This window comes from Cibotium barometz, chromosome 8, assembly GCF_041138505.1.
Source record: "Cibotium barometz isolate CiBa-2024 chromosome 8, ASM4113850v1, whole genome shotgun sequence".
NCBI lineage: Eukaryota > Viridiplantae > Streptophyta > Polypodiopsida > Cyatheales > Cibotiaceae > Cibotium > Cibotium barometz.
In genome coordinates, this window is record NC_141053.1 from 5,125,865 (window position 1) to 5,197,953 (window position 72,089).

Genomic DNA, 72,089 nt, shown 5'->3' on the forward strand with positions numbered 1-72,089 from the left:
TCAAAATTTCACTTTTCTTATGGTGTTGAAATTTCTTCATTATGTAGAGATCTAGATGTTAAAAAATAATAGCATTTTTAAAAGCGGGAGTTTTATTGCGTGCACTTGTATTTATGTATGTTTGGAATTACATAGGCATAATTTTAAACTTTTGCCAAAGCTTGATCTATCAACGACATCATTATCATTATTTCACTTCATTATGAGAGTTTTATTGTGCGAATTTATATTTCTGTACATTTGTAGGACCAAAGTCAGATAAGAAAAATAGCACCAAAGTCAAAAAATGATGATGATGTCGTTGATAGATCAAATTTTGGAAAATTTTAAAACCAAGACCATATAATTCCTTTGTTAAACTTGGATTGACAGCTACAATGACATGCTCTATAATAAATAGGGAGTTTTGGCTCTTATTGATGTTATGAAATTTTTAAAGTTGTGCAAGATCATATTTGCATTTTTCTCATTCATGGAAGCAAACTATTGTGAACTAACATTATATTTACTATGAACCAACATTATATTTTCTTATTCATGGGAGGAACTAACATTATATTTAAATCTTATTCATGGAAGAAACTATTGTGAACTAACATTATATTGTCTTATTCATGGAAGAAACTATTGTGAACTAACATTATATCCAAAGTAGAGAAGATTCATGCAATATGCTAAGATTTCATCCGTGACATGAGTATGCACCTCATCATAGTATAAAGTTTGCAAATGAGGGTATAGAAGTCTAAAAGTACCAAATGTATGTGTGAAATCGGTGAAAGATATGTGAACCATGACATGAAATGGCAATGGTGGTACGGCCATAAAATAAATGCATGAGTGGCACTCCTAAGATCAGGATCTGAGATGGTAATATAGTGATGTCAATGACGATGATGGTGTACAACATGTTGGTCTAATGAAGGATAGTAGTAGAAAATCAGGTTGTGCATGAAACATCACCCAACAAGCACAAGCATATTAAAAACACCACAACCAATGCTCAACACAAGCCCCACAACTCACAAGGTGCAATCACGTGTGAACAAGCTCCAACTTATCCTCAGGGGGTTCACTTAAAAATATGTAAGTATACCACTTGAGTTCAAATAAAGGGGTTTTATAATTCAAAATTTTAAGGTAAATTTATAGAAATACATTTATAGAAGGGGTTTTTAAAATCTATTTTGAAAAAAAAAAACCCTTAAGTCCATAAAGAAAAAGGGGTCATTTTATTTATGGTAAGGGGTTTTTTTAATACCCCTTGAACGCACGTGATACGTAGGGTTTCTAATAAGTAGTGCACCCCCCGACTAATGTCACCCGCATGTAACATGCTCAAAAATCACTAAAAATATGTGTAATAAAACTTACATCCTCTCCAAGTATGTGTATGCATAATCTATGTGAAAACAACCTCTTACAATAGTAGCGTAGAGGAGGTGTGAATGCAGGGAAAAAAATGAAATGAGGTTAATGGTGAAGATAAAGTCGTGGAAAAGGGTGAAGAGTGTGAAAGGGGGGGGGGGGGGGGGAAGAAAACCCTAAAATTTTAATGGTGATAAGGACCCTTCTTATTATTTTTTCATCCTCTCCTTCTTCATGTATACCTCACTGGTGCATTCTTCCCACTAGTGGCCAAAGCTTCTTCTCTTCACAATGGTGCCATTGGCTACCCAAAGGCTTAGAGCTTGTTAGCTCAATGATGCTGGCTTTAGAAAAGCAAACTCTATGTGCTGCTGAGCCTTAGGAAAAGAAAAGGCGATGAAGTTTTTTGTTGTTTTTTTAATTCACATCAAAGATTATTGTGGGTGCATATTCACCCTTTTTATTGTGGGGTATTAATTAAATGCCACTGACGTGGCATTTAATTAATACCTTAGGCATTTAATCACTCCCCACTTGTCGCTTGCCTCTCTCACCCCCCTACTGATGAAGGTGGCTTGTTTTTTGTTGATCATCCGGCACAAAGAGCAGGCATTGAAGTGCTGTTGTCGCCGGCAGGCAGCACGTCCTTTACAAGCCCTACAAAGCACGTGCATGCCTTGTCCTGGTCGCCTGCATCTGCCTCCCTCGCATGGTGCAGACCTTCTCTGAGGGGCAGTAAAGAGAGAGCCATCGCACAAGAAGAAAGAGCCAGCCAAAAAAAAAAAAAAACGATCGAGCTGGAGCCCTGTGCGCACCTGTTTCTCTTTCGTGACCCCCTCCTCCATTTGCAATTTGTCATGTATAATGGATTCTTAGTAGCCCTTTGTCCCAACTGTTTGAGAGTCTCTTTCTGCATGTTATTTCAAGAGAGTTTCCGTGGTGATAAAATGCGTGTACAATATACTTTTTTTAAAAAGATTACATTAGATCTCTTACCAAAGTGAGACAATGAAGGTTACGTAATACAAATTTGTTTTCATAGCATATTGAAATCTATTTAATTCAAGCGAAGAAAAAAAACGTTGTGGGTGCATATTCAGTGTGTTTTAGAACAAAGCAATAAAGCTTCCTCTGAGTATAAGCGTCTCTTGTACAGTGTTTGAGCCTTTGAATAAAGTCTATGAAGAAGCTTTTTTTATATATATATAAAAAATGTAGATCCTACGCTTCCTATTGAAAAGAACGTGCTGAGGCTTGAAGAATACCAAGGCAAACATGCTGAGCCTTAAATAATAACAAGGTGATGAACGTGCTGCAGACGCCTTCAGCTTCCATTGCTATAGCCACACATGACGTAGAGAGCTTTACTGCTAACTGAAATGTTGATGATCTATGCATAAGTCAGGCATAAACTAGGCCTGCATTTATATATAGCTCTCTGTTGGAAATGTCTACACATTGGATCGTTGACCATCTTGGTTGTCATGTGATGATGCATCGCCGCCATCAAAATTCTTCTATTGCCCTGAGATGGATGGAGAGAGAGATGTGTTGGTCCTGAGATGATAATTTACCTTTTGCACCCTCGCACAGGTAGTCCTGGCAACGTTTGCCAGCATTGGTCCTGAGATGATGGTCTCTGCCTTGCACCCTCACAGGCCTGTTACACTCAGTCCAACGTTCACCAGTTTCTTTACTCACCGTATTTCAAAAGCCCACTGGAGTCTGCAAAGTTTCTTATCAGCCCCTTGACTTTCACTGTGCTAAAATGTGTAGTTTGAATTCCCTATGTTAAGGTTTGTTGTTTAGAGATCCTTATAATGCGGTGCCATCCTTACAATGAGTGGTGTGGTTTTCTCCTCATTGTTCTTCCCAATTCTTTTATGTAGTCGAGCCTTGATCAGCTAGATAATCAACACACATGACACCAATTGTGAAGATTATCAAACACAAACAACCAAACTGCCTGATTCTATTCTTTATCTCAGACCTTTTGCTTCAATATCCATAACTACACTCCTTTTGCCAAGCGTCCGTGTTGATTTAAGAATTATGGATCTTTCCTCACAAACTTCTTCTATGAGGAAAGGTGTACTACTTTTGGTATAGAGGCAAGGATTACTCCTAGTAGGGAGACGAATACAAAAAGAATAACCTTCTTCCACACTGATATTAGTGGGAAAGGTCTTTCCAAAGCCTTTGCTACTCAGTTGAATTCAAGGTCCTTGGGCTGGGCAGTGATTACTATTGAGTTTCTTGCAAGAGACCTATCCACTCATGAAGCCTTGCATGCAGGTTAGGAAACCTTGTGGTGTATGGAGCACACAAGCTTACACCGGTGGTGGATTGGTTTTAGTTCCCAATAGTGTTGTACACTAAAAATTGTAGCCAAAAGCTTATAATCTTTTACAACTTTTTAACTTAATTTGTTGTTAGTGATTTTTCTTTATCAAGAAACTATCCAATTTTTCCTTGATTAGTAAGACTTTGCAAGATTTATCCTTAATTACTTTAATTGAGTTGTCCAACTATTTTTCCCTATGTGCAGTCTCTCTTTGCCAACTTTTGCAAGAAATCGATGAGAATTGCAAAATAAGTTAAAAATTGAGCATTTACATCAATTGTTGCACTCCAATCCCTTGCTATGGTTGATTTGCACAAGAACTTCAATCTTGGCACACTTTCTTGATTAATAAACTCTCCCAAATGTCACTAAGATCTGTTTCTACATAATAATCTTTCAAACTTTGAAAATTCTCCACCAAGATTCTTGAAATTTGGCTCTGCTCAGTAACTTTGTCTAAAGCTGTAAATTGAACTACCAACTACACAGTAATCTCCATAAAATCCTCAACAAAACTGTAATATTCAATCTCTGCATACTTCTTGATGAAAAATTGAACTAAGATCTACACACTTTTTGATAAGAACTACACCAAGACTTGCAAAGCAACCAAAAGTTACCTCCAAACTACCAAGATTCCATAGAAACTAGGCAAGTGTAAAAGAAACTAGGGTTTATGAATAAATTTGATGAACCACTAATCAAGAGGATTAAGCAAGAAAGCTCAAAGAAAATTACATTAAAAATAGCTTGAAACCTTAATTCAAAAATCAAGAAAATCAAGATTCTCCCAAATTTGTGCAAAAATTAAGGTTTCTAAAATATGCGATTAGCATATACCAAAAAATGATTACCATTAAAGATCTAAATCAAGGACTCTGATAAAGGGACCTAAGGGATTGCACTCATTAGCATGGAGTACACACATGTCCCACACTCATAGTAGGGAGTAGCACCTAGACATGGAAAGACTGCCATGAATCAGCCATGAAAGCTTGGGCATAAGCTCCAACGGGTACCTATAAATAAATCTAGGTATCAGCTCTACCCTCTATGTGCAACACTTTGCCACCGCAGTGGGGGAGGATAATGTGTTTTACCTACACTTACCGATCTTCGGGAAGACCATGTACATTGACATTGTGTTAATCGTTGCTTACCAGAATATCGGCGGTAGTGGCTCGATGAGACCGTCTTCCCGTCGATTGCTTCTTGTCGATGGTAGTGTTGCCTTTGTTGGCAGTGTTGGGTTTTGGTATACTAGGTGTACTGATTGCTTCTTGTCGTCCCGGTGTTAGTCATGTTACCTTGTTGTCAACATCGGGTTTGGTGTGCCAGGTGGTTGCTTGTGGTAGTGCTGGCTTCGAGGTTAGTGTGTCAGCGTAGATGGGTTTGTGGATTGGGAGCCTGGGGCTGCAGAATTGAAGGTGAGGGTTTTGATTTTTTATAATAAAATTATTATAATGTTTTTTAAATATTAATAGAATTTAAAAATATGAATAAGAAATCATTATTATTATTAATGAAAAATAAAAAAGAAGGGTTTTTTAATAATGGAAAAAAGTTGTTTCATGTGAATCTGTCCTCAAGATAACGAAGCAATGAAGATCAATCTCCATGGGTAGAAGATACTTCTTAGGATTTCTAAGTAGTTTTCTCCGTCTTCGTGGGGTGTGACTATGGGCAAGTTGATCTTTCTATGAAGGAGTTCTTGTTAGATGAGTTACTAGCTACTCATGGCTCGAAATCGGTACTATTGGCTCTCCCAAAAGGGATGCTGCACTGATTATGAATAGGGAGGTGATTCTTGTCATGTCCAATTGTGAAAATCTTGTAGTGTCCATGGTGGCCAAGATTCTCAGAATCGTCAGGCTCTAGGAGAGGTTCGTAGTCTTGGTTCTCATCTTCACTATCCAATACCTTGTTATAACTTTTACACATGTTAAACGAAGTGGTTTGGACAATTGTCACTCATTGGCAAGAATGCCTCGACCTATGGGATGAGTTTTTCCTAGCTTTAGGTTTATCTTCAAGGATTGGTTACCTTTGCATATATAAATGTGATTGGTTTCCCAAACATCATGACAAATGTGTGATGGAAGCTTAATCCAATACCTTGTTATAACTTTTACACATGTTAACTGAAGTGGTTTGGACAATTGGCAAGAATGCCTCGACCCATGGGATGAGTTTTTCCTACATTTAGGTTTATCTTCAAGGATTGGTTACCTTTGCATATATAAATGTGATTAGTTTTCCAATCGTCATCATGACAAATGTGTGATGGAGGCTTAATTCGAAGGTCTTGATTTTTATACCTTGCAAGGATGCCTAAGGGTTTGGATGTGTTCCTATCAGCATGCTTCACTATAAGGCTTATGCCTATATGAGTGGTGGGCTACCCTAGGCTCCCTGCAATCCTTGGTGATTATGTTAACACTAGCACCACTATCACACAACGGTTACTTTTAAAATAGTGTCCTAGCTTGTTCATGGGAACTTTTGGTTATCCTTTGGTTTTGGTTATGGATGGAGGATGCATTGTAAGGCATGGCTTATCCTCCTCCTCCTCAAGTTCAGGTTTAATTGTGTGGGCTCTTAAATTTTGCTTCATCTAATCAGATAAGTCTCTCTAAAGTTGTGAATTTCCTTGCAAAAGAGAACTTACTGAAACTCATACTTCCGAGGACAAGAAGGCTATGAGGCTTACTATGTCCTACATGCAATACTACACTCACTAGGTTCATACTACTCCGAGGTGTGCTAAGACCTACCAATGTGGAAGGGATGTGCTTTGATCCTTCCCTTAGAGGTTGTGTCTCTGAAGGGGACGAGATAATGTCATCTCACTGATCACCTTAAAGAAAATGTTATGTTGGCGGGGGGGGACCCATGGAAGGCCAACATTCACCTCCCACCACTAAGTCCTCCCTCACTGCATCTAGCAATGTGGGTCTTAGTTGGATTTGTTTGAGAGGTAGAGGCTCCAGAATCGGTTCTATTTATAGCCTCTTGAGAATGGTTACGAGTCTATACTAGGTTTCCTTGGTACCAACAACAATGAGGCGTGCCATGGTTCCCATGTCATTGGCAATGAGCACAAAATTGTTATTGTCTAGGCCTAAGCACATTGGACACTTTGTACTTGTATGATTTCGATGATAAATCATACAGGTGATGTTTGGAGCTAGCCTTGAGGTTACCCTTGGGGCTTGAGGTTCTGGCCTTGAGGTTACCCTTGGGGCTAGCCATACCACTACTAGCCTAAACAGTTAAGCAGATTCTCTGCCAAATCATCCATGCTCATGCCTTGCTTTTGCAACTCCCCTTCCCATTTTAAATGCTATCCTCAACATGTCTTCTATGTATTCACGTGGTAGGGGAACATAAGGAGGTGGTTACACGAAACCTTTTGTTTTAGGATAGGGGATCTCTTGCCCTATATGGTTTCAGGATTCGGGATCTCTTTCCCTATGGGGTTGGACTATGCCGTTTTTTTTAAATGGCACTTGTCCTCCACTGACCTAGCTTTGAGGACACATTATGAGAATTCTCTTGTGGATCCCTTTGTGTTGAGGTAGTCTTTGATAATGGTTCTTTTCCCTTCCTCGTGTACCCGGTTCCTCATCTAAGCAGAGAAGAATTGGAGCTTGGTTATTCTATGATAAAGGTGCATCTATAATAATGAGCTCCTATGAGAGCGAGACTCTTGACTTGCAATGTGTGTGTGTGTGTGTGTGTGTGTGTGTGTGTTTTGTTGGGTGTATTATGGAACACTTTTCCTTGGGGGTACCAAAAAAGAGATCATCTAGATTGCCATAACTGCAGTTATTGGGTTGCTTTTTGTTGGTCATGGTCTCCTTGGGATAAACTCACCCAGCTCACACTAAATGTTTAAAACATAGTGGCGTCCGACATGGTTTGACCGCTTCTTGTGGTTGGGTGCGAGCCTTGAGGTTTCTAGTCTTGCTCTCACTCCTCCACTGGAGCTTCATGGTTGAATACCTTCTTCATAAAATTTAGGGTGTTGTTGTTGATAGAGCTAGTTGGTGATTCTAGAGGTATGGAGCTCGTCTCCAGGTGTTCTGTTGTTTCTCTGCTTACGTTTGTGTTTCATTGGGTCATTTCTTCCCAAAGCTTCTTACTGGAGGTGGATCCGAAGGAGTTTGGCCTTTTAATATAGGAGCACTCTGCTAAGTGCTTAGAGGAATGTGGTAGCTCCTCTCTCCAGGTGTTCTGTTATTTGTCAGCTTATGTCTGTGTTTCATTAGCTCATTTCTTCCCAAAGCTCCTCACTTTGAGGTTTGTCCAAAGAAATCTAGTCTTTTTAATAGATTAGCACTCTACTAAGTGCTAATTATTTATTGGGATCAAAGGTTTGGTGGGTTTTAGGAATTGTGGTTTGATACGCTGTAGTTGAACGTATTGTTATTTCCAACAATTAGTTCAGATTATGTTCGCATCAAAGGTCCTTAGTGCTTTTGGTGAAGGTCTAAAAATGCTCACATCTTTTTTGTAAACTCACCTCGCGTACTTTCCTTTCATGAAATAAGCATACCTAGGCACATAAATCTAAGAAATGGGCCTATGAACCGGGTTGGTGTGCACTTATTGGTAGGTAATAATTGTACTCTTTATTGATTTCTCAATAACTACAAAGGACAAGAATTTTCCTTGGAATTTGTAGCTTGTATAGAGTGTATGATAGGAAAATCTTTCGAGGGCATGAGTAAGTATATCCATATAAGTCTTTAAGGTGTTAATAATTAGTTCGTACAATGTTAGGTATACCTACCTCTAGACTCTCGTATCCATGGTCTGTCCATGCTCACTTTTGCAAGATCACGTGTCCAGACTCATGTCTTTTTCCGCAGGACTATAGGCTATCCGAGAGCAAGTTTGGCTTGGTTTTTGATAGTTTTTATGATTTTTTTGGACTTGATGGGGTGTGATTAATGTTTCTAATCCTAGTTAATGATTGTTATGCAAGTAATTTAAGTATTTTTTGTTAGATTTTCATGCTTCTAAGCTACCGTATTCAAACAATGCATGAACAAATTATGAAAATTTATGAAATGCATGAACACGCTTGGTTATCCCACTCTAATCCATCTTAATAGAGCTTAATGCTCATGTTTTCACGGTGGATTTCATCCTGGTCACAATTGTTAAGCTATTCCTTGGCTCAAAGCAATGAAATCTAAGCCTCTTGGGCTCTAATTTCATGCAAAATCACCAATGAAATAGGGTTTTTCCCTTCCAATAGATGGAGCTAGAATGCCCTGTTTTACAAATAAAAACTAAAATGCCCTAATGAAAATAAGCTTTAAAGAAAAAATAAAAAGCAACAAACATACATATTTGATAACTCTAAAATTGTATGTTTTTTCGGAGTGTGACCTCCTAATCATCAACACCGGCAATATTCGATAATCCCAATGGCTAGGAATGGATGGACAGGCGGAGCTAAGCCTTAAGGCTAGTCACCATCGATGGCGCTAAATATGTTCAAGTCATCGATGGTGCTAAATATGTTCAAGTCAAGAGCTCACCTTAGCCTTAGCAAAAGCATGTGCTATTGCTCTTGCCTTAGAGTTGCAAATTGTAACTTTCATATGTGGGTATGCTAGCTTATGCATCGTCTCCTCATTCCGTTGTAAAACTAGAATGCTCCTTTGACAAAGGAGTGAAGGGAGAGCTCTTTATGCCTAGATGGAGGCAACAAAAGGTGGTCCTTTGTGATGGTTCTCACTCACAAAAGGCAGGGGAAGAAGAAGCTAACGGAAGAGGAAGACCAACAATCAACCCTATTCAAACAAGTATCCATCTAGCATGTAAGAATCTAATAGCATGCAAGCAAGCAAGATGGAAGATGAGAAGCTCACAAGTGAACTATTGCAAGGGAATGATTTTGCTTATTGTAAAAAATGACTTATACACAAATGACTAGTTTTCACACTAGGTCGGTCAAACTTAAAAATAGTCCAGTCTGTATTACTAGTCTTAAGCAACTAGGTATACAAAGTCCATGGACTTTTCCTATTTGAATTAAGCACAAGGTAAGACCACTTTATATATTCCACTGCTATCTTACAAAGGATAAGTGCTGGCTTGCACGGAGAAGATGGCAAAGCGCCTTATGGTAAGTTGGGGAGGTACGTTAACCTACGGAATGATTAACAAAAAGGAACAATAATAAAGAAGACAATATTTACTCTACTATGCGCTATGAGCTACATTCTAATGATGAAGATAATTCTCATTGGAGAGAGAGAGAGAGAGAGAGAGAGAGAGAGAGAGAGTTCTACTTTGCTTTGTGCACTCTTGCACTATTTTAATTAGCTATCACTATAGAGAGAGAGAGAGTGTCGAGACAGCTCTCAAATCTCAATGTCGTTAAAAATGAAATTAGGCTGAGTCGGAGTCATAATATATGACTCAATTGATGGGAACGGCTCGTTAGCACACGTGTGACGTGATTGGGTGGTACACGTTTGAGATTGAGCAGGCTGGATGGCACGTGGGTTCCGCGAAAAGTTTCTATCGGAAACGCCGCCTGACCCACGAAGATTCCCGTTTAGCGCCACCACCACCACTCGTGAGTCGTGACTCAGCAGCACTCAACCGATAAAATAACAACGTGATTGAATTTGAATTTATATTCTTTCCCATTTTATTTTCGTAAAATTATTCACCGCGCTCCTGTATTCCCGACGCGCGTGCTTCTTCTCAATCGCCTTTGCTGTGGTCTCTTGCGGACCCCTGCCTGTGGCTTTTCTGAGCTTTACCCACCTGTGAGCTCGCTATGGCTGACTCCTCAGAACCCAATGGCAATCTGTTTGAGCTCAATCAGCGGCTGGACCAGCCCTTGGATATCGAAGCTGGGCGCATTCAAGGCTTGGAATCACGAAAGGTGCCATCCATCTTTATGTTGTGTGCTCTTCTCTTTGTATATTGAAAGTCAAAAAATCATCAAAAATACCAGAAATGCGAAAACCCGATTTTCCCTTGAATCGTTTCAAGCAGATGGCGAATACTTGGTTTGGGTCTTTATGAAGGCTTATTACTTAAGACTGCATGCTGATTAAAGATAATTCCAAGGTGTGCATTGGCGTTAATTGTGACGTTTGTATTTTCCTCCCCCGGCCCAAAGCACGCTCCCCCTTTCTTCCCCAGAAAAAAAAAAAAAAATCCCTGGCCAAGGAAAAAAAAAACAGGCTTATAACCTGACAAATCAGCTTTCTGGCTTATTACTCTGAGTCTGCTATTTAGTAACTGCTGATAGTTAATTAGCACTGCCATTTATGTGTTCAATAATAACTTATCGTGTGAACATTGCCATTTGTATGCCTTTACCTGCTCATGATTTGGTCCCCCCTGCTTGCTTGCAGACCCTATCAGCCCTAGTCATTCTGCGCTTTGCATTCCAGAGCCTCGGAGTCGTATACGGGGATCTCGGAACTTCCCCTCTGTATGTGTATCATAGCATTTTCCCTAATGGCTTTGTTGAAAAGGAAGATCTAATGGGAGCTCTTTCACTCATCATATACACGTTGCTTCTGATACCCCTCATCAAGTACACTTTCATTGTCATGAGAGCAAATGACAACGGTGAAGGTATTCATGTCACTTTTGCATGGTACTGCTTGATATTATGATGCTCTTGGTATTCAAGTTTGTGATGTTTGACTGTCATCTTGCATTACAGGAGGCACATTCGCTCTTTATTCGTTGATCTGTCGCCATGCCAAGATCAACACAATCCCCAATCAGCACCCGACAGACCAGGCGTTAACCACGTATCACCGACGTAAACTTGATGCGAAGTCAATAGCAGGGAAGACAAAACGATGGCTGGAGGAAAAGCCTTACAGTCAAAGACTTCTTGTCCTTCTGGTGCTTTTTGGCACCTCTATGCTCATAGGGGATGGCATATTGACTCCTGCAATTTCAGGTATGGTGCCTTTTGTGCAGTAATAGTTGATCAACCTGTGATGCTGCTTGGTTAGAATGATCTAGAAGGTTGATGTTAACGTCATGTCTTGGACAAGAAGCGCTTGAACGTAACTTCAAATGCTCAATAATCACGAGAGCAATAGATGTCACATGTCAAAGGCATTTCGGGTGCCCTTGCCATTGCCTATTATTGTTGCCACAAACATTTCTTAAATTTTCCTTTCCTGGACAGTCTTGGGTACATGGTGGTGGTCTGAGAATGCAAAGCCGAGGGGTTCGGACATACACAAGTTTTAGTAAGAGAGTGTGTGGCCTTCAGCACTTCTTTGTTGTAAGAATTGTGCTTACTTTACTAGACCTGGCATGGAGAGTGGTATATTTCAGAGACTGAGAGAGTAGAGTTAATTCATAGGAGACTGCCGAAGAGAGGTTTGAGCAAGTGGTTTCTCCGAAGGTGCTCCTAGAAAAGGTTCTCATCAATGCAAGCTTCAAAAAGAGATTCAGAGCTTCAACAGAGAGAAGCATCCAGTGCCTTTGGTAAGAAAAGATTGGTCAAAATTTTTGTTGAGTGCCCATCAGGATGCTTTGCATCCAAAAACAGCCACAATTTTAGGGGGTTAGAAGGCAACAGCCATCAGGATGCTTTGCATCCAAAAACATCCAAAAACAGCCACAATTTTAGGGGGTGACAAGGCAACACACATCTAACCAGTGATGAAGAGGGAGCTTGTCGGGTGAACCTGCCTTGAATTGCTAATTGTGGCTTCTGCCAAAGCTTGAGGAGCCTCGTCTGATGAACTTGTCTTGAATTGCTTTATTCGTGTCGAATGTGATGACTGCATGGCCATGGCAGAGCTCAATGGAGCGAATGGCGTCAACGCCCCAAATGATGGTGAGCATGGCTTTTTCCAGATGGTGAGCAGCGTTGTCTGCCGAATTTCTCTTAAAAAACCTTCCAATCCTGGCCCTTCATGATGGGTCATGGAGGATAGGTTGTGGCCATTATTGATTTTGCATGACTCAATGATAGGTAGATTAGATGTAATGAGGTTCAGCAAGAACAATGCTTTTTGTAGGCTTTAGAGTAGCCTTATCTTTTGACACGTACATAGGATACATGTCAACACACACACACACACACACACACACACACACACACACACTAATGACCTGTGGCACACTTATCTTATCCACTCATAAGAGTGGGTTCACGGACACATGGACACAAACACATAAACACATACAAGGGCTGGTTCACACATATGAAGCTCCGAATACCCAACAAATCTCCCTTCGGAGAGTGAGGGTGGCGAGACCCAATACGCAAAGGAAGTAGCTATCTTCTAACTCCATCACATGGAAGGGAGCGATCTAGCCACACACCTCCTGTGCCATGCTAATCCTCCAATAATCCTCCAATGAACAAGTGATCGAAGCAGCAAGGTGAGCTCTTCGTAAGATAACACGGAGCCTTTTATAAGTGAAGGCACACAAAACACACACACATTTACAAATCTTTTTGGGGGGACAATTAAGACTACCCTGTTCGGGGTTGAGCAAAATCTTGCCTTACACTTAGTAATTAACAATTAAACAAGTTGAAAATGGCACCACAAAATGAAGCTTAACAAAGTGGAAAATTGAAATCACTTGCACACTGCACTAGGGCCAGAAAGGGCCGACCCTCTTTGTAATAGATTGTATTATTAAGTTTCCTATTAGAAGCTTCATAGGCATTCACATGCCAAACTGTCCATAGGCATTCATGCAAATGAGAATAGCATTGCTAACGTGGTTGTTGATGCGCTTGATTGCTTCCATAGTCTCCATTTGATTTCACAGTCTCACTCCTCGATTCCTCATAGCTAATCAAATGCAACTATGCTCCATTGGCATCCATACACAAACATTGTGCGTGCAAAGACCGAGATATAGGACCATGATGACTAGTATTCAAACCTTGAGTAAGTGAAAGAGAGCTTAAACGAGCTCTTAGTGCAATTTTTTGCATCTTGCATTTGAGTACAACCATCGTATGGTTGATGTCCACGCTTCCAGGGGTTTATTTCCACTCCTAGTTGAAATTAGGGTTTTTGTAAATTAGGGTTTTAACTTTTCAGTAGGTATTTTGACTCCAAAATTGGGGCTTTTAGGTGCAAAAAAGATGCCCAAAGCAGAGGGCTATAGATGTACTATGGTCTTAACTTTTCAGTAGGTATTCCGACTCCAAAATTGGGGCGTTTAGGCTTAAAAAAGATGTCCAAAGCAAAGGGCCAGACATGTACTATGGTTGTCCCAAAATTAGGGTTTTTGACAGAATTAGGATTTCTGTAAATTAAGGTTTACAAAAAATTTCGGAGAGAGAAATATTTAGGAGGCTCCATATTCATGAATAGAAGAGAAATTTTACAAATTGGTGATCATATGGAGACTATATAAGAAGACAAGATTTTTGAAGCTTTCATGACTATGGGAATCATGAAAAAGAAGAAAATCAGCTTTCCCAAAAGTGTGTGTCCAAAAATGAAAAGAGAAGCTCCGCCCACTTTTAGAGAGAGGGGAGAGAGAGAAGATAAGCTTTCCCAACGTGTAGAGGATGAGTGGAGGGTGTCTATTGAGCCGCCTGTCCAAACCATCTCTCCTCGACATGTGGGAGGCCGCCCAAAGCTCATAACATGCAGAAAAGGGTGCCTGAATATGTGTGGCCGACCGGGAGTGGAAATTAGTCCAATCTCTTATATATATATATATATATATATATATATATATATATATATATATATATATATATATATATATATATATATATATATATATATAATAGAACATGCCCAAATTCACCTTTTAGGAACGTGCATGTTATATACTCATGGTAGTCAACCCACAAGACTATAAATTGTCCGCTTGAACTTTAATGAAGTGGGGACGTCCAAACTCACTTATAACTTGGGCGGGCACATTTGTTGAAGTGTGGACTTGCAAAATAGAAAAATTTACCATTTGCTCATAAAATGAGCAACATAGAGTAGAGTAGTATATTCCATAGGCGAGGTCAAAAGACAGTTTCACTCACACGGTTCACAAGAGGGCATTCCCAACTCATGACCTACTCGCACGGTTCACAAGAGGGCATTCCCAACTCATGACCTACACGCACAATTTACGCATGCAATAAAATAGTTCACGCGAAAACAGGTTCAAAACCTTACATGCATAGCTGCAATGCAAGAATGCACCATGGAACAGTTTTCCATTTCGTTCAGCTAGTAACCCATGGTACCATATTCTGGATATGGGTGCGGATCAATATCCCCAATCTACATAACGAGCCTACTGGCTCTTGGTGTTGACAACAAGTCCTCGACCATGCTGGTCCATCTTATGGAACTCGTCCATAAGTTGGAAGCACAGAGAATGCCCAAATAGTGACATCCTCCCCTACTTCTAAATAGTTGACCGCAAGTGAAATGCTTCCAGGTATGCTTGAAGAAGCTGTGGATACTCTTGAAAGTAAGCTTCATCTATTCACTTCCCATCCATGGGAGAAAAATTCTTGAATTTTACAAGATAGCATCTTTGTAGCTTGCCTTTTGCAAGTTTACGCACTTCATGAAAGACAATTTGTTCGGGTTGCAAAACCTCTTTCAGCTCATCCCCTTCCGATGGATCCTCTAGAACTGGTTCCACAGGTGGAGGTCCCACATACTTGCGCAAGAGGCTCACATGGAATGCATTGTGTATCTTCCAATGATTTAGTAAAGCAAGCCGGAAAGCCGCATCATTTATCTTTTTGATCACTTTGAAGGGTCCATAATACCTAGTAGAGAGCTTAGGGCATGCTCCATTCTTACCAGGTCTCTTACTAAGCTTGGCTTTCTCAAATTTCAGCAATACCAAATCATTTTCTTTGATATCCAGTTGCCTTCTATGCTTGTCGGCATCCTTTTTATGCTTTGCTTGAGAATGTTCAATGGCTATCCGAACATGTGTAAAGGCAATATCAAGGTCCCTTACGTACTAGTCTTATTTAATCATTGCGTTAATAGGGAAGCGATTTGTTTTTGCTAGTCTACTTGTAAGTGCTAGCCTTCATCATGGCTGAGTCTTCCCTTCACCTCCGGAGAAGTGATAGAAACTCAGCTCATTGGTCTCTGTATAAATTGTGTTCTCTTGGTTGGGACAATTTTTTATAGATGTAAACCTGCACCTACTCTGGGGCGTTGATGACGTGAGTAGCAATGTTGCAGCACTTAGTCCATGCTATGTATGATGAAGTTCATGATTGGACAATCTTTGAGGTAAAGTTCGCACTTTTTGTATTCTCGTCTTTATTTGTTTTGTAGACTTGTCTAGTATGCGAGAAATGTGTCATTTGGATCCTGATTTTGGTTATATATGGACTAATTTGATGGCTAGTCATGCACATCCATCTTATATGGTTAAAGATAGTTGGCTATCTTATGAAGGATAACTAATTTGATGGCTAGTCATGCACATCCATCTTATATGGTTAAAGATAGTTGGCTATCTTATATGGTTAAAGATAGTTGGCTATCTTATGAAGGATAACTAATTTGATGGCTAGTCATGCACATCCATCTTATATGGTTAAAGATAGTTGGCTATCTTATGAAGGATAACTAACTGCCTATGCGTGGTAAAAGACTTAGTTTTGGATAATGGATTTCATTATGGATTTTCCTCATACACAATATGGTAATGATGCAATTTGTACCATTGTGGACAGGTTTAGCAAGCAAGCACATTTCATACCTGTCACACGAAGACCATAAAAGCTGAGCATATGGTCAAACTCTTTGTCACAGGTGTTTAAGCATCATGATATGTCTGTCTAAGTCAATTGTGGAGGATAGAGATCCCAGAACAACCACCCTCTTTTGGAGAGCTCTATTTGATAACATGGACACCAAGCTGAATTTTTCATCAGCTTATCATCCTCAAGCACATGAACAAAGTGAAGCCGCAAATTCAACTATATTGGATTCGCTTAAATGCTGTGGCAAATCAAAAATCTTCTTGGGAAAAGTATCTACCACTTGTGGAATTCGCATTCAATAATACAATACATGCTTCTACAGGTAAGGCTCCTTTTGAGATCATGTATGGCAAAGTGGTATTGCCACCCATCCTACGCACTAAGGATGAGATTTTTGTTGTCGATGAGTACTTGAGAAATACATACCGTCATAAGGCTAGATGAATTTGAACTTACGAATAATTTTAAAAGAAAGAAGAGAATCACCAAAAACAAACAAAAAGGAGGCAATCAAAATTGCAGCCACACATGGCTTTCTTGATAATGCATCGGCCACCACATTTTTTTTGCCGGGAGTATGGAAAATCTGAAAATGAAACATTGAGAGGAAATTAGCCATCCTCATTTACTTTTCGGAGAGTTTAGTTTGCGTAAGAAAGTATTGCAACTTTGATGGTTAGTGTGACCGCTCCCTACAGGAGGCCTATAGATCGGAAGACAATATACACATATTTAGAACACTTAATCTAACTATATCTTCCACTTGTAGAGTTTGCCTACAACAACATAGTTCATGCCTCCACGGGAAAGGCTCCGTTTGAGATTATTTATGGGAGAGTGGTCTTGCCACCCATCCTTCGTACAAAGGATGAGATTTTTGTAGCTGATGAGTATGTGCGTGACTTGGACGTAGCCTTTGCTCAGGTGTGGACAACCATTGCAAGGTCACAAGATAAGCATAAAAGGGCTGCTGACAAGTATAGAAGAGACATGCAAGTCAAGAAAGGTGATTGGGTATTGTCGAAATTTGAGAAAGCTAGGCTTCGGAAGAGGCCAGGACGAGAGGGATCATATCCAAAGCTTTGTACTCGATATTATGGACCCTTCAAAGTGACTGATAAGATCAATGAAGTGTACTTCAGGCTTGCTTTATCCAGCCATTGTTTGGAAGATTGACAATGCTTTTCATGTGAGTCTTTTGCGGAAGTATGTGGGGCCAGATCTAGAGGAGCCTGTCATAGAAGATCCGCCAGAAGTCGATGAGCTTGAGGAGATCCTTCAGCCAGAGCAGATTGTATTTCACAAGGAGAGAAAGTTACCACATGGGAAGCTTTCCCGAAGATACCTTGTGAAATTTAAAAATTATTTGCCAATTGATGCAAAGTGGGTAGATGAGGATTATTTTGCTGACTACTCTCAGTTTTTGCAGGCATATCTTGAGGCTTTTTAGCCGAGGTCAATTGTTTAGAAGCCCGGGGGATGTCACCATTTGGTCCATCTCTATTTTTGGAGCCACTTCTATGTCACTCCATAGAGTGGCGAGATTTGTGTCATGTTCACATGGGGCCAGCCCAGTGTCCCATGTGAAAGGGCCAGTTTTATGGTGTCATAGGGACGGGAGCCAGATCAGTGCCACCCGTGTGTGATCAGTGTTGCGTCACATGGATGGGAACCAGCTTCGTGCCACCCGTGTGTGATTTGCTTCGTGCTGTATGGATGGGAGCCTGTTGGTGCCACACCCGTGTATGGCAGGATGGTATCTTACCTATGGGATTGTCACTTCATAGGAAGACCAGGACATATTTATTTATATATCTCATGCCAGTTTTGTGCCTGACAGGAACCTCTTGTACAAGTTTCATGAAAGGGAGATTTCGTCCATTATTTGTGCACATGCATTTATGCCTGCATACATAAATTTGTTTTTGCATGACTTATTTGCGTGTTTGTCTGTTACGCCGTGCTAGTACAGTGGACGGGGACGCCCCCAGTGTACCGTGGAGTGCTAAGCAGTTGCTGACTTGGTGGTGTGGCGTGTGAACAGGTGGTAAGTATTTTTGTGTTGGCCTTTTAAAATGATAAAATCCATAAATCAGAGTGAACCTTAATATTTATAAGATATTGTGTTCACACTCAATTTAAATAAGGACTGGACACTTGCTTAAGTGGGGAGGGCCCAAAGTAATAAGATGAACTAAGGTTTTATAACCTTTAAAAAAAGGCTTGCATGGAGATTCCCACATGTGGGTTGGTGGATTGACTTGCCATCTTCATCACTTGTTGTACTCGCCTGCCTCTCCGCGCCTGGTTTTTACCCGTTTTTGTCCATGCTTGGGTGCATCTATCATCTCCTTGCCTGTGTGTTGCCCACGTGTACCTACAGTACTCGCCTGTGTGCTGCCTTTGTATACCTGATGTACCACCTGCAGATTGCTACAGCCTATGTATTGTTGTTACCTTGTGTGTACCTGCTGTACCATCTTCAGTACCTGCTGGCTGCCCACGTGTACTTGACAGTATCTGTTGCACCTACAGGCCGCCCATAATTACCTGTTGTACCTGTCTTGTGTACTTAGCTGGTTGTTTTGTTGAAGCTTCCATTTTGGAGTACAATACAAGGGAAATGGTCTTCATTAGTGAGATTTGAATTAAAATCCATGCCAGGTATTTATTTCAATATTTTATCTCAAATTCAGATAATGATTCAAGTTAAATGCTGTTATTCTAAGCTTTGTGTAGATAAGTTCTTCTCCAGTTGCATACACTCTAGAGGATCATTGGAAAGAGGTTTCTCCCATGACTGCCCTAACCGCGCTCTCATTTATGAAGGAGCCAGTGAAGGTCAAGAGGGTATGAGGAAAAACCAAGTACAAAGCTTAATTGGGAGAATTGGGAAAAGTTCCCTCCGCGGTGTACATTGTTGCCTGCGTTAGTACGGGCGTGCCTGTTTGTGCATGGTCCCGAAAGACCAGTGAAAGGCAAGTGTACACCCAGTGAAGGTGGGAACGAGCCTGTGATTTGGGGCTACTCCAACCAACACTTTCTTCATCGGTTTGAACCAGATCTGTTTGGTTGTTTGTACTCCCTAGTGGAGGAATGTGGCCTTTTCAGATCCATGACACTTGTACAAATATAAATACTCCAAGAAATACAATAAGTATTGAGGGGGGGGGCAGCCCTTTCCAGTCCTAGTGCTGGTGTCATTTGTATTTTTTTCAGTATTTTCAGTGTTGTGTTGTTGATGCGGTCACAGTCGGTTTTGACCACAAATTAAGCTCCCAATAAGTAGTGTTTTCACAATGTGTGAACAAACTCAAATAAGTGGAAAACCTTACATATCCTTAGTCGTGACACGTATAACTATCACTGTAAATCGTGACTGAGATACCTACAGTAGTAACTAATATTGACATAATAAGAGTGAGCGGATCTATCAGGAAACCTATTTTCATGGAAATCTCATCTTTAAGGATCCACGACCACAAATACTAGTGAGTGGAGGGATCTCAAGAAGGGTTTAGCTCATTCCACTATGTCTCAGTTGGGATATATGGTGTTAGCATTGGGCATTGGTGCTTATCGATCTTCTCCGTCTCATCTTATCACACACGCTTATTCCAAAGCCTCATCATTTCTCGGATCTGAAAGATTATCTTGGAATAGTAACCGGAAAATCTATATTCTTTATGGGAGATAATCTGTTAGAAATATCTCTAGCACGATTTTTAATTCGTAAGTGCATGAACGCCGGCCAATTATTCCTTCTCATAAACATTAAGTATAAGCTCGGTATCATGCAATCTCCTGCTTTTATATGCAATTGCATATTTGTCTTGATTTAGGACAGCACCAATATAATTGCCATATGCGTCACATTCAACAATGAATGGCTTATGCAAATCGGGTATGATCAAGAGTGGCGTAGTAATAATGGCATCCTTGAGAGAATTGAAAGCATTAATTTCAGCTTTCGTCCGTTTGAACATAGCACGTTTCTTGGTCAGTTTATGCAATGGCAAAGCAATCATTGCAAAATGGAAGACAAATCTCTTGTAGTATGAGCATAAACCAAGAAAACTGCGTACTTTATGTATGGATTTTAGTGCTGGCCAATCTTTGATGGCTTGTTCTAGTATCTAGTCCATACTATGCATAATGGACTTGATAGTTATATAGTCTTGTGGGTTGACTACCATGAGTATATAACATGCACGTTCCTACAAGGTGAATTTGGGCATGTTCCTAGATTCATCTAGGTATATAATCTTTGATGGCTTGGATCTTTGTGGGATCCATTCTCATGCCATATTTGGAGACTATATGTCCCAAATAGTGAATCTCCAAAAGGAAGAATTCACTCTTTTTGCCATTTATCATAATTAGTGTTGCCTTAATTCATCAAAGACCACCGTCACGTGCTTCTCGTGTTCTTCCTCATTCTTGGAAAACACAAGAATATCTTCAAAGAAGACACCTGTAATGCTCTATGATTTCTGAAAATTCGGTTTGTCATGTGATTAAAAGTACTTGGAGCATTGTTTGCCTATTTTGCGGTGAACTTCCTGGCACTAATTCAATATGGTGGTCTTCCGATCGAATGGGAGGCATACCATCCGGAAGAGAGCCGGAAAAACAATCCTTAAATAATCTTAAAAAATTCAGCCTATCATGTGTAAGGGTATCCATATGTACATTAGCATGTTCCACTTCATCACATACAAAAACCAAATACGAACAAAGACTCTTTTTCATTGCTTAATTGATTTGTACATGAGATACAACGGGTATAGTGTCACCCGCCACACCGGCATCTATACAATGGTCTCTACCTTTGTAAATAAAAGAGAACATTCATGTACATTCCCACATGTCTGAGTTTTGAACTCTCAGAATAGTTGGCTTCATGGAATGCAATTTAAAATTGGGAGATGAAAGATAATGCTTTACCTGAATCATACTCCCCATGATAAACCTCAAATTTTACATGCTTGTCACCCACATCAAATTATCTGGCTTTCTGTCTATGGTAGTGGGTTTCTTCTTCATGTGCCATGGCTGGCTGGTTCCTGCATCCAAAGTAGGCACATATCGTTCATGCTCCATACTTAGAGGGGTTGATTTATGTATATGCTCTTTGGAAATGTTTTCAAGTGGCATAGGAGGAGGCCTACGAGAGGAATTGGCATGTGCGGTAGAGGCATAATGAGAGGTTGTAGACACCTCTTCTGTTTTTCTATGCACAACCGGTTTCAACTTTGATGCCACAAGAGATGGCCTACTTACATTAGGTGGCTTTTTGAACACAAGCCCACCTTGTTTACTTGTGATTACATCACCTTGTCCCATAAGATAAGAGATGCCCATAATATCTCTTGGTTGCATTCCCAATTCCAATGCAACATTCTCTAATGCATCATTCACAAAGGCGGGCTGCCTTGCCATATAAGATACATTCTTAGTTTGTGAACCTTCATGCATGCTTTTGAGTTGGTCTTGCATTTCACATAGTTGCTTCTTGAGAGTTGCAATTTCAGCTTGTCTCGTTTCCTCCAAAGCCTTCTCCTTGCTACGGGATGGCTGTCCCAAATGTACATATGTTACATTGTCTTCCTCTCTAGCATGGGACGGCTGTCCACCATGCAGTTTGCCATCATGAAATGCATGAGAGACATTTTCAGCCATATCTTGTTTATGCATATGAGCATCATTACATTCTCTTCTCCATGCTCCACATATGCATATTGTCTTTCATTTACATCTCGCATGGTACCTGTCTGGCTTGCCATATTGTCTAACAATGCTAAATGCTAGTGTTTGCAAGATTTGGATCGTCTTCCTCATACGAGAGAAGATCCTAGGCTCTGATACCAATGAGACTCCCCTGTTCGGGGTTGAGCACAATCTTGCGTTACACTTAAGTAATTAACACAATTAAACAAGTTGAAAATGACACCACAAAATGAAGCTTGATAAAGCTGAAAATCGAAATCACTTACACATTGCACTAGGGCCGGAAAGGGCAGACTCCCCTTGTAATAGATTGTATTATCAAGGTTCCTATTTTACAAGCTTCACAAGCATTCACATGCCAAATTGTCCATAGGCGTTTATGCAAATGAAATCATCATTGCTAACATGGTTGTTGATGCGGTTGATGGCTTCCATAGCCTCCATTTGATTTCATAGTCTCACTTCTCGATCCCACATAGCTAATCAAATGCAACTATGCTCCATTGGCATCCATACTCAAACATTGTGTGTGCCAAGACCGAGACATAGGACCATAATGACTAGTATTCGGATCTTGAGTAAGTGAAAGAGAGCGTAACGAGCTCTTACTGCAATTCTGCTTCTTGCATTTGAGTACAATCATGGTATGGTTGATGTCCACGTTTCCAGGGGTCCATTTCCACTCCTGGTTGAAATTAGGGTTTTTGTAAAGTAGGGTTTTCAGTAGGTATTCCGACTCCAAAATTGGGGCTTTCGGGTGCAAAAAGATGCCCAAAGAAGAGGGCTATAGTTGTACTATGGTTACCCATAAATTAGGGTTTCTGACAGAATAAGGGTTTACAAAAAAATTCGGGACGATAGAATACTGGGGAGGCTCCATATTCACGAATAGAAGAGGAATTTTGCATGGTCAAGCTCGGAGGTAACTTCAACTTCATTGACACCTCGTTGATCTTTCTCTCGATAGGAAACGGTCCGAAGTTCTTGAAACTTGAAAGATAACTTTGGGTATCGCTTGCCTACTAGAGACTATATAAGTAGAAGAAAAGATTTCTCAAGATTTAATGGCTATGGGAATCATAAAAAAGAAGAAAATCAGCTTTCCTATAAGTGTATGTGTCCAAAAATGAAAAGAGAAGCACCCACTTCTCGGGGGAGGAGAGAGAGGAAAGATAAACTTTCCCAACATGTAGAGGATGAGTGGAGGGTGCTTATTGGGCCACCCGTCCAAATGATCCCTCCTCTTGACATGTGGGAGGCCGCACAAAGCTCATAACATGCAGAAAAGGGCGCTTGAATATGTGTCTGGCCACCGGGAGTGGAAATTGGTCCAACCTCTTTATGAATTGTCCGCTTGAACTTCAACGAAGTGTGGATGCCCAAACTCACTTATAACTTGGGTGGACACACTTATCAAAGTGTGGACATGCAAAACAAAAAAATTTGCTATTTGCTCATAAAATGAGCAACATAGAGTAAAGTAGTATACTTATCACTTGTTTACATTCCACAAGCGAGGTCAGAAGACAGTTTCTCTTGCACAATTCACAAGAGGGCACCCCCCAACTCATGAACTATACGCACTATTCACGCATGCAACAAAACTGTTCATGTGAAAATAGGTTCAAACCTTACACGCATAGATGCAATACAAGAATGCATAATGGAACAGTTTCCCATTTCATTTAGCTAGTAACCCATGGTACCATATTCTGATATGGGTGCGGATCAATATCCCCATTCTACTGGATCTTGGTGTTGACAACAAGTCCTCAACCATGCCAGTCCATCTTATGGAACTCGTCCATAAGCCTGAAGCTCAGAGAATGCTCAAATAATGTCTAGGCAGAGAATCTTTATTGACTTAACACTCAAGAAAACTAGAATGCCCAATCATAGTCTTCCTCATTGAGGGAGACCTAGGCTTTTGCTGTAGTTATCTCTTCTTCTCCTTCTCCTTCTCATCTTTAGGAACAAGATCTGCATGGTGCTTTTCTTGTTGTTTCTCATCTTCGTGGCCCATTCATTTGTAGTACTTACTTGCATTGGATCTTTCTATTGCTTTTCTATTTCTGTGCTCCGACAGAAGCCTTCTCGTGGTTAAGGCTAGTGCTAGCTTGCTTTTTCTCTTTATTTCTTATATCCTTATCAAGAAGTAAAGTCACTAGGCTCTCAAACTCTGTAGCTGCCACACGAAGGATTTCCAAAGTTTTCTCATACCGAGTGATCCTTTAATGAATACAACAACCTTGTCTTCGTCTTCATACCGAGTGATCCTTTAATGAGTACAACCACCTTGTCTTTGTCTTCAGGCTCACAGTAAGTTGCTGGAATTTTGACCCAAACTTGGCCAGATGATCACTTTAACCCTTCATTTTCAGTGATTTTGAGATCATAGAAATTGAGCTAGTGATTTTATTACCGAAGATACCTTCCATTTTTACCCAGATTTGCTTTTGACTCTATGTGATGCACCAAGGAATCTGCAAGGCTTAGGCCGATCGGGGTGATGGCTCTCTCATTGCGTTATTGCCACATCTTTAACTTGTCTGGTTCAGTATCTCTTGGATCTTGATCGTCTCGTGAGATTGTATCCCATACTGTCTCTCGCATCAACAAGAGCAGCATTTTGGTTTGCCAAGTAGGAAACCCGGTGCCAGAGAATCTGTCGATTGTTGCCCATCGATAGTGCCATGATGTCAAAGCAGAGGTAGGTTTAGTGGGTAGGCAAAGACGAGATGCTAATGGTGATGTTACAGGAGTGGCTCACAGCAGTCGGGCTGTAGGTAAGTCTGCTAAGAAGCATCCCTTCAAAGTGAAAGACTATGATCTCACTGCTGAGCAGTATATGAGAGGAAAAATTCTTTACTTGTGGAAGCACGGAGCATATTGCAAAAGCATGTCCAAACAAGAAGCGTGGTAATGTGAATGCACTAATGTCCTACGTGCATATGGTTTCTGATGATGTGTAGGGGAGTACTTCATATGATAGCAAAGATTACTTCATATGATAGCGAAGACAGGGTTGTATGTAAAGCTTGGGGATAGCTTAAGGATCAACCCGCTTTGTTTATGTTGACGATTGTGCAACGGAGAACTTCATATCTACACAAATGGCAGCCGCTTTGGGTATTGAAGTAGGGACATGGGTCCTTAAATTGAAGCAAGGGCTATCTTTGTTGGTAAAGAAGTGCAAGTTATAATAATCATTGGCAAGTTGCACATACACATTCAAGGCTATTTGGATCATGAAAATTTTCTTGTAGTGCCTTTGAATGGGTGTGATGTATTGCTTGTCAAGGCTCTTCATACGCGCATTGATCCGCACAAGGCTTACAAGACCAATAAGATCACCCTCATGCATAAAGGCCGAGAGCATGTGATTGATGTTGGTGAAAAGGGTGATACTATCTCCATTGTATCTCATGTACAAATTAAGAAAGTAATGAAAAAGAGTGTTTTTGCGTACTTGATTTTTGTACGGGAAACACTCTTAGTAATGATAGGGTGAACTTTTTGCAAGAGTACAATGATTGTTTTGCTGATGAGTTACCAAATGAGTTGCCACGTCTATGACTAGAAGATCATCTCATTGATCTTGTGGCGGGTAGCTCACCACTTGATAGGTTGGTCTATCGTGTAAGTGCATCCCAAAGAGAGGAGATCATGAAGCAGATAAATGAACTTCTTGAGAAGGGTTTGGTTCAGTCGAGCTCTTTCTTCCCATATTGTTCAACCGTCCTCTTGGTTTTAAAGAAGGATGGATCTTTTCGTATGTGCGTGGATTATAGAGCTTTGAATAAGCTCACTATCAAGAATCGGTTTTCGATCCCCTGTATAGACAACATTCTTGTCAAGTTGGATGGATCGGCATGCTTTAGCCGAATTGATCTTAAGAGTGGGTATCGTCAAGTGTGTGTGGTGCTTGAGGATGTACCTAAAACCGCCAAAACTGCTTTCAGGATAGATTCGGGCTTTATGAACACTTTATTATGACTTTTGGTCTTACGAATGCTTCGGCTACATTCAATAGAATGATGGATTGCATGTTCTGTGGGTACTTAAAATTTACAAGTATCCTCTTTGGTACAGAGGGCCATAGGTTCAAATCTTGTCACCTCAATTATTACCTAACAGGGTGGGTAACATTTCGCTCCGTCCTTTTTTCACAGAAAAGTCTCTCTCTACGCCAAGGCGGCTTCTTGTGGCATAACTCGGTCCTCTGTCCACAGATCAAACAAGCATTGTAACCCGAAACTTCTCTGAAGATGTTGCACACTTGAATGACACGAGAGAATTAACTCCAGGTTGGGATGGATTAAAAGCATGAGGCTTTGACAATGGAACAACAACTACGTGTCTTATGGGATCTTTCGATTCCACGCATAGACGACATCCTTGACAAGTTGGATGGATCGGCATGCTTTAGCCGAATAGATCTCAAGAGTGGGTATCATCAAGTGCGTGTAGTGCCTGAGCATGTACACAAAACTGCTTTCAGGACAGCATTTGGGCTTTATGAGTATCTTGTTATGCCTTTTGGTCTTACGAATGCCCCGGCTACATTCAATAGAATGATGGATCGCATATTCTGTGGGTACAAGAAATTTACAGGTGTCTTCTTTGATGACATCCTAGTTTTCTCGAAGACCAAAGAAGATCATAGAGCTCATTTGGCCATTGTTCTTGTCATAGATTAGTTTTCTTGAATTATGCTGTTACTACCGCAGGCTCATTCGGCACTTTGCATGGATTGCTTCTTCTTTGCATGATTTGACAAAGAAGAAGGCCGTGTTCAAATGGACTAATGTAGAGGGATGCATTCCTCAAATTGAAAGATGCAAAAAACCTTTTAGTATGGAATGTGATGTATCTGGAAATTGCATAGGAGCTGTCCTTAACCAAGAGGGACATGCCGTGGCTTATGAGAGCCGTAGATTGCATGATGCAGAGCTATCTCTTAGCATTTATGAGAGAGATCTTGGCTGTAATTCATGCACTTACTATATGGAAACTGTCACCATTTGGCCACCCAAATGGTTCACTCTTGCTTTCACACTATGTACATATTGGATTGGTGTCCATGGCTTATGGAATATGCCTATGCAGGTGATTGACACGTGTCATGCTGTATAGTTGGATATAATATTCCGCTGGGACTTGATGTTATCATGCCCGGAATATCTGGAGGACTTGGCTTTCCGCTGGGACTTGTGCCTTTGTGTACATGCCCGGAAACGCCTGGAGGACTTGGCTTTCCGCTGGGACTTGTGCCTTTGTGTACATGCCCGGAAACGCCTGGAGGATTGGCTTTCCACTGGGTCTGGTATTGCGTATACTTGCCTGGAAACGCCTGGTCTTATATGGTTTCATGAACGGAAATTGCTCATGCCAATGCTGCATTGCATAGCATCTTTATGTGCTTGCCTGCAAATGAAATTGCATGCTGTTTTCATGCCTGCATGACCTATGTGTAGTTCCGGGTAAGGGGACGCCTGCCCGTGAACCGTGCGTGTGAAACTGTGTGCTGGCATGGTTGTGTGGCATGTGAACAGGTGGTAAGTATTTCCCGATCTAGGCTCAAATAGCCCTTAGGACTTAGCCAATATTTATAAGTGAGTGCGTTCCCATTTCATTAAAGTTTGGGCGCCCAAAAGTCACTTATAAATTATGACCTCTTCCAAGTTCACACTCACTGAAGTCCCGAGGCGGACAAGACTCAATGTCCAGGACCTCATTCTCCCCTTTTACTCATAAATGGGCATCTTCCCATGTCCCTTCATCTGATTGGACCCCAATTCACTTACTTATTAAGAGAAATTCGTGTTTTCTCTTCATGAGGATTTTTGGAGGCTGAAAACTCTGTTTTTCCACCATTTTTCTCCATTTCCAAGCTCTCCATAGCCATACCCAACTTGCTAGGGTGTTTTCCAAGCTTCCAAGAGTGTTTCCAAGTGCTAATCACTCTCCTACTCACTCCCAATGATTGAAATTCAGCAAAACAGCTCTCATTTTTGTTGTAATTTCTGGTCTTTTTGCTCAAAACCCTAATTTCAGCCTTCCTTTCTCAAGTTGAACCATAGGGGAAGCTTTCCCAGGGTTCCCTTCATCCTCTTGAAGACTTTTGTCGCGAAGGATTTTGGCAAATCGAAGATATCAACACTTCTAAAGCTTCCAACGCGAAGGCTTCCGCTTGCAACAACTTCTATGAAGACTGGTAAGCTAATTGGACAATGTGTTGTCATTACTTACTCAGTAGAAGGGCAGGACTCCTTGTTTAGCCGCCCTGTGTAGTATCTCTCTTGTCCTATGTGCTCTTGAAGATGTTGCTACCTTGCTTGGTAGAACATAGAGCCAATGGTAGAGAATATGGGCACTGAAGTCGGGCCGGGCATCAAGGCAGCTCCTTGGTGATCTACATCGACATACCATTGTTTTCTAAATGCTGAATTTCATATGCATTGGCATGGAGGATTTGGCAATGGATGCCCGTGAAGCTATGTATTGAATTTCTCCAATAGTAATACAATTTACTCAAGGGAGGGGTCGGCCGTTCCGGCTCATTTTGTGCCTCTTGTCAATTCAGCAATTTACTTCTTGTATTTGAGCAAGTGTCCTTCAAATCTTAGTGTATTTAAGTGTATTGATTATCATTGTGTTCAACCAAGTTACAGTTACATTGGTATCAGAGCATACGGTTCTCTCATACGGTTCTCTTTCACTTCTATCGTGAGAGACGATCACCGTGAACACTAGCTATCTCTACACTTAGAACATTATGGACAGCCATACAATGAATGTTGGAGATGCTAATACAAGTGGCAGGGACAATGAAATGCATGCCTCCAATGCTTTACAGGATGAGCAAACTCATGTGGTGCACAATAGGGAACATGAATATGTGGGACAGCCGTCTCGTGGCAAAGAGAAGATGCAAGAAGAAGAGTCCATAGTCTTGAGAGCTGAACTTACTCGTATGCAGGCTCTTCTCCATGCACAACAAGAAGAATTGAATCTCTATCGCCGCGAGGATCCATTGGTACATGATCGTTTAAAGGCCAAGAAAGCTGAATCTTATATGGATCATGCAATGGCAATGATTGCTCAAGAGTTGCACATGCAACCGAGGGATGCAGCACGTGCATACTTGGCTCGTACCGAGGATGCCTATGCAGAAAAGGCAACCATCCCACATGTCTTGGAATCCCCACAAGTGCCCGAACAAGAAGTTATGTCTAAGAGGATGAATCTCCATGCTATGGGAGAGGAACAATCAGTGACTTCATGCCATACAGGAATATCTCATGTAGCCCGTGAAGGATACAATGTTTATGGCAGTGGTCAAAATGTATGTCAAATGCCATTGCCGGCTGAAAATGTACATGCACAACACATGCAACATGGGCTGCAATTTTCTGTTGGTGCAGGTATTCCGCGTATCTCTCATGCCACTCATGCCTTCGAGTGTGCTCGTGAGGGAGAAGCTATGGCTGAAAATGTATCAATGCATGTTGAGGGGCCAGCCATGCCTCATGCTTACAGGGCACATGTATCTATGCCTTATGCATCACCTTTTGGTCCAAAAATGATGCCAATTACAGGGACTCTTCCAATGGACAAACATGTTGAGATGCACACACATGCATCAAAGTCTCGTGACTTCAAAGCCGGAGACAAATCTGTGAAGTTTGACACATATCATGGAGAATATGATGCATCAAAGGCACTTGCTTTTATTGCCCAGTTTGATATTGCTTTCAGTGATGAGGATTTCACTCAGAAATCCATGATCCGGCATGTAAGCATGTTCATGAAAGGCACTGCTGTCCATTGGTGGCTCACGGAGAAGCTCTCACCGAATCCCGTTAGATCATGGGAAGAGTTCAAGGAGAGGTTTTATGCTCAATTCTTGCCTCCCAATGCATTGAATGAGATAACAATGAAGTGGGATTGGGTAAAGCAAAATGAGGGGGAATCGGTAAATGCATATGTACAAAAGTTTTGGAAAGTGCTTTTGGAAGTGTCTCCATTTATGCATGTCACCGAGGCGGAAAGGAAGAGAAGGTTTCAATCGGGATTGCAATCCGTGTACAAAGCGGGATTACAAATGTATCCTGGTCATACCTTACACCAATTAATTGCAGCCGCCACCGCCACCGAGCAATTGGAACTCAAATTGAGTCGATCCAATAAGGCTAAACCCTCATTTCAAGGCAAAGAGAGGGCTGTCCAAAACCTGCAAAATGATGGACAGCCACCTAAAAGGGACCAAAACCAAGCCAAATCAGGTCCAAAAGCTGAAAATAAGTTTGCTAAAAAGCGCTCTTATAAGCCGGCAAACTTTGGTCTTAGTGCTGAGAAGGAGCAATATATGCGTGAAGGCAAATGCTTTACTTGTGGCAGCACTGAGCACATGGCAAGAGCATGCCCAAATAAGAAGAACAAAGCTGAAAATGCTAATGTACCGAAGCCTAATGTGCATATGGTTCCGGATGTGCAGGGCAACACTTCACATGATAGCAAAGATAGGGTTGTATGTAAAGCTTGGGGACAGCTCAAAGATCAACCCGCTTTGTTCATGTTTGATGATTGTGCATCGGAAAATTTCATATCCACTCAGATGGCAGCTGCTTTGGGTATTGAAGTGGAGGACATGGGTCCTCAAATTGAAGCAGGCGCTGCCTTTGTTGGTAGAGAAGTGCAGGTCATGCCTATTTTTGGCAAGTTGCGCATACACATTCAAGGCTATGTGGATCATGAGGATTTTCTTGTGGCGCCTTTGAATGGCTGTGATGTATTGCTTGGAAAGCCTTGGCATACACGTATTGATCCGTGCAAGGCTTACAAGACTAACAAGATCACCTTCATGCATAAAGGCCGAGAACATGTAATTGATGCTGGTGAAGAGGGTGATACCATTCCCCTTGTATCTCATGTACAAATTAAGAAAGTAATGAAAAAGAGTGTTTTTGCGTACTTGATTTTTGTACGAGATCATGTTGAGAAAAATAATGTACATGTAAACACTCTTAGTAATGATAGGCTGAAATTTTTGTAAGAGCACAATGATTGTTTTGCTGATGAGTTACCAAATGAGTTACCACCTGTACGACCGGAAGATCATCGCATTGATCTTGTGCCGGGTAGCTCACCACCTAATAGGCCAGCCTATCGTGTAAGTGCATCCCAAAAAGAGGAGATCATGAAGCAAGTGAATGAGCTTCTTGAGAAGGGTTTGGTTCAGCCAAGCTCTTCCCCATATTGTTCACCCGTCCTCTTGGTTCAAAAGAAGGATGGATCCTTTCGTATGTGTGTGGATCATAGAGCTTTGAATAAGCTTACCATCAAGAATAGGTTTCTGATTCCACGCATAGACGACATCCTTGACAAGTTGGATGGATCGGCATGCTTTAGCCGAATTGATCTCAAGAGTGGATATCATCGAGTGCGTGTAGTGCCTGAGGATGTACACAAAACTGCTTTCAGGACAGCATTTGGGCTTTATGAGTATCTTGTTATGCCTTTTGGTCTTACAAATGCCCCGGCTACATTCAATAGAATGATGGATCGCATATTCCGTGGGTACAGGAAATTTACAGGTGTCTTCTTTGATGACATCCTAGTCTTCTCGAAGACCGAAGAAGAGCATAAAGCTCATTTGGCTATTGTTTTTGAAGAGCTCCATAAGCATAAACTCTTCATAAATGCAAAGAAGAGTGAGTTCTTCTTGTCAGAGATACAATATCTTGGGCATATTGTTTCCAAAGATGGAGTGCGGATAGATCCTGCAAAGATTCATGCAATGTCACCATTTGACCACCCAAATGGTTCACTCTTGCTTTCACACTATGTACATATTGGATTGGTGTCCATGGCTTATGGAATATGCCTATGCAGGTGATTGACACGTGTCATGCTATATAGTTGGATATAATATTCCGCTGGGACTTGATGTTATCATGCCCGGAATATCTGGAGGACTTGGCTTTCCGCTGGGACTTGTGCCTTTGTGTACATGCCCGGAAACGCCTGGAGGACTTGGCTTTCCGCTGGGACTTGTGCCTTTGCGTACATGCCCGGAAACGCCTGGAGGATTGGCTTTCCACTGGGTCTGGTATTGCGTATACTTGCCTGGAAACGCCTGGTCTTATATGGTTTCATGAACGGAAATTGCTCATGCCAATGCTTCATTGCATAGCATCTTTATGTGCTTGCCTGCAAATGAAATTGCATGTTGTTTTCATGCCTGCATGACCTATGTGTAGTTCCGGGTAAGGGGACGCCCGCCCGTGAACCGTGCTTGTGAAACTGTGTGCTGACATGGTTGTGTGGCATGTGAACAGGTGGTAAGTATTTCCCGATCTAGGCTCAAATAGCCCTTAGGACTTAGCCAATATTTATAAGTGAGTGCGTTCCCATTTCATTAAAGTTTGGGCGCCCAAAAGCCACTTATAAATTATGACCTCTTCCAAGTTCACACTCACTGAAGTCCCGAGGCGGACAAGACTCAATGTCCAGGACCTCATCCTCCCCTTTTACTCATAAATGGGCATCTTCCCATGTCCCTTCATCTGATTGGACCCCAATTCACTTACTTATTAAGAGAAATTCGTGTTTTCTCTTCATGAGGATTTTTGGAGGCTGAAAACTCTGTTTTTCCACCATTTTTCTCCATTTCCAAGCTCTCCATAGCCATACCCAACTTGCTAGGGTGTTTTCCAAGCTTCCAAGAGTGTTTCCAAGTGCTAATCACTCTCCTACTCACTCCCAATGACTGAAATTCAGCAAAACAGCTCTCATTTTTGCTGTAATTTCTGGTCTTTTTGCTCAAAACCCTAATTTCAGCCTTCCTTTCTCAAGTTGAACCATAGGGGAAGCTTTCCCAGGGTTCCCTTCATCCTCTTGAAGACTTTTGTCGCGAAGGATTGCGGCAAATCGAAGATATCAACACTTCTAAAGCTTCCAACGCGAAGGCTTCCGCTTGCAACAACTTCTATGAAGACTGGTAAGCTAATTGGACAATGTGTTGTCATTACTTACTCAGTAGAAGGGCAGGACTCCTTGTTTAGCCGCCCTGTGTAGTATCTCTCTTGTCCTATGTGCTCTTGAAGATGTTGCTACCTTGCTTGGTAGAACATAGAGCCAATGGTAGAGAATATGGGCACTGAAGTCGGGCCGGGCATCAAGGCAGCTCCTTGGTGATCTACATCGACATACCATTGTTTTCTAAATGCTGAATTTCATATGCATTGGCATGGAGGATTTGGCAATGGATGCCCGTGAAGCTATGTATTGAATTTCTCCAATAGTAATACAATTTACTCAAGGGAGGGGTCGGCCGTTCCGGCTCATTGTGTGCCTCTTGTCAATTCAGCAATTTACTTCTTGTATTTGAGCAAGTGTCCTTCAAATCTTAGTGTATTTAAGTGTATTGATTAGCATTGTGTTCAACCAAGTTACAGTTACAGAAACATTACCTTCTTGGGGCTGATTTCACTGTGAAGACAGATCACCAGAGTTCGAGATATTTTCTTACCCAAACTAAGTTGTCAGAGAAGCATATGAGGATGGCCAATTTCCTCTCTCTGTTTCATTTTCAGATCTTGCATACCCCATGAAAGAAGAATGTAGTGGCCGATGCAATGTCATGAAAGCCGTATGTAACAGCTATCTCGGTTGCCTCTTGTGATTTGTATCATACGGATGCTGATTTTGCTACTATTTGGGTTGATTTGATGACTGGTCATGCACATGCCTTGATCATATGTGATCAAAGAAGGTTATCTTATGAAAGATAATTGCCTATGTGTGGTGTCTGACATGAGCCAAAAGATTTTGGATGAGTGCCATGCTCCTCCATATGCTGGTCATAGAGGCATAATGCCTACTACGCACATGATTGAGTGGTAATTTTTTTGGCCAGGTATGCGGAGGCAAAAGGTGAAATTTGATAGGCAGAAGGCACTAGGTTTGCTTCAGCCATTGTCTATTCCCATGCAGGCATGAGAAAGTATTACAATGGATTTCATTATGGACTTGCTACGGACCCAACATGGTAATGATGCAATTTGGATAATTGTGGACAGGTTTAGCAAGCAAGCTTACTTCTTGCTGGTCAAAAAGGCCATCAAAGCTAAGCATATGGTTAAAATATATCTTGCACAAGTGTTCAAGCATCATGGAATGTTGTAGTCCATTGTGGGGGATAGAGATCCCAAGACAACAAGTCTCTTTTCGCGGGCCTTATTTGATAATATGGGCACCAAAGTGGACTTCTCATCAGCTTATCACCGTCAAACGGATGGGCAAAGTGAGGCTGCAAATTCAACCGTGTTGGATCTCTTGAAATGTTATGTGGCGGATCAGAAGTCTTCTTGGGAGAAGTACTTACCGCTCGTGAAATTTGCATACAACACAGTGCATGCATCTACGGGAAAGGCCCCGTTTGAGATTGTTTATGGTAAGGTGGTTTTGCCACCCATCCTTCGCACAAAGGATGAGATATTTGCAGTTGATGAGTATGTAAGAAACTTGGATATTGCTTTTGCTCAGGTGCAGACAGCCATTGCAAGGTCACAAGACAAGCATAAAAAGGCTGCCGACAAGCATAGAAGGCAATTGGATGTTAAAGAGAATGATTGGGTTGAAATTTGAGAAAGCAAGACTTGCGAAGAGGCTTGGCAAAGAGGGTGCATATCCTAAGCTTGCAACCAGGTACTATGGGTCTTTTCGAGTGATCGAGAAGATCAATGAAGTGGCTTTTAGATTGGCATTACCTAGTCATTGGTACATACACAATGCGTTTCATGTGAGTCTCCTTCGCAAGTATGTAGGACCGGAGCCTATTGAAACGGTCATTGAGGATCCACCAGAAGTCGATAAGCTTGAGGAGATCTTGTAGCCAAAGCAAATGTGTATCACAAGGAACGCAAGCTTGTTGCAGGCAAAGTTGTCAGGTGTTACCTTGTGAAGTTTAAGAACTATCTTCCCATTGATGTTAAATGGATAGATGAAGAGTTGTTCAGAGATTGCCCGTATGTGCTTCAGACATATTTGGATACTTTTCAGTTGCGGACAACTCTTTAGAAGCCAGGGGGGATGTCACCATTTGGCCACCCAATTGGTCCACTCGTGCTTTCTTATCATGTATGTACACTGGACTGGTGTCCATGGCAGTTGTTTACGCCAGGGATTCGTGCCTCTGTGTACATGCTCGGTAATGCTTGGTGGATTGGTGTTCCATTGGGTCTGGTACCTCGTGTACTTGCCTGGAGCACGTTTATTTTGGTATAGTCTCATGAACGGGGATTATCCATACCAATGTTGCATTGCATAGCATCTTTATGTGCTTGCTTGCAATTGAAATTGCATGTTGTTTTCATGCTTGCTTGACCAATGTGTAGTTCTGGGTAAGGGGACCCGCCCGCGTGTGAAACTGTTTACTGACATGGTTATGTGGCATGTGACAGGTGGTAAGTATTGGTCATAAACTAGCCTTAGGAGTTAGCACTAATTTATAAGTGAGTGTGTATACACTTCATTGAGTTTCGGGTGACCAAAACTCACTTATAAATCATGACCAGCCCGGTGTTCACGCACACTGATGTCCCGAGGTGGACATAACTCAATGTCCACCGCCCATACCTTTTCCCCTTTGTACAAAGGGAGTAACCAGCCATGTGTCCACTCTAGCTTGCTCCACAAAGCACCTACTTGCCACCTACACTGGACAACTCACCACCTCACTCCTCTCTCTAGAGAGGCGCCTCCTTCATGAGGGATGTTGGGCTGCATTTTTTGCACTTTCTCCTTCCCAACTCCATTTCCAAGCTTGCTAAGGTGTTTTTCAAGCTTCCAAGAGTGTTTCCGGATGCTAACTACTCTCCTACACCCTCCCAATGACTGAAATTCAGCAAATTACTTCTTGTATTGCTCCAATTTCTGGTCTTTTTGCTGAAAACCTTAATTTCAGCCCTTCTTTCTCAAGTTGAACCATAGGGAAAGCTTTCCCAAGGTTCCCTTTATCCTCTTGAAGACTTTTGTCGCGAAGAAATGCGACAAATCGAAGATCTCAACACTCCAAGGACTTCCAACGCAAAGACTTCCGCTGTCATTGACTCTACTTGCAATTGGTAAACTTTTATGCTTAATATGGAAGCAAGTAGCAGGAGGGAGGAACCGGATTACAAGATCACATACCCTTGTGTAGTGTTCTCTTGTCCTACGTGCTCTCTTGCAGATTGTTGTTACCGTGTGTTGGTGAAACAATAGAGAGCAGATGGTAGGAAACATGGACACTTGAGAGGGTAGTGTGGGCTGCAAGTCTACATCGACAACCACTTGTTTGCAATACTGTATTCATATGCATTGGTATGGAAATCTGGTCAGAAATGCCCATGACACTATGTACTTGATTCTCCCAAGATCAATATACTTTATTTGAGGGAGGGGTCGGCCGTTCTGGCTCATTGTATGTCTCTTGTCAATTCAGCACATTACTTCTTGTATTTGAGTAAGTGTCGGTCAAATCTTAGTGTATTTAAGTGTATTGATTAGCATTGTGTTCAACCAAGTTACAACACCTCTATAGCATGTGAGAATGTCGTGGATCTGTAGTTGTGGCGGGTCTAGATCTCCGGAGATGGGGATGCTTGGCTTGAGGGAGAGACTGCACCCTCTCTATAGTGGCTCCTTGCCCGGCTGAGATTTCTCCGTTATATTTGGTCCAGGCAAGCTTAGATGGTGGTTGCCATGGTCGCTTGGGGGTGGGGAGGGGGGGACTTTGTAATGGAGGTTTGAAAGGGGTAAGAAATGGGGTGTGAAGGTGGCACCTCTTTAGGGACACTTGGCATCATGCCTTGACATGTGGAATGTGTGGCGGCAGCGTATGCATACACTTTGTATAAGGGGGTCTCTCCTATAAAAAGGACCATTATTATAATGCAAAGAAGGCCTAACCTTTTCATCTAATCTCGTGCCTTTGGTTTAATCATCTCGTCACATGCACCCTGCATTGGAGTGCTATGTGACATAGTGGCTCTACATTAGTGTACCATTCATTAGTAGGAATTACATTTTTAAGGAATATTTTGTCGTATTCTGTGGCCCCATTGTGAGCCCTCAGTCGAGGGACAGTCAGGCACGAGCTACGTAGGTCAGTCTCTGAGCCTTAGAGGTTAATCAAGTGTCAGTCCTCTTAACCCACTTTGAGAATGTATCAGATAGTGCATATAGTGTCAGCCTTAGGATTAGGTTGCGTTAGGAGCATATAGGTAGGCCTTGGGCCAGTCCATGGCATGGCCAGCCCAATGGGGCAACATCCAGGCCATTAGGAGGGCCTGGGCAGCCAGTCAACAGCCCACATAAAACCCTTCTTGCGGTTGGGTAGCATCTAATGGATGGCCTCATGCAGTCGGCTCTTCATACTCATTGTAAGTTCTCCAAAGATTTATATAAGAAAATACTCCTGCTTGCCGGGGGGCCCTTTAGTGGGTAAATTGGAACCCAATACTATGTCGACTCTTATCTGCTTTCTTTGTCTATTCTACTCTCTCTCTAAGTGGAATTGCACAAACTCACGAGTACAAAGAATGCTTTGCTGTGTGTTACGACGATCAACCTCTTGCATGTTACATCTTTTGATTAATCAAGTACTAATCCTATTTTAATCTCCATCTGGGTTTTACAGTGGTATTAGAGCTGGGCATTTTGTTTGTGAGAAGATTCAGCTGCATACGTCCCTTCAACAATGTTACCGCCTACTACAGTTGCGCCGCTAAACATCTTGTGTGCGCTAGCTTCTTAGGTTCGCCGTCCTTGTGGTTTCGTGCTCAGCCTTGATGTGCAGCTCAAAGCCACTAACACCTCTCGTGGAGGAGTCCCTGCATAGCCTCTTCCATCTTTGCACTACCCTTTGCCAACGTTAGTACTTGCTGATGGCCTTGCTGTCTCTTGCCTTCTATCCTGCAGAAGCACCACCAGCAAGTCTGTCCAGTTGTTGCCTTGTTCCTCTTTGTAGAGCTGGTCACCACCAGCGCTCAAGTGCTGCCTGGGCGGTTCTCAAGACCATGTTCCAATCCTGTAATGAAGCACGAGTTATGTACTTGATGCGGGAGTTGGACAACTTGACCATGAACGAGGGATTCTCCATATCATATCACCTTACCAAGGTACAGTCTTAAAAAACAGCTAGTGAAGATTATTGAGGTAGTTGATAACAAAAAATTGGTCATATTCTCACACTTCTGAATCTCTCTACTATGAGAGGAGGCAATCCTATTGCCTTTGAGGAGCTGGTTGGATTACTCCTACGTGAGGAGGAGACAAGGAAGAACAGATCCAGAAATGATGTCAATAGAAGAAATCAGACCTTCTACACTTGTGGCAAAGGCAAAGTGCCCCTATTTGGTGGCCACCCAATTGGTCCACCCGTGCTTTTCTCATTGTGTGTATAGATTGGACTGGCATCCATGGTTGTTTTGCACAGGATTGATGCCACTCGTGTGATACTGTGGAATCTGGATTTGGCTTTCCCCGCTAGGACTTGTGCCTGTGTGTACATGCTTGGAGGATTGGTGTTCCATTGGGTCTAGTACCTCGTGTATTTGCATGGAACACGTCTATTTTGGTATAGTCTCATGAATGGGGATCGTCAATACCAATGTTGCATTGCATCATAGTTGCAATGAAACGCGTTTCATTCAGTTTGAATGAAACAAAACGTTTCGTAAACGTTTCATACGAATGAAACGCGTTTCATTCATGTCCACCTGGGAACTGTACGATTTAAGCGTTTTTTAACCCAGATTCTTTAGTTTTTACTTGAAATCATGTTTTAATGTGTAAATGATGCATGTTTAATATTGTTTTGGAGAGAAGGCAACATATTTTTACTTAGATATAAATTTTGGGGCCTGTACCTCCCCCCCCCGCGTGTTTTGTATGAAACGTTTTTGAAACTTCTAGGATTTGAAAGAAACGTTTATGAAACGCGTTTCATGAAACGCCTGGTAACTATGCATTGCATATCATCTTTATGTGCCTGCCTGCAAATTGAATTTGCATGTTGTTTTCATGCTTGCTTGACTAATGTGTAGTTCCGGGTAAGGGGAAACATGCCTATGAACCGTGCGTTTGAAACTGTTAGCCTGACATGGTTATGCGGCATGTGATAAGTGATAAGTATTGGTCATAATTGAGCCTTAGGATTTGTACACACTTTATTAAGTTTTGGGTGGCCAAAACTCCCTCATAAATTATGACTGGCTTTGTGTTCGCACACAGTAATGTCTTGAGGGCTTTTACCCTGGAGAATCTTCCTGTAGCTATGGGTGCGACCCTTGGAGAGATGGTGCTCCTGAAGGAAGAGTATGTCAATAGGTCCACCGACTACGGCTCTGAGAAGCTCCTCTCTAAGGATTTTGTGCCTCCTTAAGCACTGCGGTCCAAACCCCTTGAATATTCCATGAGACAATCCGCATACCTACGAGCGGTGGGAGTTGGAATTGCCTTGCACTCTAAAGAGTCTTGGGCGTGGGTTTGGATGGTGTGAGTAGTCACAATCCATCCTGGGACGAAGCCTCGCCAAGTGGTCACGAATCCTGCCCTCCATGTGGAACCACTCTAGCCGGAACCACTTTGATGGCTAATGAAGCATTGTCCAAGGAGGCGAGAGTACTTGACTCTCTCCAAAATAGGCTCTCCTCAAGCACGGAAGGGAAATGACACGGGGAATTAACTATGACGGCTAATGAAGCATTGTCCAAGGAGGTGAGAGCATTCGACTCTCTCCAAAATAGGCTCTCCTCAAGCACGGAAGGGAAATGACACGGGGAATTAACTTCGGGGAGGTGATGCAGATGCCAAGGTAGTAAATATCCCTACCGTCCGAGCTAGAACCGAAGCAGCTGTGCGGGGGGATTCCATCACTCTCCCGATACCCCTACCAATCATTAGGAGTAGGGGGAGGTACTCATTCTTGAGGCCAGGAAAGCATACGGTAATTGGGAAGCCCGAGACACCTACAAGGGGGTCGAATGCTTGGTCGAAGCCGTGTGGCCACCTCGCAAAGAAGGCATGGGCCGTTCGCCATGCGACAAGGCTCAGCTGTATGGATGAATATCACTTTATCTTTCACGGCTCATTGATGAGGCCAGCCTGCAAAAGATCCCTGAGCTGTCCATGCGCCAGGCATCTACCCACAATCTTGCAAACCAAGGTGGAGGCCTTTAGGGAAGCGACTGTTATCGATGTGAGGAGCTGAATGTCCACTTTAGGCAAGGGACGACGGCCTTGCTTGGGGGTGGAGCGGCATCCATGGAGTCCTCTGGATGGGGTGGAGACCAAAAGACGTTGACATTGGCCGAAGAAACAAATTGCCCGAAAGATGAAAGAACTTGTTGAAGGAAAGGCTGAAGAGGATAGGGCGAAGGCTAAGAGGTTCAGGAGGGGGTCGAAAATTGAAAGAGAGAAGGGGAGTTGGCAAGCGAAAAAACCTAGGTAGCGGGGATGAAAAGCAGGCGTAAAGGTGGGGATGGAAGAGGCGTAGGTGGGAAGCTAAAAGGGGGGAAGAGTTGAAGGTGGGCGGGCGGGCGAGCTGGTAGGGAGCGTAGTGGGCAAGATTGGCCGTGGCGTAGTGTGAGTAGGACAGAGTTACCGTTTTTCGCTGCTTGTAGGCGTTTTTTAATCCGTCCCCAGGTGATGCTATTGAGGAAGCGCCTTGTGGGGGTTTGAACGCAGGATCTCTTGGGTTTCCTAGGGAAACACCTTCACCACTTGGACCATCACCATCGCATGCCAAACTTAAGATGGAGTGGAGACCAAAAGCCGTGCTTGTGACACCACCCCCAAAGCTCAAGAAGGTGTGGAGAACTAATGCGCAGCTACTTCGACAAAGCCTCATTGTCCGGGGGGGTGTTACTTCTTGAGGCTTTGTGGAAGTAGCTGCCTTAGTTCTCCACACCTTCTTGAGTTTTGGGGGTGGTGTCAGAGGCACGGCTCTTTGGTCTCGAGGGCCATCGCATGCCAAACTTAAGATGGAGTGGAGACCAAAAGCCGTGCCTGTGACACCACCCCCAAAGCTCAAGAAGGTGTGGAGAACTAATGCGGCTACTTCGACAAAGCCTCATTGGCCAGGGGGTGTTACTTCTTGAGGCTTTGTCGAAGTAGCTGCCTTAGTTCTCCACACCTTCTTGAGTTTTGGGGGTGGTGTCATAGGCACGGCTTTTTGGTCTCGAGGGGAGTGTTACTTCTTGAGGCTTTGTCGGAGTAGCCGCATTAGTTCTCCACACCTTCTTGAGCTTTGGGGGTGGTGTCACAGGCAGTGGTGTCACAGGCATGGCTTTTGGTCTCCACTCCATCTTAAGTTTGGCATGCGATGGAGAGTCTTCGGCTTGGGGTTAAGAGGCTTTTGGCATGGGTGTCTTTGGCTTCAAGAGAGGGTTCCCTTCGTAGTAGCCTTGGGCTACTAGCAGTGTCGATGGGATCTAACGGGGCTTACTAGGTTTGGCTTTGATGCTTGGGGCCTCCGCTTGGCATGCTTGGCTTGGGGGTCAGGTGGTGTCAGAGGCACAGTCTTTGGTCTCCACCTGCCTATGAGCTTTGTGGGTAGTGTCAGAGGCACGGCTTTTGGTCTTCACTCCATTAGACATCTTAAGTTTGGTGGCATATGATAGAGTCTTTCGCTCGGGTTTAGAGGCTTGTGGCATGGGTGCTTTGGGACCCAGATTTGAAGGTTCCCTGTGGATTATCCTTGCTCTGAGAGAGAGAGAGAGAGAGAGAGAGAGAGAGAGATGCACAAGGTCGAGTACAGCTGTGAGATCCATGACGCCATGGAGAGGGAGCACTTTCTAGTCTGAGATAATAGGAACCCAGCCATGTGCAGCCATCCATTGAGAGAGTGGAGAAGGCTACATAAAGGGCTTCTCTTTCGCTCTTTGGTCTCTTCTATACAGAGGAATGTCATCCCACTTCTTAGTATCATCATGGTTGCAAGAGCTCTTTAACTGTGGTTTTAGAAAGTATGGTCTGAGTTTGAAAGTTACGGCTTGGTTTGAAACGTGGGTTGATGTGGGCCTTGTTTATGGGTAATATTTTTGTATAGCATCAACAACTCCAATTCGTCTAAAATCGTTCTAAGCTCTCTTATGCATGCAGTGCTTTCCTCGGTAAGTGGGATTCAAGTGAACAAGCCACACATAAAAAATGGTGAGTGCTGAGAGCATATCTTTTATAATATTGTCTCTATATTTCCTATAACAGGTTCAAGTAACAAGTGTCGTTTGTTTCGCAGATTGGGTGGTGGCAATAGCCTGTGTCATTTTAGTGGTGCTATTTAGTGTTCAGCGATTTGGCACGGATAAAGTGGGCTGGTTTTTTGCTCCAGCTGTTTTAATCTGGTTCCTTTCCATTGGCCTTATTGGAGTTTACAATATAGTCAAGCATGATCACATGGTGTTGAAAGCATTCTTGCCTGTGTATATAATCCGATACTTTAGCAAAAAGAAAAAGAAGAGGTGGGTGTCACTAGGAGGTGTCCTCCTCAGCATCACAGGTACATTCTTGGGAATGGGTAGGCTGTACCCGATATCATATGAAACTAAGTCTCCGTAACAGTCTCTGCTAAATTTTTGCAGGTACTGAAGCATTGTATGCAGATTTGGGACACTTTTCGGCATTATCTGTTCAGGTAGTTTGATCATGTGTGCTCCTGGATAACACTGTATAAGTAACATAGATTATGCTCTGGTATATTCATTACCCTCATGGATAATTTATTGATAATTGGCTTTTTGACTCCTGTTGTGTATATCTAGATTGCCTTTGCATGTTTCGTGTTCCCATGCTTGCTCGCCGCATATGTGGGTCAAGCTGCATATCTTTCTGAGCACCCTGATGATGTGTCACAGGCTTTTTACAAGTCAATACCTGGTAAAAACCTCGTCATATATCTGCATGGTATATTCCTTTTGTTAGTTTGTTTGTGTACGTGCGGAATTGAATGCCGTCTCACCCATAGCTTGATATATTTCTTTTGTTAGTTAACGTGTGTGCGTGTGGAAACAAATGCGCCATCTCATCCATGACTCAGATCTGATTCTATCAAAATTTTTGGGTGTCATTCCAGTACCAGTATATTGGCCAATGTTTGTGGTTGCAACAATTGCCGCTATCATTGCAAGTCAGGCCACTATTTCTGCTACGTTCTCTATCATCAAGCAATCAGTAGCCCTTGGTTGCTTTCCCAGGGTGAAAGTTGTTCACACTTCAAGGGAGCACTTGGGACAGGTTTACATTCCTGAAATCAACTGGATCTTGATGGTTTTGTGCATCATCATCATTGTGGGTTTCAGGAAAACGATCCAGATTGGAAATGCTTACGGTGATTTTTGAGATGGCCTCTCTCTCCAAAGCACTCTTTTCTTAGTGTCTGTTCTTCAAGGATCATTTTCTTTTCTTCTCAACTGCAGGATTTCGATTGTGCAGGGATTGCCGTGGTGGCTTTGATGCTGGTAACCACAATACTAATGGTTTTGGTGATGCTACTAGTGTGGCGGACACGATTTATATTCATCGTGTTGTTTGCTTCCATCTACCTGGTTGTGGAGCTGCTACTTCTGTCATCCATGCTCTTCAAATTTGACCAGGGTGGGTGGGCACCTTTGGCCATCGCTGCCCTTTTTCTGCTTGTGATGTACACATGGCACTATGGCACCTTGAAAAAGTACGAGATTGAGAGGCAAAATAAGGTTCCAGTGAGTTGGATTCTAGGTTTAGGTCCTTGTCTTGGGCTCGTAAGGGTTCCTGGGATTGGGTTTATATATTCAGAACTGGCACATGGAGTCCCGTCAATTTTCTCTCATTTTATGACTCATTTGCCTGCCATACATTCAGTGGTTGTCTTTGTTTGCATCAAGTACCTTCCTGTCAACACGGTCCCCCAAGATGAAAGGTTTCTCTTCAGGCGTATAGGGCCAAAAGATTTTTGCCTTTACCGTTGTGTGGCAAGATACGGATACAAGGATCTGCACAAGAAGGATGACAAATTTGAGGACAATCTTTTAGAGAATCTCGCCCGATACATAAAAGAAAACGTCTTGTCAGAGGGCTCCACTGTTTCTGAAGAAGGAAACTCTTCACAAGTCTCGGAGGCTTCTCTTATGGCTAGAGTGCAAAACCCTTCAAATTTGCAGCTCACACAAGGGTCTTTGGACAGTGACTCTATAGTGTCCGAAAGGTCCCTTGAAGAGTTGCCACCGCCGCGACAAAGCAGGCCGTCAATCCAGCATGTCAGATTTCATCTCCAGCAAGAAGAATTAGAAAAAGAAGAGGAGGACCTGACTTTTCTACACGAAGCTAGACAGGCTGGTGTTGTCCACATACTTGGAGATGTGGTTGTAAGGGCAAAGCGTGATTCGAACCTGGCCAAAAAATTTGCCATCAACTACATTTATGCACTTCTGCGTCGGATCTGTCGAGAGAACAGTGCAACATTGAATATCCCACATGAAAGCCTTTTCAACATTGGGCAAGTGTATCATGTCTGATGATGATACACTTGAAAGCACTCGACAGAGTGTACATAGTCAGCGGGATGGTTGAATGTACAGAGTTTTAAGTAGCAATAAAGGTTGAGTGTCCATATTTTGTATTGAAGGTTTCTGGAAGTCTGTGTGTGTGTGTGTGTGTGTGTGGAGTGTTGGCATTGTAAGGCTTTGAAGTGAGAGGTCCTGGTTTTTAGTCCCATTCGAAGCACTTTAGTGCAGTCATATGAATTCTGAATTGTTATCTTTGAGCCCTCAAAATTTTTTTGGTCATTGTTTACAACCCTAATCAGTTTCGAGATAGCCCTCTGGGAATCTCCATGAAGGCAGTGAACCCCCATTGTGGTTTTGCCAAGCTATCCCAAAAGAGGATGTCAAAAAAACATTCACGCTTCCCCCTCAACGCTGCACCCCTTGCCTCATGTGGCGCTTGCTTCGCACCTTAGGCTATCCACCTGCCCGGATTTTACGGACCGTTAGCTACCTCAGTTATTTTCCCTCCAATTCTGATTTCTGACTTGATATGCTCTTGCAAATCCTCCTTGACCACCACTGGCCATCTCTTGTAAATCTTCCTTTATCTCTTCTAAATTCTCATGTATGTCGGGTCTCACATGCCACACTCCGTCTGTTCTCTAGGGTTGTGAGGCGATCTTTGAATCCACGAACCTGCCCTACAGGAGCGTTGGATGTGTAAGGGTGTGATGCTGTTCTTAGGGTGAGAGGTTATGGACGGTTGTGGCAGCCCTGATCATGGGAGAAAGCTTCTATATACAAGACTCATGTGAAAGAGTCTTTTGATGTGAACAATGGCTGGCTTTGTTTAGTGGATGCCGAGTGGACAAGAAGCCATGATGCAAGGTCTTTGTAGGCTTCAGGAGTTCTACAGTGATGGCTCAGTTTGTTTCCAGTCTTATTATTGTAATCAAAGCTTTCTTATAATCAAAGAAATAGCGCAAGGGGCATCACTGCGTTTTGGGACCAATCGGTGTCTGTGTACTGTTTGCAGGAGCATTCTAGCTCCCCTTGTTTGTTTTCCTTTTCTAGGCCTTCAAAGATGTTGAAGTATTTTGTGTGCAAGTTTGTTTTTGCACCGTCCTTGGGTTTTGTATGAAGACGGAGGCCGGTTTACACAGCAGTGGATAGTCAGTCTATGTCATTGAAAAACAAGTGGGCGTCTGTAGTAGGCTGGAGCAGGGGCTATGAACTTGACGTACGAGAAGCCGGCCCGAGCAGAGGCGGCTATGGAGAAGCCATCTTGGATGGGTTGTAACTTGTCCCCACGATCGGAAAGCTTAACTGCCAACTAACTAGGCAGTGGGCATGCTAGAGTGGGTACATAACTAACATGCCATCACTCTCCACTATGGCATAATGGGTAGAATCTACCTCCCGTTGGAGAGCGAAGGGTACTACTGTCGGCATAATCCCACAGGAGGCAACAAGTTACATTGAAAGGAACCTGACAAATTACATTGAAAGGGCAGGTTCATGAACTTGAGCCCAGAGTACACAGCCTCATAACCACCCCTCGAGACCCACACTCCAAACCCGACATATAGAAGAAGTTAGACGATTAGTAGCATCAAAAAAAACGGTGGGTTAATGAGGATTTGCAGGTTTGACGTCGCAATTGAAGTCGAGGAAAATAAATTTTGAGTTGGTCAATGAGGATTTACAGGTTTGAAGTCACAATTGAAGTCGAGGAAAATGCACTCAGGTGGTCGATGGGCGGATTTCGTGAAGGTGCATGGAGGCGATGATCGAATGGGATTTAGATTACACCATAATTTACGAAGCAAAAGAATAAGGGATTAACCAAAGTTTGAGCAGCAGTCCATTTTTAGTTGACGCCAATGCAACGCCCTCCCCTAGCTAACTAGTAATTCTCTCTCCCTCATCATTGTAACCTTGGCCATCACCTTACTCTTGGCTCCACTCAAGGGGCCTAGAGTGAGGCCCTTGCTAGTACGGTTTTTCTTTGAGTGTATTCACCACACAGTCGACTTAAGACCTTTATGGTTTTGGTGATGAGTGACGTAAGGGTGATCATTGCATGTTAAGGGGCTCCGAGAACGTGGTTGGTGGCAATCAAGTGGGGGTAGTGGGGTGCGTGGGTGACGTACATCGCGCACGCAAGGAGTCTGATGGCTCGCAGGGCGGATTGGATGCAAGGTATTGGGGACAGAGGGGAGCAAGACGCCCAAAGTTGGGGCGACTGGGGCACTGAAGACTTGGACGAGATGATGAAGGTGTGAGGAAGTTGAGGAGACACAGGAGAAGAAGAGACTGCAGGCAGATTGGGTAACGAGCAAATTACATCCCTCGTTAGTACAGCCGTCGGACCCCAAGGTATGTACCAAGGTCTGCAAACCTAGTGAAGAAGCAGGTTAATCTGTTCTCCTTCTGCAGTACTATTCTATTTTGTTCTGGGAGGCCCCCTTCCAAAGCTGAATTGGGCAAATGGGTTGATGATGTTCTGCATGAAAAGGTGGTGCTGCAGACCTTTTATCTGGCGAAAGGCTTTTTTAACGTCCTTTTCTCTAAAGGACAGGCTGTCTCTGATATTTTCTCTAAAGCTCCTCTGTTTATGGGCCCCAAGCTAGTGCATGCAATCCCATTTGATCCCTTGTTTATAGTTTGAAAAAGGCATGTGTGGGTGGAGTTGGTAGGTCTCCCTCATTGGCTTCGCCCGGCTTTGGGAGAGTTGGCGAAATCATTGGGTCCACCTCTGTTTATCTCCAAAGTGGACGATTTCTGCCCGCCGCCAAGCGAACAACATATGCATATCTTGGAACACTAGCTTCAAAACCCCGAAAATCCTAGAGGGTAGATCTTGGGGATCTTGGCAAAATTGAATTAGCTCTCAAATTCGGCCCTTTTCCCGGAGCCTGTTTTAAATGTGGTGATCTCGGGCACAGCTGCGTTTTGTGATGCTCATTCCAAAAATAAAGAGATGGAAGATAGTAAGGAGGACATGGACCTTGAGGGTGAGAGATTAAATAATATAGAAAAGAAAGTTAGCAAGGCTAAAGAGGATAAGGGGAGAGGTGTTTAGGACCCTCAAGGGAGTAGGTGTACAAAAGAGGGTTGGACTAAGGTGGTTGAAAAACCCAGGAGTAAAACCAATCTTAGATCAACCAAAGAAGAAGCTAGAAGATCTTGAAATAAATTTCTTGAAAAAGAGAAGGGTATAGTTAACTCTCCCAAGATTCCTAGTCCCTTGATATACTCCAACCAGTTTAGTCCTCTGGGGGGGGGGGGGGGGGGGGAATAGATAGTGAGACCTCTTCCATGGAAAAATTCAATTGGCAAGTGGAAACTGCCTGGTAGATGGCCCAGAACCCTGACCCGGATCAGGAAGATAGTCAAGAGGTGGAGATGGTCCCTGAGATACCTATTTAATGATCAACAAGGCTGGGTAGTGTATTATGGGGGTACTGATAAAGGATATAGTGGAGTTATGACCATCATAAAGAAATCCATGAAGCCTTGCCTTATTGCTAACCACCCCAATGGTAGAGCGCTGGTTGTAGAATTCCAGGTTGAGGGAGAGAGATTTTGGGTTATTAACATCTATGGACCTGATAATTACAAAGAAAGGGGAAGGATATGGGACTGGCTTACAGGTCTTAACATGCAATCTCCGGGGATGCTTATGGGGGTTAATATGGCAGAAGCTCTAGCCAATAGATATGGAGGAAGCACCCTAATGGGGTAGGAGAAAAGGAAATGGGGAGAACTTAGAGGAAGGTTGGGCCTGGTAGATGGTTGGAGTCTTGGGGAATGGATGAATGACCTGGGACACACATACTTTAGTTTACAATATTTTGGCTCTTCTTCCAGGTTAGATAGAGTTTTTTTTAGTCACCAAGCTTCTTGGGTACCTCATACTTTGGAAATTAGGATAGATAATTCCTTTGCTCTGTCTGAGCATATGCCTTTAATATGGAGGTGGCATGTTGGAAATGGGGATGATGAGAAACCGCAACATTTCCCAACCAGAACGTTAAGGATAAATAACTCCTTATTGAAAGATGAGCTGTTTATAAAAAGCACTGAAGAAGTGATTAGTAGATTGAGGACAAGAGGCATTGGGGAAGGTGCCTGGAGGGTCTTTGCTATTGAGATGCAAGGAGTCATAAGGAGAGTAGTAAAATTGAGAGCTTGTGAGAAGAAAGAGAATAGGAAGAAGTGGAGTGATCAATTGGAAGCTCTACAAAGGAAAAGACAGTTGGGGAAACTCTTAGAGGAAGAAATCAGCCTATACACAAGTTGCCAACTAAGCCTTAAAGAAGATGACAAACTAGCAAGGTACAGATTGGGTGCTTTTAAAAGGAATGCCTTGTCCTCCAATAAGAGACCTAATAGACATTTATTTAAGCTAACCCAAGAGAGAGACAACATGGACATTGTGCGAAGTATTAGGGATGAAAATGGGGGAGATCCAGGGATATAGAGGAGGTGGCTAGGAAATGGGTAGATTATTTAGATGCCACTTTGAGTCTCAAGGAAGATGATTCCAGAGCAAGATATAGTGCAGAAAGCAAAATTCTTAGACTGGTAAAGCATAGTATAGATGCAGGAGAGACCAATCGGCTGGAAAGGAACATAGAACAAGATGAATGTTGGGTAGCTATTACTAAGTTGGGCAAGGAAAAGTCTCCAGGGTGGGATGGTCTTTCTGTAGAGTTTCTCATCTCATTTTGGCCTTCCATGAATGATATAATTTGGAAAATGTGCAGCCATGCTTTCAGTCATGGGGTCTTGGATAAAGACCTGAAGGTGGGGGTGGTGAAACTCATCCCAAAACAGGTTGTTTGCTTCAGATTTAATCATTGGAGACCTATTACCGTCTTAATAGTGGTATATAAAATCCTGGCCAAAGTCATAGCCTTAAGGATTACCTGAGTGATTCAGAAGGTGATTTTTAGGAAACAACATGGGTTTATAAAGGGAAAATCCATTTATGACAACATTCTGGCTGTTATGATTGGGAGAGACGTAGCTATAAGAACTAACTTTAAATGCATAATGCTTCAGCTTGATCTGGAAAAAGCTTATGATAGGATTCACTGGTCTTATGTGGCAAGAGTAATGGAGAAATTGGGATTTGGCCTCAGGATTGCTTCTTGCATATACACACTGTCTTTGGGGGGATACTCTAGTGTTCTTTTAAATGGTAGAATAGTTGGGGGTTTTGAAATCAAAAGGTCTGTTAGACAAGGATGCCCTTTAGCCCCTCTTCTATTTGTCATTGCCTCCCATCCCCTTATTGTTGCTTTAGAAGAGGCTCATGAGAAAGGTTGGGTTACTGGTCTGAAATTAAAAGATGGGGAGCAATTGATCATCTAATGTTTTGCTGATGACTCCTTGCTTTTTCTTAGAGCTGATGGGGATAACATGAGATGAGCTTTATCTATTGTCCAAGACTTTGCTGTTGCCTTTGGGTCCAAGTGTAATATCCAGAAAACCAAAATGATTAGCCTAACAGAGGATAATGACTTTGATATTCATAGATGGGAGTGTGAGGTGATAAGGAGGGGCCAAGTTGTCAGACATCTGGGGGTACCTTTTGGTATGGATGTCACTAATAAACAACTCTTCAAGTGGGCCATTGAAAGATTTCTAGTGAAACTCAAAAAAGTGGGAAGGTGTGAGAGTCCCTTTTCATGATAGACTTGCTATCTACAACACAATTCTGAATGCTTATATCATGTTCTTGGCTCTAGTGGTTAACTTTGGAAAATCTCAGTGGAAGAGGATTATGAGGCTCATAAGGGACTTCCTTTGGAGAAATAAAGGCAATACAAAGAGGGTACCTACTTGGTTAGTATGGGATAAAACAAGCCTACCTAAGAGGCTGATGGGGGTTTGGTTATTTTGCATCTCCCTACTCACACTTTAGCCAGGATTGCTTTACTCTTACCCAAATGCTTATCCCAAGAAGAATTCTGGGTTAGAATGTTTTGAGAAATTGTTGAAGAGTGCTCTGTATATCAAAGAGGGGTGTGGATGGGACCTAACTGGAGAGAAACAAGTTGTTTTCCTCTTCTCCTCTCAAGATTACAAACTCCTCACTCTGTAGCTTCCTGTGTGGAAATTGGAAGGAGATGTTATATCTTCTACAATGGGATGGTTGTGCAAGACTAACATGCAATTCCTTCTTCAATCTTGGAATTTGGTGGTCCCATTACTTTAACCCACCTTTAGCCTTGATAGACATCAATGTGGCAAAGAATTTGAACAACAAAGGGCCAAGAATCTTGGCAGATTGCTGGGATTGGACCCTAGTTGCTTGGAAAGAACTTGATCAGTTAGTCATTGAATTTGGATTAAAACCTAGAGAAAGAACTTTGGTCAATCAGATCTTGGGGGAGCTTCAGAAAGGCTGGGTATCCACTGCTTTGGATGACTTTAGGTGGCTCAAAGACTGGGGTTGGTTCAATGGGGTTAAGTTGCATAAAGGTTCAGTCAAAGTCTTATACACAGAACTGAGAAAATTAGATTTGAATGTGGTGTACTACCACAAAGCTTGGAAGGTAAAATGGAAAGCTGGAACCTGGAGAAAGAGATGGAAGCTCATCTAGGAGTCCAACCTGCCCTTGAAGTTTCATGCCTTTTTGTGGAGAGTATGTCTGGTGGCTTTACCAGTTGGTTCCAAGCTTCTATAAAAGAACTTTACCTCAGGCTTCTGTCCAAGGTGCAAGATAGCCTTGGAAGATGGGAGACGTCTTTTTTGGGGGTGTCAGCCATCATGGGATTTTGGGTTAAGATAGAGAAATGGGTGGCTAGATCTTTGGGGGTTCCGGGATTGGGTCTTGGGAAAGGGGATAGAACCGGATGAGGTTACTAACTAGTTATTTAACATTATCAAATATGGTTGCCTTTGGGAGATCTAGATTTCTAAAAATAACTTAGTGTTTAATAAGGGTGGGGAAATTGGGTTGAATAGCATTAAAACTATGTATAAGTGTGTTTACCTCTATAAATCTGTATACTTTGCTAAGAAGTTGAATGATGCTAACACACTCTAGGAAATTCAATCTTTATGCAATGGAATCGGATGACTTGCTTTACAGCAACAGACCTTGGTACATATACTAGGAAGCCCTAACCAAAAACTTGTATGCAGGAATTCATTATCAAGGAAGGAGGTGACGACCAGGCTGTTTGGACCCAGGACCAAGAGGTGGTACGTTAAGGAGAAGCACCATGTATATACTTTTGTGGAATTTATAGAAAATCCATTGGGTACTAGACTTATGGTGAAGGTGGGGGCTGGTAAATGTGTTTTGGAAAAGCTTCCACCCAAAGCATTTACTACTGAACCTATGATGGTAGCTTGTATGGAACTTGGTTACTATGTATCTTGGAGTCAGTCCTCCTTTGTATGGGAAGATGAAAGATGGATCCTTCTTTGCAAACTACTGAACTCTAGGGAGAGAGACTTGGAATAGGTAGGGGCCTGGGGTAGGTGGTAAAAGGCTGGTGTGGATATCTTGGAATATAGAGTATGCCTGGTTGAGCTGCCTGAAGTTGTAAAATTAAGCTGGATGTAATTTTTGGCAGTAACTAATATATATTAAATATTCTTCCCCCAAAAAATACCTCTATGGTCTTCATATTATGTATTTGGTAATTGGCACTTCACAAATGTTGATAAAACTCTCTCTCTCTCTCTCTCTCTCTCTCTCTCTCTCACACACACACACACACACATTTTACCTTCCAAGGAATTATCCAAGCTATCCAAAGACTCAAGAATGGTAAGGTAAAAGATTAAAAGGGTTTATTAGATATTCCTGCCTTTCGGAGATTTGGAATTCTAGGAGTTGGATGGTATTTCAAAAAAGGTCAAGCTAGGGGTTGGATGTGATAGAGCTGATGTATAAATGTGTGCATCATTGTTGCTCTGTATATAATGTGTAAATAAAATAAATGATAATTCTTTTGCTGAGATAGTTTATGCCTTACAAGCTGGGATAGGTTGAGTTGCTTTCAGGCTGCTGAGATGTTAGTACATACTAGGGTGACTTAACAAAGTTTGGCATGTGGCAGGGTTATACTCGGAAAGATTTGAAGAGAAAGTGCTCAAGTTTGGATCTAAAACTAGAAGATGGTATTTGAAGGAGAAAGAACTGGTTTATACATTTTTGGCCTTAATTCAGAACCCTATTAGCATGAGACCTGATATAAAATTTGGACTAAGGAGGACTATATGGAAGAGCAAACTCCCAAGGGTTGCACTACTGACTCTTTGCTTGTGGCATGTATGCAGGTGGGTTATCATGTATCTTGGGAACATTCATCTTTTATTTGGGAGGACGAGAGGTGGGGACAAATTTGTAACCTGCTTAATAGTGAGTGGAAGTAGGATGAATGTGGCAATTGTAAAAAGAGGTCTTTTGTAAATGGTTTCTCTTATCTTATAAATATAACTATCTTATGTTCTTTAAAAAAAAAGAAAAAGAAATGAAAAGGGTCTACAATTGAACTTACTTTTTTATGAATGTACGATTATTATACTTTTTTATGAATGTACGATTATTATATCAATCGTGGTGGTTGAGCTTTTCAATTAGTCCATCTTTCACAAGATACCTATAGCTTGATCCAAATACACCACTCTACACGTCCACATGGCATGAGACTCGCTCGAGATTCACTGAAACTATATGATTACTGAACTATCATTATTTCCCTTACCTAGTGGCTAAGAGTTTTGGATCTACAAGTGAGTGGCCAAAGAGAGAAGTACTTAGTACCATGGGCTAAGCATATAGACAAGCACTCCGAGGTCAAATATTCACACTTAGAACCATCATTGAGGCAACCTATTACAAAGGCAAAAAATTACAATTTGTCTTTTTGCATGTTGGCAACATATTTAACAAAGCCACAAAATGGTAGTTAGCATACATATTAGCTAAATTTCTAACGAGAAGAAGCTCCTGGTGGAAACCATAGCATGTGTTTTGTGGTGCTTTGTTAACCACTTCATAGGTTAACATGGTTTTACCCACCCGACCTACCATAAGGTGCTCTGCCGTCTTACCCGCTTGAACGGTCACTTTTTTGTAAGACGGTCTTGGAACATATAAAGCGGCCTTACCCTATGCTTAATGCCAAATAGGGAGCATCTATATATTTCGTGTACATACTTATTTAAGACTAGTAATAGAGGTCGAACCATTTTAAGTTTGGTTGGTCTAGTGTAAAAATTAGTCATTTGTATATAAGTTTTTTTTTATAATAAGCAATACGCAATCATTCCCTTGCAATAGAATACTCGTGAGCTCTTCTCTTCCTCTACTCTTTCTCATGTGTATGCTATTGAATCCATGCATGCTAGATGGATGCTTACTCTTGAATAGGTTTGCTTGTAGGTTTTCCTCTTCGATTAGCTTCTTCTTCCCTTGCATTTTGTGGGAGAGAATCATCATGAAGGACCATCTCTATTTGTCTCCATCTAGGTGAAGAGAGCTCTCCTTTCACCCCATAAGCAACAAGGAGCATTCTGATGTGACACGAGTAAGGACACAACGGAAGGACCAGCGACACATGCTTTGGCAAGGCTAGGTAAGCTCTTGACTGGAACATATTCGGCACCGCTATCAGGGATCATCCGTCCATTCGAAGCTATTGCAGTGTTAATTAGGAGGTCACATTCTGAAAAACGTACAATTTTGGAGTCTTGGATGTGTTTAGTTTGTTATTTTTGGTTTTGATTTAAAGTCTATTTGCATTAGGGCATTCCATATGATTACTGAACTATCATTTTTTCCCTCAAAGGCACAAAGATATGGATCGAAAGCAACTAATCCCAAAGCAACTGAAGAATTGACTAAAGTTTGAGTAGCTTGCAAAGAAAGAAAGTGGGTAATCTTTCATTGAGGACTTCTGCAAACCAAAATAGTCCACTTTTAGTTGACATGAATGTATTTGATGCCCTCCCCTAGCTAACTAGTATGGTTTTTCTTTGAGTGTATTCTTTTCCTTTGTCCAACCACATAGTTGACTTAAGACCCCTATGATCTTCATATTATGTATTTGGTTATTGGCCTTTCACAAATGTTGATAAAAGTCTCTCTCTCTCTCTCTCTCTCTCTCTCTCTCTCTCTCTCTCTCTCTCTCTCACACACACACACACACACACACACACACACACTTTTTACGTTCCAAGGAATTATCCAAGCTATCTAAGGACTCAAGAATGGTAAGGTAAAAGATCAAAAGGGTCTACAACTAAACTTAAATTTTCATGGATGTATGATTGTTACATCAATCCTAGTCAAAATTTTCAATTATTCCATCTTCCACAAGATACCTATAGCTTGATCCAAATACACCACTCTACACATCCACATGGCATGAGACTCTCTTGGGATTTAGTGAAATTATGTGATTACTAAACTATCATTATTTCCCTTACCTAGTGGTTAAGAGTTTTGGATCTACAAGTGAGTGGCCAAAGAGAGAAGTACTTAGCACCATGGGCTAAGCATATAGACAAGGACCCCACATAGGTCAAATATTCACACTTAGAACCGTCAGTGAGGCAACCTATTACAAATGCAACAAATTACAATTTGTCTTTTTGCATGTTGGCAACACATTTAACAAAGCCACAAAATGGTAGTTAGCATACATATTAGATAAATTACTAAAAACAAGAAGCTCTCTTTCCTTCCTAATTTTGGAAACCATAGCATGTATTTTGTGTCCCTTTGTTAACCACTTTGTAGGTTAACATGGTTTTACCCGCCCGACCTACCATAAGGTGCTTTGCCGTCTTACCCGCTTTGAAAGGTCACTTTTTTATAAGATGGTGTTGGAACCGATAAAGCAACCTTACCCTATGTCAAATAGGGAATGTCTATGGATTTATTTTACATACTTACTTAAGACTAGTAATAGAGATCGGACCATTTTTAAGTTTGGCTGGCCTAGTGTGAAAACTAGTCATTTGTATATATGTCCTTTTTTACACAATTATTCCCTTGTAATCAAATACTTGTGAGATCTTCTCTTCTCTAATTTTGCTTACCTTTTGTGAGAGAACCATCGTGAAGGACAATCTCTATTTTCCTCCATCTAGGTGAAGAGAGCTCTCCACCCCATTAGAAGGAACATTCCGGTGTGACAATGGAGTGAGGATGCGATAGATAAGCTAGCGCACGCACATCGAGAAGTTGCAATTGTAGCTCTAAGGCAAGGACCAATAACACATGCTTCGGCAAGGCTAAGGCAAGCTCTTGAATTTAACATATTCAGCATCACCTATCGAGAATCATCCCTCCATTCCAAGCTACAACATTATAGTGTGATTAGGAGGTCACACTTTAAAAAAACATACAATTTTGGAGTCTTGGATGTGTTTAGTTTGTTTTTTTGGTTTTGATTTGAAGTCTATTTGCATTAGGGCATAAAATTTTCATATATTGAAAAGGAAAAACCCTGGTTTTTGAATGATTTTGGAGTCCATAAGGCTTAGATTTCAGTGCATTAAGCCAAGGAATAATTCATTCCAAAAACATAAGCATAGTCTCTATTCGGTGTGGATTAGAGAGGGATATATAATTTTTATTCATGTATTTTATATATATATATATATATATTTTTTCATATTTTCCATGCATTATTTGAATTAGTAGCTTAGAAGCATGAAAAACCAACAAAAAGGAATAAAAAATACTAAATTACTTACAGAATAATTATTAATTAGGAATAGGATCCAAAATGCCCCTCGTCAAGTCTAAAAAAAACAAAAAAATTCTCTAAAAACTAGGCCAAATGAGCTCTCAGGTTGGGAGAGTCCCACGAAAAAATACATGAGTCAATACATGTAAGCCTGGACACGTGAGTTGTGAGTTCGAAGACGTTAGCCTAGAGACGTGAGCCATGATCTTGGAGACGTGCGCGTGAGTCTGGATACGTGAGTCAACCAGACATGAGTATAGAGGTCAGTATACTTAATATTATGTCAACCAATTATTACTGTCTCAAACACTTGTAAAGACACTATCTTAAAGACTTGTAAAGACATACCTACTTATGTCTTTTAAGGATTTTCTTGTTATACAATCTGTACCAACCACAATTCCCAAGGAAAACTCTTGTCTTTTGTAATTATTGGGACATTAAAGTATACTTACTAGCTATAATTACTACACCCAAATAATTTCACACCAACCATGTCATCATAGGCTTAGTGTATAAAATTTTGTGCCCTAGGTATGTCTATTTTAAGGATTGTTACTACCTTAAAGACTTGTAAGACAGACTTGTAAGGGCATACCCACTCATGCCCTTTAAGGATTTTCTTGTCATATAATATGTACCACAGCTACAGTTTCTAAGGAAAATTCCTAACCTTTATAATTATTGGGGTATTATCCAAATAATTTCTCACCAACCTTGTCATAGGCCTAGTGCATACAATTATGTGTCCCAAGTAGGGATATTTCATAAAATTAAAGTAAATGAGCCTAGTTCATATAAAAAACATGCAAGCGTGCTACAAACTCAAGAAGCACAAGTCCACATATGTGATCCTGGACACATGATCTAGAAGTGTGAACCTAGAGATAGCCCAATTTTTTAAAAAGCTTAAAAAATTAAATAAAACTCAAAACTTATAAAAAACCTATTTTTTATTACAAAAAACATTTTTTGTAGCTTGAGCAAAACAAACGTGTTTGAAATCTGTTTCAAACTTGCTTTAGGAAGCACTAGAAAACATTTCACCAGATTGAAACCCTTGATGCAATTGGAAATGATAAGACAGTCGACTATAGTGCATCAAACCACACTTCCTTAAACCCACAATGCCTTCGGTCCCAACAATATTCACATTATAAATTGTGTCCCTATTCAGAAGGAAAAACTCCTTTGAATCCACCTCCAGAGAACCTTTGGAAATAAATGAGCTAACCAAATGAAAACATGAGCGGAGGAACAATGGAACACCTAGAAACAAGATCCACCACACGGTCCTTTAAACCCTATATTCACCAACTGTCTCTATAGACAATGCCATAAACTTTATGAAAAGGGCATTCAATTTGGGCGAAACTCCAATGAAGGAGAAGGAGCAAGATGAAGAACCTCAAGGTTTTGCTCCGGACACACCACAATGTTACGTATGTCATTCGAGTGGTGTGACCTCGCGAAGATAGTCATACGAGAACTTGACCCATCTTGGTGTGTGGTTATTATCTTGGCACATCTAGTGTGACGATGAAGATAGCTCTTGTGTGTACTATGCCAGGCAAGTCGGCACATGCATCGGTCTCACAAGACTCTGGTGTGAACTTATATAACCTGGAGTGCTCATGCCTTGGGAAGGATATGGCCATTAGAAGTGGCTCCTGATGGGAGACTTGAGATCTCCTTGTTAGACGGTAGCACAAGTTAGAGTGCTCAGTGCCTTGTTAGACGGTAGCACAAGTTAGAGTGCTCGTGCCCAGTTGTGCATATCTTTCTGGTTCAAGAAGCAGAGGCATGGTGTAAGGAGATATTTTTTAGATTCATTTTATATTACTTTATTTAGTAGTTGGATGATATTCTAGAGTTTACAGTAGGATTTTCAATATGTAAATGTTCTAGTATTTTTTAATGTATAAAATATCAAAAGAAATGTTTATCGTGGAGTGTGTGCATGAACTGTCTTTTCATTGCTTCAGTTGGGTGTGTAAGTAATGAATTAGGAATGTCGATTATGGATGTGTGAGTTCACAATGGCTCCATAGGCACAATGGTAGGGCGGCAGGCTAGACCGAAGGGATTGGATGGGGTATAGGCTATGCCTATGGATCTGGTCGAAATAGAAATTGGATACACCACTAGGAAGTGGGTGCCAGGGTGGAATTGACTAAATGGGTGCTTTCCAAAATAAATCCCAAATTCTATTTGAAAAAGCTTAGAAAAATGGGAAATTAGAATCCAGGGAACGATGGAGTTAGTCCAAAGGAGTAGAGGTGGTCTGCTTCATGATCGAGGAGTAAGACATTGGAGAGTGTTGTATGCATTGTACGAAGCTACCAATCATCTCTTGGTTGAGATAATCATGAAGGGACCCCATAGGAGGATTCATACACATTTCATGGTGTAAGGTCTTTTTAATAGATATGGGACGTATAATGCTGGTTAGCTGAAACAATGGATTAGTGTGTGTAATGTCCCTAGGCAGGTTTTACTTGATACGTGTATATATCCTTGCTATGCTTTGGAAAGACATATTGTAAAGTATATAGAGGGTAGAGGTCCTCACAGGTTAGTATCAGCGTGTAGGTTGTTAGTGTGATTGTTTTAGCTGGCCAGATTAGAAAAGGGAATGGAAACGAATATAGTTTCTTCTTTTTTCAGATGGCTCATTAGATCCCCATTGTTAAGAGTACCAAGGTACCTCAAATCATCGAGGAGTTGGATTGTGTTGCAGACTCCTTGGAGAACCTACTCATCTAAGGACTAGAGTCACCACTCACCTCAATCTGCCTATTTACTGACCGATTCTTCCAACTCAAGGGGATCGATGCTATTTGTGGGTTAGACTATAGCAAGTGAGGGAGAGTCGCACTTATCATTGCTTGACTTTTCAGGTTTTGGGAGACTGACAATGGTACTCATGTAGCCGCCGGTGAGGCAAGGCCCCATGACATTGGCTAGTTCCTGCACTCTTTCTATGGTGCAAGGGCTTCCCATAAATGGTGTCTGCCCATACAAGGATCTACCTGGGTTACACTTGATGGTGAGGATCTCCCTAAGGTCATGCCTCTATGAATGATTCATGCTCTACCTTCTCATACCGAGGGGATAGGTTATAGTAAACTTGAGTCCACATGGGATGACTCAAGGTCAAACACAAATAGCGATGAGGGGTCTGAAACAAAGATTGAGAGTGACACGTGACTCCTCAGATACCACAAGAAAAACAGAGCCCACAACGTCCAAAGAAACTACAAGGAGTAGCTCCAAATCTGATAGGGATTCTTGATCGTAGAAAAGGGATAAAGTTCATCCTCCATACTCCAAGGACCATCTTCGAAGATGGCAGAGATGTAATATTATGCAGTGTATCATTATAGAAGGCTGCAAGAAAGAACCACTACCGTCCAATGGCTCCAATACATGGGCACAGCTGATTTACATCGAAAGTTTATAGACGACTGGGGAGAAGAGTTACAAAAGGTCCAATATTGTAGACCACCCCTAAATGATATAGCTAAGGTGGAAGTCTTTTATGAACCAAAACCAAGTCGCTCCGCTAGAGGGAAACAAAATCATGAACTCGCACAGAAGAAACAAGAGGCTAAAGCTTCAGCTAAAGCAACTGACGAAGGAAAGGAAAATGAGCCTAATTTGTGCCCAGCACCTGAGCATTACAAGTCATGCACCATAGGGGAACACAAATTAGTGTTTGATAATGCCAAACATAACCCCAAAAGTGAAAGTGGAGGAATTTATGATGGGCCTTCAGAGGTCAAGGAAGTAGACTTGGCTAAACCAAGAGAAGATCCTAAGCCTGTCTACATAGCCAAGGAATTAAATAAGGCCGAGGAGACTGCACTTGTAGCTCTCCTCAAGTAGTATAGGGATTTATTTTTGTGGACATACCATGATATGAAGGGAGTTCCCGAAGAGGTGGTACAACACACCATCCCCATGGTAAGCTAAGCCAGTCCAACAGCGATCCTATTTAATGAATCCCAAATATTCAAGCATTGTTAAGGAAGAGATCAATAAACTTATTGAGTGTGGATTCATATATGAGATAGAACACTCAGAATGGATCTCAATGATTGTGGTTGTGCCCAAGAAGAATCCCAAATATGCAAGCATTGTTAAGGAAGAGATCAATAAACTTATTGAGTGTGGATTCATATATGAGATAGAACACTAAGAATGGATCTCAATGATTGTGGTTGTGCCCAAGAAGAATGGAAAACTTAGAGTGTGTGTTGATCTCAAGAAAGTGAATGCTACCACGTGCAGGGATCACTACCCCTTGCCATATTCAGAACATGTGCTTAAAGGAGTTGTAGGCAAGGAGGCTTATAGCTTTCTAGATGCATACTCAGGCTATAATAAAATTTTGATTGCACTTGAGGACCAAGCCAAAACAACCTTTGCCACACTGAGCACGGTGGTATGTGCTTACAGAGTTAAGCCATTTGGTCTAACCAATGCACCAGCCATGTTCCAAAGACTTATGAATACTGACTTCTTAAGAAATTTTCTCGAAGCTTTCTTGGATGATTTGTGCATTCATCCGTCTTGGAAAGAGCACCTAGCGTGCCTAAAAAAGGTGTTTAAAGTTGTCGATTTTATTGCATATCCTTAAACCCTTACAATGCCAATTTTGAGTGAAACAACACGAAGTTATTCTTGGGCATATATATAAGAATATGGCCCAACGGAAAGAGAGAGCAAGAAAAAGCACAATAGACAATGCAATAGATACACAATGGAGAGAATTTAAATTCTGATTATACCAAAGAGGTACAAGTGATGGTGATGTCCACCTATGCGCTCTCAAGTAGAGCTTAGATGGTGATCTAGACAGACTCTGGATGGAGTATGTATGAGGTGTAGAAGGGGGTGTATACTCATAAGAATTGGATGCCTTACCTCTCATGGCAACCATGTCCATATATAGTATTGTAGGCGGTGTGGTAGACGCGTATACAACGAGGGCGGTTACACTGCATAGACATGGTCACCGCCTGCATATCAAGAACGCGGCCCACCGACCACCAACCACCGCCCACTGATGATGGACCCGAGAAAATATTCTTGGGAATATTCCTCATACCGTCGCCTCGGGGACTTTCACCCCCAAACCCCCGCCAAGGGGGCTGTTAGCCCCCCCTGAGACCCCCCAGCTAGGGCGATGCCCTGGACCCCGACTAACGCTCGTACCCTTGACCATCTCTCCTAACCATCATGAATGGTCACAATAATGACCCCATTGGCGTCTAAGCCAGGGTTCCCACAACTAAAGACATACGCACCATAGCTACTCCTCACATAATGGGGACCTAACAAATGTGCATTATACATCAAAGTGAGATACATGCTGAGAGGTGGGCATTAAGTGTATACTAACACCTCCCCTCAATGTCCACTCTAAACTAGATTTTTGGCCCAACGCCAAGTTGATGAAGATGTTATTTCATCCACTCTCTTTTATGTGCATGCACGTAGGATGTCCATTTCCATATGATACCTTGTGTGGAGAGAAATTCACTTGCACATCTACAGATGGTAGATCTTGATGAAAGTGACCAAGAGATAGTGCCATGGTGCGACGTTAAGAGTATGTGACACACCAACTCCACAGTGGTGGGTAGTCTAGGAAGTTGTGGCTCGTGGACAAACGTACACCACGTTGTCACTTCACAGCCACATTTAGGGAGCAGAAGTACCTCTATATACGATACAGGCATTTTGCCAAGTGATAGGATCGTCAATTCCGAGCATGCCTGGCAGAGTTTCCTATTGGTGTGATCGTCTTTGTGGTTGATTCTGCAGAGAACTACACCTTCACACCTTTTCAGGAGATACAATCTGAGTATTACTTCTCGGAGTAGGTAATGGTTATATTTCATAATATTTGTTCCGTGTTTGAGCTATATTACTTATTTGATTTTTTGTGTCCTAATCGTCTCTCTTGCTTACCTCACTAGGTTGCTATTATGGTCCACATTAGCTATCGACATGCAGAGGTCCATGTACATGGGATAGTGAGTACCCCCCGAGGCCTATGTTATTATTCGAGAGTATCATTTCTATATCAATGAGATGATCATACACATGATGCACATTTTGTGCAACATTGTTTTCGTCTCCTTGATGATTTTTACGAGATTGTGGGATCACATGTGGCCCCACCCGATGGGTTTGGTCAGATGGTTGTGGCACACAGTTCAAGTTGTCACAACATTTCTATTGGCTCTACATGTAGTACTTATGGTTCTCTTATATTCGCAAAACTAAATTTACTAAAACATATTAAAGAAACCAATAATTATAAGACTTTGTTTTATGGGTTTATAGGTGGCATGTACAGTTTAGTATCCTAGTGATTTGGTCATTCTTTGAGACTGGTCACGCGAAGGGAGAGCATGATGGTGCGGGCACGTGTGTGAAATGTGCTCTAAGACGTCATCAAGATGCTAAGAGATTCAGAGATGTGGGCCATGTGGTTTAGTGGTGCTCCCAACATTTGTGTGGGAGTGCAACATCATCGTATCCCAAACGTGATGCTCGGATTTTTAGGAGATTTTTTTGGCATATGGATGGTGGCATGGTTGACAGTATAGCCTCTTATGATTGTGACACCATACCTGGCACCTTGGGCTTACATTCCATCAGGAGCACGTGCATGGCGGCCCCCCCATGATTTACACACGATGGTTTGCATGCTTCTGTGGAGCATGTATGGATGGCGATTGGTCACATTGTGCCTCGAGAGGATGGGCAGATTCATGGATACAGACAGTCCTCTCCCCAGAGCATCCTTCAGATCCAGTGTTGTCTGATGAGCACACAGGTCCTCTGTTCATGGCCAACTATGATGACCTGATAAATTTGCTACAGGAGGGTGATGTATTTGTTGTTATTGCCAGTGAGGGCACAAGTCCTCTATTCATGGCCAACTAGACCTGATAGATTTGCTACAGGAGGGTGATATATTTGCTGTTATTACCGGTGAGGGCAATAGTGACGGACTAGACTATTATCTGATGAGTTGCACTAGGCCAAAGTGCATCCTTGACCAAGATACATAGTGGATGATCATGGGTTTTCTTTTGACGCCCATACATGGTTGTGGCAGGCTGGTTCTACCAGCAGATTCAACTTCATCGGGGAAGTCTTGAGTTTTAGCAATGGAAGTGGGAGTTAAAGGCATTTTAGTTCTCTCATCTATACTAGTTGGTTGCTACCACACTCACTCTTGATCGAGTACATAGCTAAAAATAGAGTTCTCACCCTCATTTTTGGCTTCGAGTGGATGACCATGAGAGCATTCTAGAGAATTTGAGAGCTAGGGAGGGTGCTGCTGAATAGATCTCTATCTTGATAGTGACTAAATTCAGACTAGCTGGGTTAGCTCACTTACATTGTACTTAGATTTATTGGCAGTGACTAACCTCAGAATAGCTGGAGTAGCTCATTTTCATTATGCCTTGCTCTTTTGAATTAGTGGCTAAACCCAGAGTGGCTGGGTTAGCTCACATTCTAATGTACTTAGTTGATGTTTTTATCATTATGGGTTTTTTCATTATTGAGGATCATTGCACTTTAGTTGATGTTCATGGATTTTGGATTTTTATCACTTTGGCTATCATATTGTTTGTTGCAATCCTCCAGTTATATCTCTGGATGGGGGGACCATCACGTGGGTGCAAGCCTAGCCCATGGTATGATGTATCACCCATTCTCAACACCAACCTTTAGAGGTGCATCTTTAGATCTCCTCTCGATGGGGGAACCATGGTGGATACAAACCTGGCCCGTAATATGACCCATTGCCTAGAGAACTCTAGACCTTACAAGTACCTCCAATGAGCTTTTGTGCATGTAGCCTCACTTGCCAATTTCCATGTCGTCCTACTAGCTATCGTTAGGGCTACCTCAAGCTTTTACCCCAAGCTTCCCATCACTTTTTACCTACATTCAAATGCGGATCAGTGGGCAGGATGGTCCTAAACTATACCACTTATTAACCCCAACATTTCATGGCATATCCTTAGACCATCCACACCTTACCATCCCTTGATAACAACTTCACCACCGACTGAGGTGACTCGAGGATGTGGTTAGGTTAACCACTCCGATGAACATCATTTTTCAAGTGTGGTCACGCTTCTTGTAACTTATCCTTTTGTAACTACACAAAGCACTTAAAAGAGATATGGGATGACCGAGCTTATAGCTTATGTAATGCTGGTCATAGAAATGAGACGTACATAGAGCTAAAAAGCTAGTTTTGGGTCCCTAATTGTAACTAGGCTACTGGCCATTGTAAAAAGTGAGCTCATGTATATAAGACATTTTATGGAATATGAAAAGGGACAATTCCATTTGTCTCAATTGAGTCTTGCTCTCTCTCTCTCTCACACACACACACTCTTGATCTTGGGGTTTCTTGCTTGTGTTGTATATGCTTGCTTGCTTGATTGTTATGCATGCATGGTAGGGATGGTGTTAATCTAGCTTATCTTCTCCTATCCCTTCTCTTGTATCTCTATCTAGATCCCTCTTTCATGCACTCGGCCTTGAGTGAGGGTAGAGCTTTCCATATCTCCCTTCTTCATTGCTCTTCACACCTAGCTTGTGAATCTCTACTTGGGTGACACAAGTGGTGGTGTATTGAGCCCCTAGCGGCCTCACATAGGGGAGATACTTGTTGTGGCATGTCAACGTCTAGATTTAATGGTGGTAAAGGACTCTCATAAGATTGGATGAAGCTTATGGTTTCACCAGTATTGTTGAGCAATGGAGTTTACACTTGCATAGTGGGTCAATCATCTAGGGAGACTAATGGGATTGGGGCTTTGATAGCCATCAATGGTATTGTAACCTTTAGCGGTGTAGAGGCTTCACCATCAATCACCATCACTTATATGATAGGGTTTCTCTTTGGAATCTAGACTTTTTTGGGTGTTGGTGGTGGTGAAGGCTCTTTTATAATAGATTTTCCTTTGTTTGCATTTGAGCTATTGAAGCCTTTATCCATCATTGATAAGGACGTTTGGGAATTGGTAGTGGTGGCAGGCAGTGAAACTAGTGGTATATTTTTATGTTTTGGTATCCAAATACAATGGTTACCCTCATAGCAGCCTTGAGCTTTTAATAAGCGTTTGGGGATCCATTTTGGGGTACCTTATAATGTGGACTTCAAGTGCCAATTCTTGTGTTGAGGTCCTCCTTCCTTGGTCGGTTGAGGTGGTATGGATTGAGAAATATCAAGAACCCATTTTCAGGTAGATCTGGGTTGCCACTTTATAAGCAGGCCTCTAGGGCCTCTTAATTTTTGTCTTACACTTCTTATGCATTAGCATGTGGTGTTAAGGAGCCCAAATGTCTGGAGGGCGATGGAAAACACAAGCTCATAAGGTTTCGATAGGGCCTCTTACTTTTTGTCTTACACTTCTTATGCATTAGCATGTGGTGTTAAGGAGCCCAAATGTCTGGAGGGCTATGGAAAACACAAGCTCATAAGGTTTCGAGAGCCACCCATGATTGCATCAGGCCACACAATCCAAGAAGAAGAACACGTGGAGATAGCTGAAGATAAGGATACCCCTCTCAGACAAGCAACAGAGGCAAGAATTGATAAACAGATAGTCGACATCAAGCCAACAAGGAAGAAAAAGAGTCCAATCAAGTTCAAAAAGAGAGTTCCGACTGGCAAGCCTTGGGAGTAATAGGATTTAGTCATCAAATATAGCACAAACATTATGTTGAAGTTAAATTGATTTGTACAAAGTCTTTGATCCTCATCAGTTCCTTGTCCGTACGGACGATCAGTACCCTTTTGCATTTGTCCCATCACTGTACGACACGTCAGTACTCTTTCCACACTCAGTAGCTTCTAAAAGCGTTTGACACTCAGTACCTTATTGGTAAGGATCAATAGTGTGTCTAGCATAATTAAGTAGTATTGATTGAATTTTTTGTGTGTAGCTCGTGGATGTATTAATGCTTGTTAATATAGATCACATGTTTCACAAAAGAAATACTTTTGATGGAGTCTCAAAACATATAGGCATAACACCAAGAGTCACTTCTTCCACAGAATAAAAATCTATTGATTGAGTTTGAAAACATGTGGACATAACACCAATAAGTTACAAACTGCTATTCATGTTTACTTGTCCATTTATGGTTTCTAAATATCTTCGAATCCCTCCATTGCCTATGTCTCTCTGCTGCCATTGAATTGTCCAAAGTTTGTCTTCGTCTTTGCTTTTGGGCTAGAATAAAAGCTGCAAGCTTGACTTTGGAACTAGCAACTTTTCTTTTAGCATGCAGCCTTTGTAAAATGCCTCGGTAAAACCATTGGAAGACTTCCTTCAGACTATTTGCCTTTTGACTCCCTCCATAGTGTTGTGTGTGTCTAAAAAATGCATTACGTGCCATGTAGTGAGACTTCTCCATGCCTTGGGTAGACCAAATTGCTGGGCAACCATACTTTTTGACAAAATAGGGAAGGTGGTTGTAGATGATATGCTGTTTTCACAGAGACATAAGAATGCATAGTAAGTTATAAAAGAAAAGAGGATCACACTTAAGTAAAAGAAGAAGACATCACTTTACCATGTAGTGAGTTATATTGCAGGCTATCCACGCGCCTTTCATTGACTTCCCAAAATGTTTAATTGCCTCTTCAAAGTTCTTGTAATCACTCTTTGTCCATGTTACATTGTCACAGAACATGAAGAGTTGATCAAGAGACCTCCACACCTCTGCCTTCACATTTCGTGCTTCCCCATCTGCCTCATGATCTTTCATGGCATTATGGACTTGCTTCCACAATCCATAACTAATCCTTGAAACTCTTCTACCTTGCCTTACTTGCTTACTACTGTGTTTGGGTGTCGAGACAAGAATCTTCTTGCCTTAACACCACCAATAGAGGGCTTGATTGGTACCTCCTTGCCATTGGTAGACTTTTTAAAATCCTTTGTGATATGAACATCACCTCCATGCAGACCTATATCGGATAACACTTTTTCCAATACATGAAGAGCATCCTTTCTATTTCTTTCGGGACGGAGTTTCCAAGCAAATCCAATATACAAAAATACCAATTTCTCAATAATTCGACATAGAGCATGCAATGTGCATATGTGAACATTACATAGTGGAATGTCAAGAATGGCCTTGAAGTCAGGGTCAACTTTATCTCTATTAGGTGCTCTCTTCCACCATTTGGAATCCATTACTTGAGCTGATTCTTTGCAGTAAAGACAAGGAGACTTTGAGTTACCTCCTTTACTAACGTTATACATGCACTTAAGTGTTTTAAGATCCCCCGCCATGTGCCACTCTACTTGAAAATCACCTTTTCCTGCAACATGGAGATTCTCTCCTTGCACTTGTCTTTTAATTATTCTTGGTATTTCCGTGTGGTGAAACACCCAATCTAGTGTTTCATGGTCTTCTGCCTTCACCTGTGATTATACAAAACAAAAGTCTTACTATAAAAGATTTGAAAACATTGACTAAATTCAAGTACGAAATAAAAAATGATCATACCTGGAACGAGCCTAACCACCATATGTGTTTCTCCGACTGCACACTAAAATACTTCGAACTCGCTTCAGTCAATAATGTATCAAGTGCTCCATTCATCAATGTAATAGTAATCCTTTCCATTTTCTTTTCCTTTACAACCTCACACTCATCCAGTTTGATAACAAATTTCAAAATGCCTTTGCACTCTTCAAATGTTATTCCATAAAACTCGACCATTCTTCTTTGAAGTTGTTGTAGATCTACAAATATATTGTTCCAAGGATCATACACAGTGGTTCCTTTACCACCATGAAATATTTCTTCAATATGGATATATTGTCCAATAAACTCATCTATACTTTCATTCAAATGACCTCTTATCTTCCACATTATTGCTGGATTTAGTAGTAAAACTCGTTTAATTCTTTGATCTCTCAAAGTTGAGGATATCGCATGGAAAATCGAACTATATCCCTTCCTGCTAATTCCACTAACGTCAAGAGCCTCTTGGATTGTAGTACCATCAACTTGATTATTGGATATAAAGTCCTCTACAACATTGCGTTTGATTGTTTTGTATTTTTTTTCTTCAATCAAACCTTTTGCCACACCACAAGAAAGCAATCCTTTCATTTGTTTAACTGGAAGAAGGTTGGGATCCATATTTTCTTTTGCAGGCTCCAATAGTTTCCTATAGTAACAACACAATATGCCTATATTATTCAACACTTCCAATCCTGTTTTGCGTTAATGGACAAAATAGATATAGTCATTTGAGAGCATTTTTGAGTATAAAAAATAAAAAATTACAAACTAGCCTTGCTTCCTAAATTCTTCGCTTGCATCCACCAGTCCCAGCCTTCAAATTTACAATGTTTTTAAATCTTTCTGCTTCGTTGTCTGTCTCCAAGCACGGTTCTCTTCCTTCTTGATCTTGTCAACTCTTTTTTACTCTTTGAATGCTCCTCAATTTCATTCTGCAACTGCTGCTCCAATTTTGCACGAATAGCTATCTCTTGAATCCTGGTCCCCTTTTCTTATAGGTACATTGTTTTATATGTTTCTACAAATGCAAACTGTGCTAAAATATAACCAAGAAGTCCATTTTGTCCATCACCCGCAAACCTCAGTAGTGTGGTTGGATTGACAAATGGAGGTGTAGAGTTTTTTACTAGACATTTTGGATATATACTTCCATCACACCATAAGTCAATATGTTGGAGCCCTTCTCTTCTCATATTTTTCCGTTGTTGAGCATTCAGCACCGTATCCTTTCGTCTTTTTTGTGCTGGAGCATATTGTTCTTCTAAGTCGATGTGAAGATGGTGTAATCGCTTCTTCTGAGATTGTAACTCACTCGTATCGGCCATTTTTTGTGCTTCTGAGGTTGCAAAGTTTGCTTGTCAATCTCATAGTCTTTTTGTAACATGAATCGTGGAAGTGTGGCGGTATCCATACAATCATTAAGTTCAGTGATTCTTTATGAGAGGCCTGCACACACGTCATCAAAAGAGATGCGGAATCTTCGAGAAACAAAAAAAATTAAGGAGATATTTAATGCAAAATCGTGTTAGTTAGACAAAAGATTATCTTATTCTTTTCTGAACTGACAGTTCGGTAGTCCTTACTGACAGTTCTGAGCCACGTTTTCATATTTTATTATTTTTGAGGTCTTTTAGGAGAGAAATAAATCGAAAAATAGTAAATTTCTTACAGGGTCCCAAAATGAGCTCCCTTTTTTCCTAATGACTTAGAGGTCCCCACCTAGAATCGCGCAGATGAAAAACCCTAAAAATTAAAAATTTTCAATTTTTTCCCAAAAGTGTGTTTTCCCTCTCAAACTTCCCCCCAACATACTCTAGGTTTGGAAAGCTCATTTTGAACCTCTTTCTTCCTCTTCTAAGCTCTCCATTGCAGCAGAAACTCCATACCTCTCAAGCTCTCCCTCCTTGTCAAGCTCCCTTAGTCTCAAGCTCCCTCTCCCTCTTTCTTCCTTTTCTAAGCTTTCTATTGCTGCAGAAACTCCATCCCTCTCAAGCTCTCCCTCCCTCTCAATCTCCCTCTCTCTCTCTTTCTCTCTCTCTCAAGCTCCCTCCCTCTCCATTGCTGCTTTTCAGAAACTCTATCCCTCTTTAGTCTACCCTAGGTTCAGGAAGCCTATTCTCAAACTCTAACCCTCTTTTAAGCTTTCCATTGCTGCACTGAAAATCTTGAACTTTTTCTCCTCTCCACTCTTCTGTTGGTAAAACAAGCTTTTCTTTTCCCTTCTTCTCTTTTCTTACCACCATGGCCTCTTCTAGTAATGTGAGAAGACCTAGGGAGAAGGTGGAAGGGCTTGTGCTGCATAACACAAGAGATGAGAATGGAGTTTGGGCTCCAACAAGATTCAGGGTTGGGGCTTGGGTCTACATGCAGCCAAGCTCTAAGGGACCACATCGAGTGCATCAACTGGGGAATATGCTACATCATTGGAAGGGGCGGGGCTACAAGGCTTCAAGCATACTAAGAAGGAAGGATTGGTTGCCATAGTGCAACATGTGTATACCCTTGGAGACCTATACATTCAAGACCTATACTAAGAAGGAAGGACTGGTTGCCATAGTGCAACATGTGTATACCCTTGGAGACCTATACATTCAAGGCCAATGACCAAGGTTTCCTTCAAATTGTTTGTGTAACATAAACATAGCTTTAACAACATGCTAATATTGGATTTTTTGTTTCAAATTTATTATGTCTCTCTACAGATATTTTCCCCTCTAATTATGTTGAGGAACAACCACTACAAAGCCTCACTAGAGTTTTCTATGCTATGCATGCATCCATTGGAGAGGCAATGTTTATATCTCAAAGCCCAAGTGATCTTGTACAGAACAATATCTTTTTCTTTTCTCTCATATTTTGACATTATATGCACGCGATGTGAGGTGGACCTTGATATGCCAACCTCGGTCCTCACCTAGATAGTGCTATATTACCCCTATCACAGAGATAGTTGCTTTGGTCAAGGAAATTGTGGTTGAGATTGCGGAGCAAGCCCTAGTTCAGAGGAGGAATTCACAACCTTACAAGACAAGCTAGAGGCTGAAAAGAATACTCTTGCTGGTGGAGCAATGGAGGAGACCAAAGCACCAAAAAAGGATGAGGCTAAGTCCTCGATTGACCTCTCCACCCCCACCAGCACTTTGGCAAAAGAAGACATTGAGCAAGAGGTAATAATTGACCTTTTACAACCTAGAAACATTTGTAATTATGTATAGAAAAATATTTTGATTTTTTCTTTGACTGCAGAGGGTGGTTAAAATTGACGCATTTGCTGGGAGAGGCGGCGACAGCAGTAGAGACCAAGCCAAGGTCCATGGACATGATGCTGCATTGGCGCATTATCTTGGTCGACTTCCTGTGGATGGCATTGCCATTATCCATAGGGACTACACCCCTCAATCTGCCTTCACTCTCTTCTTTTTGAAAGCCCTCTCTAAGGTGCTCTGTGTAGCCTCTATGGCACAGAGCACCAAATATATAGTTCTAATTAAAAAATCCCTTGCCTTCGTTCGATGTTTTTGGTTCTGGATTTAGGGGTAAGCTTCTTGCTCGTATAGGTATAGCCAAAAGCATAGGCATAGAGGATCCTCAAGAAATAGCCCAATCACTCCTTGAGCACACTCTTCCCAATAACAAGAGAAGGAAGCTCAATATTGTAAGAAAGCTTTTGTAAAGATGATGTATCATTTCTTATTATGAATACAATACAATTTTTGCAAACTTATTTTCATCAAGTATATCATTGTTTTTTTTAGTTTGTACCATCAATGTTTTTGTGAATGCATCAAAAATGACCCTGGGAGCCTGGGGGAGTAGTGCCAGAACAGCTTCCCTAGCCCTTCAGGAGCAATTCTGATGCATTGGATGATAAATAATGTATTTTTACAGATGATTAAAGGTATTATTATCTTGTAAATTAGTGTTTCTCATAATCAATGTACTCAAGTTGATTATAAATGCATCAAAAATTATTCTGAGTGGCTAGGGGAGCAGTGCCAGAACATTGTAAATTTTGAGCCTACACCGCTGCTGTAGAGCCCGAATTTGCACTATTCTGGCATAGCTTCCCCAGCCCTCC

General features: G+C 41.7%; 1 protein-coding gene across 2 annotated transcripts; it reads left to right on the forward strand.

Moving 5' to 3' along the window:
- The first annotated feature begins 10,368 nt into the window (after window positions 1-10,368).
- On the forward strand, window positions 10,369-44,823 carry LOC147635842 (potassium transporter 11-like). Of its 2 annotated transcripts, XM_086801197.1 has the most exons (10): window positions 10,523-10,625; window positions 10,739-10,813; window positions 11,104-11,329; window positions 11,421-11,666; window positions 42,330-42,380; window positions 42,466-42,726; window positions 42,809-42,861; window positions 42,989-43,103; window positions 43,300-43,554; window positions 43,659-44,823. In XM_086801197.1, exons 2-10 carry the CDS (start codon window positions 10,790-10,792, stop codon window positions 44,717-44,719), a joined length of 2,292 nt encoding a protein of 763 aa, XP_086657323.1. In that variant the 5' UTR covers window positions 10,523-10,625; window positions 10,739-10,789; the 3' UTR covers window positions 44,720-44,823. The 2 variants fall into 2 exon arrangements, with proteins under 2 accessions (XP_086657322.1, XP_086657323.1); XM_086801196.1 differs by lacking the exon at window positions 10,739-10,813 and having other exon boundaries at window positions 10,369-10,625.
- Window positions 44,824-72,089: the final 27,266 nt, after the last annotated feature.

What these genes read in the sequence shown, in the direction of transcription:
- LOC147635842 (XM_086801196.1), top strand. Translation starts at nt 10,518, where the DNA reads ATGGCTGACTCCTCAGAACCCAATGGCAATCTGTTTGAGCTCAATCAG. An exon ending in AAGGCTTGGAATCACGAAAG is followed by an intron (nt 10,626 to 11,103) that starts GTGCCATCCATC and finishes GCTTGCTTGCAG; the next exon opens with ACCCTATCAGCCCTAGTCAT. An exon ending in ATTGACTCCTGCAATTTCAG is followed by an intron (nt 11,667 to 42,329) that starts GTATGGTGCCTT and finishes TTATGCATGCAG; the next exon opens with TGCTTTCCTCGGTAAGTGGG.